This window comes from Coenobita brevimanus, chromosome 14 (genome assembly GCF_032717465.1).
Source record: "Coenobita brevimanus isolate Jiangsu-jjx chromosome 14, ASM3271746v2, whole genome shotgun sequence".
Classification (NCBI taxonomy): domain Eukaryota; kingdom Metazoa; phylum Arthropoda; class Malacostraca; order Decapoda; family Coenobitidae; genus Coenobita; species Coenobita brevimanus.
Window position 1 is genome coordinate 15,708,010 of NC_136967.1, and position 72,089 is coordinate 15,780,098.

At 40.7% G+C, this 72,089-nt stretch overlaps 4 protein-coding genes across 4 annotated transcripts in view; all 4 read right to left on the reverse strand.

The window, feature by feature from the left end:
* LOC145389960 (UDP-glycosyltransferase UGT5-like) overlaps positions 1-6,096 on the reverse strand; it is an 11,534-nt gene extending 5,438 nt beyond the window's left edge. The window contains exons 1-5 of the mRNA XM_080265065.1: positions 5,950-6,096; positions 4,262-4,455; positions 3,618-3,716; positions 2,029-2,122; positions 280-371 (exon numbers count right to left, since the gene is read on the reverse strand). Coding sequence (XP_080121191.1) covers positions 280-371; positions 2,029-2,122; positions 3,618-3,716; positions 4,262-4,455; positions 5,950-6,096 — 626 coding nt within the window. The remainder of the gene's footprint in view (positions 1-279; positions 372-2,028; positions 2,123-3,617; positions 3,717-4,261; positions 4,456-5,949) is intronic.
* Positions 6,097-7,896: 1,800 nt separating this feature from the next.
* LOC145389972 (UDP-glycosyltransferase UGT5-like) lies at positions 7,897-30,435 on the reverse strand. The gene is made up of 13 exons (XM_080265068.1): positions 30,244-30,435; positions 29,457-29,729; positions 29,024-29,217; positions 21,903-22,001; positions 20,722-20,815; positions 20,371-20,462; positions 19,688-19,821; positions 17,919-18,138; positions 17,569-17,712; positions 16,969-17,129; positions 10,737-10,805; positions 10,056-10,231; positions 7,897-7,989 (listed from the first exon to the last, which is right to left on the reverse strand). The coding sequence occupies exons 1-13, from the start codon at positions 30,433-30,435 to the stop codon at positions 7,897-7,899; spliced, it is 1,941 nt and encodes a 646-aa protein (XP_080121194.1).
* A 6,632-nt stretch (positions 30,436-37,067) lies between these two features.
* On the reverse strand, positions 37,068-59,827 carry LOC145389979 (UDP-glucosyltransferase 2-like). The gene is made up of 11 exons (XM_080265077.1): positions 59,318-59,827; positions 48,933-49,166; positions 48,533-48,805; positions 48,126-48,319; positions 45,657-45,755; positions 44,329-44,422; positions 43,987-44,078; positions 43,472-43,605; positions 41,555-41,774; positions 41,192-41,335; positions 37,068-37,212 (listed from the first exon to the last, which is right to left on the reverse strand). Exons 1-11 carry the CDS (start codon positions 59,825-59,827, stop codon positions 37,068-37,070), a joined length of 2,139 nt encoding a protein of 712 aa, XP_080121203.1.
* A 10,013-nt stretch (positions 59,828-69,840) lies between these two features.
* The window catches only part of LOC145389988 (UDP-glycosyltransferase UGT5-like), a 41,401-nt gene continuing 39,152 nt past the window's right edge, over positions 69,841-72,089 (reverse strand). The window contains exons 10-13 of the mRNA XM_080265086.1: positions 72,075-72,089; positions 71,499-71,718; positions 71,233-71,376; positions 69,841-69,985 (exon numbers count right to left, since the gene is read on the reverse strand). The exon at positions 72,075-72,089 is cut by the window's right edge and continues 119 nt beyond it. Coding sequence (XP_080121212.1) covers positions 69,841-69,985; positions 71,233-71,376; positions 71,499-71,718; positions 72,075-72,089 — 524 coding nt within the window. The remainder of the gene's footprint in view (positions 69,986-71,232; positions 71,377-71,498; positions 71,719-72,074) is intronic.

Sequence of the window (72,089 nt, forward strand, 5' to 3'; positions counted from 1 at the left end):
AGTAGTACCTACAGTACCTACTGAAAAAGAGTAATACCTACAGATACCTAATGAGCAGACAGCAATACCTACATACCTAATGAGCAGAGAGCAATACTTACAGATACCTAAGGCAGGAAAGCAAGAGCGGGTTATACAGTACACTGCTGAATCAACAAAAGGCACAATAGAAAGCATGAAGAATTAGACATGAAATATGTCTTCACGATGAAAGGGTTAAAATGTAATTGTGATAAGTATAAAGACGAGGACGAGACGGATCAACAGAGGCTTACTCACTTTTCTGGCATGTCCGAGGGCTTCACTACGGACCCGAGGCTGAAGAGTATGAAGCCAGCGTCACCCGAACCAGACGCCCACTCTTCCAGATCCTTTATAGGGAAATTAACACCTTCAGTCCATTTATGTACCGGTATATTCTAGTCTTGTTACTACCTTGCGATTATATTTATCTTTGGAGAGACTCATCGAACTGGAAGGGAGAGATGCAGCCTTCAATTACCCCTTCGACACTAGTGTCGAAGTAGCAGCTGATTGGTCAAAAAAAAATAATAATAATAATTAACCCCACCGACCTCAAAACGCATTTTTCACTTTGTTCTTGTTATCTCGGGGCAATGTTATTCAGCTTTGGCAAGAACTCCTCTTGTGACGGTGTTTATGTAAGCATATCTAACCTTACAGTTCAAAAAGTCTCTCCTAAGATGAACAAAATCGTTTGGAGACGGCAAGAACAAAATATAAATGACGTATTGGGGCTGAAGAGGCTAAAAGTTAAATGCATTAGTAATGTCAATTCATGTTGAAATAATTTTTCCATAATCAAAATGGTTACGTGTGATTACAGAAGGTGAGGCGCTGACGAGGAGCCTACACGTGGTTACGCTGTGTACCTTAAATAGAGCAGCTGGGGTCGTCTATCCAGGAGCCTAATCCTTTCATATTACCCTGCTTTTCGCCGTGGGAAAGACCTTGGTCCGACCCTGGCAAGATGCTGTCTTCCATAAGGGGGCTCTGGGCCCCAACACGGTGTATATACTGTACAGTACTGTACTTGTAGGACGGCCACACAGAAGCAGTTACTTACCTGTGGTCGACAGGTTTGCTCGGTCAGACAGATCCGGATTAAGCAACAACAACGTGAAGTGAAAGTATATGCAGTGAAAATATATGCAAAAATGAGAAAATGGACACACCGGGTGATGAATATATTTCAGTACCATAAACTGAATTTTTGACACGTGAGAAACGAGACTAACGCTTTACAAGAATAGTATTGTAGGTTACGTTAAACAGACACTTTCCTGTACACGTTGCTTCTGATTGACGAGTTTCAGTGGATGGAAGAAGGAAATGGAAGCGGGCGATTGTGGGGGATGGGTGAGGTTGGTGGGACGATTATAAATTGTTGAAGAGGGAAACAGAGGAGGGTGGATAGGACCCACTAGAGGTGGTGGAGAGAGGCAGGGTAGAAGGAAGTAAAGATGAACTTTACTTCAGGTGGAATTCGTGTGCCTCTTTTCTTCCCAATCCACAGTTCGCTGGGACGTCATTTGAAAAGAGCAAGAAAGACAAGAACTAGCACCTCACAGAATATGCAGAGGGACAAGGACTTGCACCTCACAAAATATGTAGAACGGCAAGAAGAGGAAGACGATAGTATATGGAGGATGACAAGAAGGACAGAGCATGTCTTGTGTAAGGGTAAGAAGGACAAGGACTCACACCTAACAGAATATGAAGAAGAGCAATAAAGGGTAAGGGAAAGAAAGGGAAGATCTGGCAGTATAAGATTAAGGGTACGGAGGGGAGGAAGATTTGAAAATATATGGATAGGAGCAAGAAGGGGACGAGCAAGGTGAATTTCCAACAGTATAATTATGGGTAAGAACAAGAACAGCAAGGGAAAGAAGGGCAAGATTTCACATTATATGAGTAACGGCAAGAAGAGGAAGATGTGACAGTATACGGGCAAGGGCATGTAGGGGAAGGGCTAGAAGGTCAAGGGCAAGGAGGACAAGGGCTCACCTGTGGAAGTGGCTTTGCGGGGCGGCAGTGGATACCCCCGGCGTGAATCACACTTGGGGTGTAGGGCAGTGCAGGGTTTTCCAGGCTGCGTACGCTGTAAACACAAACATTCATATATTCAGGATCATAATTCCCAGTATCATTACATTGTTTCCAAGTTATTATTTCCAAGTTAATGGGTAACATTCACGCTTTCATTCTTAAAATTACAAAAATTTTAATGTTAAGTTATGTTAAAATTTTTTGTTAATAGCTCTAAGTTGGTGGTCCTCCTTTTAGGGGACCGTCCCAGAGTTTGTATGACCAGGCATCGGAGCCTCCCAGTCATATCAGTGCCACCACGTGAAGGCAATCCTCTCCAGCATCTGGAGTTAAGGGTGAGAAGGAAATACGGGCAGCTGATGTACGTTTCTATCCTTACTAAATCTACTATACTCTTTGTACCTTAGCTTTACCCGGATTTTCTTTGTTTGCAGCTTACTTCACGTAGCAGTGGCAAAAAATGACAATGCTATGTCTCAACGTCATTTCAGTAACACTTTTTCGTGACTAGCATCACATCTTAGTGTTAACCTCTTTTACTACTCAGCATTCATGATTGAAAGGTGGCTTTTTAGGCCAAGTTGGAGTAAAAAGTGTACAATAACAGGCTTGTTATCCGGCCTTAAAGACAAAGATTCTTATTCTGGAGGGTTAAGAGGGATTTAGAACCCCTCTTCCTTACCGATTTATCTTGAATATTGCTCGTAAGTATTCTCTTTTATGCCATTTGTAGACAGGTGGCCTGCAGTCCTACCGGACCCAGGTTCAAATCCCCGCTGAGGCAGGGAACAGTTTAAGGATTTGAATTTAATAAAAACAGACTTTACTGATCTACCAGAAGACCCGCCGACATGTCGTAAAAACACCCCCGCTAATACCAATACACCAGTCCTGTATGAGACAGCCCTAGCATGTATTCAATATGGACGGTGGATGTTAGCGCCGAAGTGGTAACATGTAGATGTGTATGGTATGTAGGAGGACTACTGGGCCTTGGGAGCAGGCTGTGAAGCCTATGCCCAGAGTTGAACACATTAAAAAAAAAAAAAATACTAGGGAATACTAGGGAACCATAAGCAATTGCAAATTAGTCACGAAGAAGTGATAGAGGCGAAAATACAGGACGAAGAGTATTCCCTTGTGACTTCCCTCTGGGGAGCTGCAGGTGCAGTGGTTAGCAGGTCTTGCACCAAACTAGAATAACCCGATTTCAACTTTCGAGCTAGTCAGATTATTAGACAACTTTTGTTTCCTCGTTTTCCCCTTCACCCACCTTGGGACAGACTTCGCAGTCTGCACCACTCATCCTTACTGTATACATCCATGAACACTCGAGCATTTTCATTACCACGTATACCATCCATTCTTCAGTCCCACCTGATTCGTGTGTGTGTGTGTGTGTGTGTGTGTGTGTGTACTTCTGCTTCCACGCGACAAAATAGATATGCACCTACTGACCTTGCAAGCGTTACAATGGCTGACAAATCAAGTTTCATTGCATAATTCTAGAGCCACAGTCCTTCAACGGAATTTTGGCATTCACTTACCTGTTAGTGATGAAAAGGTTGCCGATACTGTACTTCAGCTGCACGAGACTGGGCACGTCGTCTGGACACAGCTTGAGAGATCGACAATAAGCTTCCTCTCTGAAAGGAAAATACTGTATGCAGCCAACTAATCACTTTATTCGTTTCACCCTAGCTTAGCCTCGATTATCGACCTCTTGCAACGTCTTTCACGTAGCTCAGTGGAACAATAAACTAATACCATGGCTCTATTTCCTTTGCATAGCACTTCGTCATGACTAATATCATAGCATTAATCTATTATTACAAGTCGGCTTTCAAGATGAAGAGACAGCAATTTAGGCTAAGTTAGAGTGATAGCAGCACAATCAGTGGTTATCTGCTGTACGAAAAGACTGACATGCAGTATATACAGTACGTGCAGTACAAGGAACATTACACGTTAAGCTCTAATTACTATATACAGTGAAACCTGCCGCTGGAACTTGATACAGTGAAGTAAATAACAACTGTAGCAATATTCATACTGTCCTTGATCACTATTACGAGGAACCAGTCAACGACCATCTCTTCTGTAAAGCAGGACTTTAATGTGTGCAAACCAGCATTTAGGAGGAAAAAAATAAACGGTTAAGTTTTACACAAGAGACCATTAAGCAACTTACTTCGGAAATATGTACCAGTCACTGGCTAAAATGCTGGCGTGATCATACAGCACGGTGCTCAGCCTGCCCATGAAAGTGAGAGGGAACTGCTGATCAAGAATAAAGCTTCCAGCAACGGAAGAAAAGAAAGGGGTGCCTGCCATGTCGCTATACGATCCTTGGATCACGTTCGGAGACACATAAATCATTGGAACCTAAGAAAAACAAATGAATAGTGATTAATTGTTTGACTGATTGATTATATCAAACAGGTCATGGCGGCGCAACAATAGAGGTCATTGCCGCCATATAACAAGGGTAAAAATATAACAAGGAAGAAATTAATGTATATATAGCACAATTTTACCCCAAAACAGGCAACAGCAGGAAACAGCCAAAGTCACTGCTACCGACATAAATATATTAGGAGAGGGTAAACAAATATGATGCAAAGCCTGTATCCTGTATTACCTCACACTAGAAAGCCTAACTATGACTGGGTGGTTTTAGCTCCACCAATACGATGACATCACATGTTAGCTCCAATAGTTGATGTGAACGGACTGAGTGGAGAGGGACATGAGAGACAGAGACCTGATAAAGGAGAGTGCGGAGAACAAGCGAGACGGAGACAAGTCATCAGGACAACAGACCGTTATTGTTAGGAAAACGGTGAAATATAAGGTGGAAATGAGTTATGATGCGAAGTTGAGAGGGTGATAATCAGGAAACATCCTGATGGACTGTACAGATAAGAGTAGCAATAGATGCAAGGAAAAAGAAAGTTCATGAAGAAAATAATTATGAGGAGCAACGGCAGAGAGAAAATGAAGAAGTGAAAAATGAATATACAGTAAAAAAAAATGTAGTTGGGTTGAGAGACATAAGGCCACCCCTCACTGGATATGATGGCATGCAGTAGGTACTGTGGACAGACAGCCACAAAAATATATTAATCCATCCATCCATTATCTAATCCAGTGTTTCCCCATGAGTAGCGTAGAAGCTCGGGGCTAGGTAAGTTGGTCCTGATATTTAAGATGAGAGTGACCAGCCTTACTCATCCCTGAGTGGCATTACGTGAGCAATAAACCCCAACCATTCCTTGGATGTAAACCTGCACCGGCTCAATCCGACTGGAGTGCCTTAATTATCCACTAGTCCACCAGATGCCATAATTTGGTTATATGGTTACCACCCAGCGTAGTAACTGGTTTCCTGGTGTACAGGAAACCATTTGGCTTGTCACTCAGTGTAGAGTCGCCCGTAGACAAAAGGAAGAGGAAAGGATGAAGGAAAGAAATACAAGAGAGGAAGGAAGAAAAGAAGAAAAGGGGAAAGGGCAGGCATTCAATAGCAGCGCTACATAGAGTGAATGGTGAGCGTCCCCACCCACCACGTAGATATTAATAACATTGAATTATTGCCTATAGTCCTTTTAGCTTAGCCTGGGCCAGGTTTTTTCCTCTTTTGCAGCTTATTTCACGTAGTTCAGTGTTGGGATAACTATACACTACAGCTCTTCATCCTTTCTACAACACTTCTTCATGAGTAGAATCATATTCTGATGTTAATCAAGTGTTTCAACTCAGTATTCAAGATGGAGGGATGACAGTTTTAGGAAAGGTTAGGGTATTAAAAAAAAAAAAAAAAACGAGTAGTCACCCATTCTCGAACTGGATGATCGAAAAAAAAAAAAAAAAACTCACCTTCATTTTGTGGACGAAGGGAAGAAAACATTCCGTAGAAACTATATTAAGCACTACCAGATCAAACTTTTCCTGCAGGATAGCTTGAAGTTCCTTGGATTCGAGGACGCTGGGACATATTTTGTGGACCTTACGGAAATATTCCATTGAGACTTCCACCATGGAGATGTTGAAGAGGTTGGGCAGAGAAGTGAAGAAGTTGTCGTTTGGTATGAAGACCTCCCTCACGTTGGGCCGGGCACGTGATGACTCGATGCCCGACAGGTAGGTTATCTAGAGGAGAGGAGACAGAGGTGAAGGTAGTGATAATGGTGGTGGTGGTAGTATTAACAGCAGCAGCAGCAGCAGCAGTAGTAGTACTAGTAGTAGCAGTAGTAGTAGTAGTACTAGTACTGGTGGGGGAGGCGGTGGCTGCAATCCTAATGGAACCAGGTTCAATCCCTGCTGGGGCAGGGAACAGCGTAAGGATTTGAATTTCATAAAGTACACTTTACTGATCTACCAGAAGACCCGCCGGCAAGCAGTAAAAATACCCCCGCCAGTACCAATACGCCAGTCCTGTATGATATAGCCCTAGCATGTATTCAACATGAACAGCGGGTGTTAGCGCCTAAGTGGTGACATGTAGAGGTGTATGGTATGTAGGAGGACTACTGGGCCTTGGGAGCAGGCTGTGAAGCACATGACCAGAGTCGGACAAATAAAAGATAAAAAAGTAGTAGAAGACGTAATGGCGCCGGTCCCTGGCTCATGTAATCTTGAACCCGATAAACTGCAGGCCGAAATTACTCTTTCTAACCAGTTCACCATTCTCCTTTCAGGGATAAGGAGGGAAATGAGGGACATTTTTATAACCAAGCAGCTCCACCACCCGGTCATATCGATGCCACCACGCGAAGGTATCCCTCTCCAGTGCCTAGCGGGGATAAATTCTTATGTATGCATTTTCGAAATAAACAGGCATTTGACCTATTCTCTCGATAGATAGATAGATAGATAGATAGATAGGAGCCTCTATGGTACAGTGGTAAAGTGTGTGTTTTCGTACACTGAAGAACGAGGGTTCGCGCCCCGCCAGGGTAATAAACTTTGGGAGCTTTCTTCTGGCCATGTACTACTTTGGCGGACACAAGGGGTGCTGTGGTTGAACCAGTGTGCTTGCACCCAGTCGGCTTGCGCGGACCGATTACATTTGGTTCACGGACTACACACACATCCAAAGCCACTCCAACACAACAATTACACTTAGACATGTGGAGGTGCAGGAGGACTACTGGGCCTTGGGATAGGCTACTGCCCCCGAGATATAGGCCCTGAAGCCTTTGCCCAGAGTCGGACACATTAAAAAAAAAAAAAAAAAAAAAAAAAAGCACTTCTCAGCCAAAATACAATCTCAACCAGACAGCCTAAGCCACTTGATAGAATACATTGGCTGTATCGTCCCCACTTCGGTCGGGATAGGCCGGTCCTGCAGTGGACACTCAAACGGCTGATGAGATGATGTATATATATATATATATATATATATATATATATATATATATATATATATATATATATATATATATATATATATATATATATATATATATATATATATATATATATATATATACTGTATATGTTATAAACCCCCTTAGTTCCGCTGGCGTATTTTTCGTATTGTTTTTACAACCACCAGACGATTTTAATGATGTGAGGAGTGGCTTTGCTACCTGGTAAGAATATACATAACATCCACCATATAGCCCTTCACTACAAATTGACTATTATCGTGTGGCAACAACAAAAAGGAAAATACTTATATTGATGGTGGTGTCCCGTTTCTTCCCGTGCATTTGGAGATAAACATGGCAACTGCATACCCAGTCCTGCGGTAGGTATGCCGGTTTCGTATAAATCCATACAGGCCTACTCACTTTACCATACTTCTGATCGTTTTCTTATTTAGGAAAGGGGGCTGACTTCTCCAATATAATCTCTGGTGTTGGTCACGCCTCCCAAATACCGCATCACGGATGAGAGTCCCCCATACATGTGCTAAGGTACCAAAGCCATATCAGTCCTTGTTTCACTATTTCTGAGAATTTTTCATTTCGTGAGGGGGGCTAACTCTTCTATAAATTATGATTAGAAAATTGTATATAGTGAAAGACCTTAGGAATAACCAGACAAACTCCCAGGACTTCACTTTCAATTCTTTCCTCCATCTCTGATCATTTATATTTTTGGGAGGGGGACTGACCCCCTCCCCAAGAATCACTGGGTGGTTCATGCTTCGCAAATATCTCATTACGGATGAGAGTCCACTGTACAACATGTATTAAAATATCAAAGACTACCTTCCCTTCACTATTTCTGAGAATTTTTGATTAGGTGAGGGAGCTTCCTCCCACCCTAAAAATCATGGTTGGAAAACTGTACATAGCGGAAGACCTTCGGAGTAACCAGACGAATTCACATGGGAAGTTTCATTCACATCTTTCTCCTATTTCTGACTTTTTTTTCGGGGGTGGGGGGGAAGGACTGACTCCCCCAGAAATCACTGGTTTGGAAGTGAAGCTCCCAGAACATCGCATTACGTTTAAGATTCTAATGTACCATTTGTACTAAGATATCAAGGCCATATCTGCCCTCTCTTCACTACTTCTGAGATATTTTAATGTGGTGGGGGTGAGGGGATTGACCACTCTAAAACTCATGGTTGGAAAATTGTATATAGTGGAAAACCTTCCCAGCAAATGGAAGAAGTCACATGGGAAACTTCATTCAAATCCGTTAAATAGCCTAGGAGGGGTTAAAGCATACACACACACACACACACACACACACACACACACACACACAAACTGGACCTCGAGCAACGGTATAGGACGCTTTGACGAAAATGATAATAAACAACAACAACAACAATAACAGTAATAGTAATAACACAGGTGGTGAGGGGAACAACAAACCTTGCCTGGCAGCAGTTGTTTTAGTGCTATTAAATACTGATTCATAACTGCCATTTAGTGTCAGTAAACAGTTAAAGTCACAACTAACTTCAGTTTCAACTTGCCCTATGAAACTCCTAATTAAAGTCTACGGTAATGGGGCAACAAACTTCACATTCAAGAACTCGCCCAGTGAAACTCTTGATCTTGCGTTTCACCTTTCAAACTTGTAGACATTACCTCCACAGTTTAATCAGTTCCTCTTGGGACCAGTGCCCACATATCCTGGAAAGTTTCATGTAATATCATTCAGCCGTTCTTCTGAAATGTTGCTGACAAACAAAGAAACAAAGAAACTTGACCAAAAACAATACCTCGCCGGACTCTGTCCGGGCGAGGTAATAATGATGATGATGATGATGATGATGATGATGATGAGGAGGAGGAGGAGGAGGAGGAGGAGGAACAAAAGTAAATAGCTAAATAATAATCAACAAAAAATAAAAAATATATAAACGGATTGAAGGGGTGAAGTTCACAATAAATAAAGGAAAACTGCTTTCCAACACGTCATTGCCACCTCGTAAGTTGATTTACTAGGTTACCCCAATGTATGGTGCTGGAGAGGGACACCTTCAAGTGGTGGCACTGACATGACCGGGTGACTCTGCTGCCTGGTCATACAAACGTCCCTCAGCTCCTTTCCTAACCCCACAACAATAGGAAGTGAATTTCAGTCTACAGTTTACTGGGTTCACACTCATATGAGCCTGGGATTGCAACTGCTACTACTACTACTCCTACTATTACTACCACCTCAATCTACAGTAGCAATTATTTGTAAAAGGTTGTGACATTTTAGAATTCATTCCTCAAGCATAGGCGAAAATGCCTATGAGGGAATGAGTGAAGTCTTCAGTCTCGTAGCATCATGTAAATATTATTCTCTCTGCCACCAGATTATATAATTAAGAAACCTCTCGTAGTGAAAGGCTCGGTAAAAGCTGTATCATGACCCTCATGTTAGAAAAGGCCTCTCCTAAGCTATAAAATCACCTGGAGATAGGAAGAATGAGATGAAAAATTCGAAACGGGACTGATGTGGTTCATCATCATATTCTGATATTATTAATGGCACACTTTGAATAGTCTGAGAGGTAAGCTACCCACCGAGTGATTCCTTTTGGCAAGTTCCTCTGCGATTGCCATAATGAAGTGTTTATGGCTGCGGGAACCAAAAAGATCTACGACGAGGATTCGAGATGAGGGTGTCTCCTGCATTTCAGTTCCGGCCACCACCAAAACCATGGCAATCACGCCCACTATACCTCCGATCACCCGCATTTCTGAAACAAGATGGCCTAATGTGTTGGACACTTATAGCTGTATTTAGCTTCGCAACCAATTAACTGGATTTCTGAAGAAAAATAGCCAAATGAAAAATATAACGTTTTGGACACTATGAATGTTGTTATACCACAGATAAGCCACATTTCTGCAACGAAGATTTTTATCACATTTAAAATCTTATCCCGGGATGGGATAGTCATATTTGCAATCAATTTCCCATGTAACTTAAATATGTTTTGCAGGAAGAACTAGACAAGGGAAGATTTTTCACTCCTTTCCCTAATCTTCCTGCAGAAAACAGTTATAACCTGCATTGATTTTCGTCTCGTAACTAAGTTGTATTTATGAAGTTAAAACAGGAGACAGAGGAAGATTTGACAGCCTCCTTGTTCCTAAATCAAAGCAGAACCTGACTTACGACGAGGAATCGATCGTAAGTGCGTTTGTGTATCCCGGCTCAATTTTGTTTTGTTTTTTTTCCTGAATAGGTATAGGGATAACCGGTATTTGAAATATGCTTTTTAATGTCGGTTTCCCCTGCATATTCACGGATGCTTACATAGGTAAAGCCTGCAGAAGAGATGAAAAATAGCATTAAAGATGACCACATATTTGAACGAAGAAAACAACAATTTGTACACTATGTGAATGCTGTGGCCGTACAACCTAAGAACAAGTTATTCTGCCCATCTTCGTATATTAACACTTTGATGAATATAGAATAAAGCAACCGAAATGTTTCAAGTAGACTCTGGTCCCTAAAATACGTAACACATTTTGAACACAATAAGAGTGCTGTGATCTTATAATCTAAGGTCACGTTATGCTGCATATCTTTGTATAGTTGAGCAATAAGATATAATGAGTCAGGCCCAAAGAATATAGAATCAGTAACCGAAAAATTCAAGCAAACTATGCTCAGTACAAGCTACAAAGCATTTTGGATGGCATATGACTGTTGTGGTCATATGATCTACTGTTGAGTCAAATAAGAACAATACAGATGGAGTAGATGAACAATTAAAACAAACGAAGAAAAAGATAATAGATAAAACGTCATGAGACAGTTCATTCATGACTAAAAGGGGACAAACTCATGAATTAAAAAAAGCCATGCAGAGAGAGAGAGAGAGACAGACAGAGAGAGACAGACAGACAGACAGACTGGCAGACAGACAGACAGAGGAACAGAACAACGATCTACGATCAAAATTAAACACAGGCAAAAAATCAGACTTATTTACAGTGGAAGACACCTTGTCAGCAGACCTACTGTAGAGCCCAAGGTCAAGGCCACAGGGAAAGGTCAATTGTCAAGGTCACAGAACAAGATTAACAGTTCTGATCTGATCGCAACCAAATTTGGTGGAAAGATTATGGTCGTAGGTCAAGGTCACACGGTGAAGGAAGATGGTCATCCCTTAGACCTGTTCGTGGGCAAGGATGTTGCACTCCCGCAGTGCACATTTTCGTTGTATAAGTTGCTTTTTCTGTTTTCTTGAGCTCTTTGTAACTGTTCATGAATATCTACATACCGTACGCATTCTGTGTGAAAGACACGCAAGCTTCGTTAATAATCAAATTATTTAGAGAAGTACTGCTATCTTATGATAAGAGCAATGTGTGTTAGAAGGCACGTCGAAAGCTTAATACTCGCACATAATGAAACATAGACACACAAAATCCCATTCACAAGATCAATTATGTTTTTTACACCCGCGCTTGCGGAGTGAGTGAGTGTTATGTTTTGCTTGGTGTGTGTGTGTGTGTGTGTGTGTGTGTGTGTGTGTGTGTGTGTGTGTGTGTGTGTGTGTGTGTGTGTGTTTACGCATATGCGAGACAATAATGTGTATAAACAATACGGTGTAACCTACTACTGTGTATACCTATAAACACGGTCAAAAAAGCTTTACGCAAGAGGAGTTTGATGAAAGCTTGTTTGGTCAGGATATCTCGTTATATCCCAAGAACATTAACCAGTTGGGTGTATCATCTGAATATCCGTGTACTAAAAATACTGGCTAGGAAATATCAATGCAAGTGATATATGGCATCCTCGTGAAAGCAGGTCTACCAACTAAGGATAGAATGAATCGAACATTATACAACGGTCATCATTTGTGGTGTTAGATTATTTCGCGAGAACTGTTTACCCATACTACTGTGCCTGAGTGTACAGAAAGGCATGATGATGTACGTGAAACAGGCCTGGTGGTGTATGTGATAATCTGCAATGGGCCAGTATACCTGCTGTAAACAAGTCAGGTCTAGCTTACTTAACCATCAGTTGACTATCGATGAACGGATAAAAGTGAAGCAGGAAGGCGGACAGACTACAACACCACCGAGGGGAGAAAAACTACAGGCGTCATTGGCCACAAATCTATCCTAGCCCACGTAACTCGGAGCGCCACTGTTGCCACGTCTTTTGCCTTGGAAGACTATAAGATTAGTAAAAGATATCTACTTACAGGCACAGATTGAAACAACATATACTTCTCCACATGTCACTGTCATACACTGACTTACGGTCGTGTCATCCATAAAATGAGAATGTGCAGTAAAGCATTACAGACAGAAATACAACACAGACCACTATGTACTTAATCAAAAGCTAATCTTGGTCAGGTAAATGATAGCAGCTGAGCTCACAGTACCAGTCCATACAGCTTGAAGGAAGACAGATGGTAAACTTTATTGTTGTGATTTATTAAACTTTTCATTGCATAGTGATTAAAATTTCCAAAGTAAAGATCTATACCGTTTAACGAAAAGATTGAAGGAACTTTCCTTCTCTTACTTCTTGCATCAGAGAGATAAGACTAGAAGGTCGTTTGATTGTCGGCTACTCTACAGTGGTCTATCACGAGCAGCACGAGATAGCAAAGAGTACCTTTCATAGACGCCACTATCTGTACGAATGAGCATTGTCACTGTGATTTGCAGAAGTTTTGATAAGACGTAGTGGTTGCATTATCGCGATAAGTTTTATAAGAGAGAACTTATGTTTCTCTCCATTTTGTTAGTTGTGTTCTTTTTCATAGTCCCGCGCACACACGTCCGACTTTGAAACTTCACTAATCTCAGTAATGCAGTCTATCAACAGTATATCCAGTACACGTTATTGCCGTTTATTCAGCAAGCAAAGAATCTAGATAGTCCACATCTTGCCTTTCACCTTGAACTGTCTGCAAATGGTAGAAGAGTACTGTGTGTGTGTGTGTGTGTGTGTGTGTGTGTGTGTGTGTGTGTGTGTGTGTGTGTGTGTGTGTCACACAGGCAGGCAGAAAGACATACAGAGACAGGAGAGGAGAAGAAAGGAGAGGAGAGGGAAAGGGAGAGGGAGAGCAAAGCTCACACACACACACACACACACACACACACACACACACACACACACACCTTGCCCAGCATATAATCCATCACGATAAAGGGACATTCTGAACCATGCTAGTAATTTCTCTCATGATAAGGGCAAAGACCACCCTTTGCTACATTACATTGTATTTATCTCATTCAGTATTCTTAATTTTATTCTTGCTATGTCCAGATGACTGCATCCTGTGACGAGAGATTTTCCCAACTGTAGGTGTTAAAGGCAACCTTCATAAACCCTTCAATAAAGGTGTTTATGAAAGACAATAAAACCACCTTGAGGTAACAATAATAACCTAACCTAATATCCAGATGATAATCCACCTTATGACAGATCTGTGGTAGTGAAGGGGTTAATTTAGGTTGCATCTAATTCCTCATGGTTGAAAAGTCTCTCCAGAGCTTAACAAAATCGTCTGGCGGTGATAACAAGAGAATATGAAATGTCTGCAGATTAAAGGGAATATGAGCATAACGTAACATGTTACGTTATATTTTATTGTAATCCCTTCGCTACGATGATATATATTGATTCTTGCAATATTCAGACAGCTCTATGCAGCTTATGAGTTTGAGACATTTTGGTCTGAAAGGATTAGACACAGCCTTCATTAACCCCCAGTACAACTAAAGAACTCCACTAAGCTGAGCAAAAACTTGTCTGGTAGTAGAATGAATATATTTAAAGGACTACTGGCGACTGGAGAGGATAAAGACATACACTACCCTATGCTACAGAATGTTTTGCCATAAGGGTATATGGTGTCAAGTATTACAGTAAATTCCACTTTGTTAAGAGCATTTGCCTCCACATGACATTATATTCCACTCTACCACAGCATATACCTGGCCGTCAGTGGTATAATGTCGTGGGAAGGGATCCCTAACTTTAATTCCTCGGTGGAACGGACTTCTCCCACTATCTTCATGTGTGAAATAACGTTCCATCACTTAGAATGTCCTTTGTCACATTTTCTGTCATATAAGTCTTCCATTAGGCACAGACGATCAACTGGTACTCGAACCCATATCCATAAAAACAAAGTTCCTGTAGTAGCAGTAAATAAATGCTGCGTTCAAGAAAATGATAAGCTTTATTATTTTCATACTACAAAAGTTTTATATGTATGGAGATATCATACATAAAGAATTTGATATTACATCATGAAATCCGGTGTACAGTTGTGTGAAAGCTATTTATATTTTGGTATGTGCCGTGACAGAACATCCTCAAACTTAAATTTACAAGCCAACATAATGTAAAGATATCTTCTTTACAATATATATATATATATATATATATATATATATATATATATATATATATATATATATATATATATATATATATATATATATTCCTGTACACACACACACACACACACACACACACACACACACACACACACACACACATTCATAAGTAACACCATGAATGGTCCGTTTAACCACATCTTTACATTGTATAATGGAACATCAACACTTCTACCCAAAATAGAATATATTCCACTTACACTAAAAATGGGATAACCAGCTACAAGTGATTCAGTGTGGGGAAACACGTAGCCAACTCTTGCATAACATCCGCTGTGTGTCGCCTGAATGACGAGCTTACACTGATAACCCGACCCATACACCAAGATACTGCCACACCCGTACTGTATATATTTATTCATATACTGCATATTTATTCGTAGTTTGAGAGAGTATTGTAAGAGGGACTGGGTCTTCAACAGAACGCCTTCCAGGCATTTCTATCTCTACTCAGTAACGACTCCTACCCTCAAGACAGACAACATTCACCCTCCCTCATGATAACTCCAAAGTTTTCCTTCCACCTCTCACATGACCTGCCAACCTTTTCTCAGTCAAGCTGCTATATTCCCGCACATCTTTCCTATAAGTCTCTCAAGGACTATTTTCAGTGGAATAGGAGGCTTCGTTGCACCTTTTCCATAGCGATTCATTTAGCATACTACACCTTAACATTCCCTTTTCTCTTGTTTATATCGTCCAATTATCATGAGCCTCCATTAGTAACATACAGTACAAGAAGATACTGATTTGTACAAAATAAATCGCTAAGAAAGAGATGTAACGAAATCTTCTAAGCCGCTTACGATACAACTATTATTCCCTTAACACTCCTTAACCTCTTGACCATAAAGAATATTTTTTGTAATTTTGTTGTAACCCCCCCAAAAATATTCAGTTTAGCAGACACCTCCGCCTCCCCCTCTCCCCCATAGTGACGGGACAAAAACGAGATTCTGATAAGGCCAGACACTTCATTGTAATACTCAGTGATGACCACCAAACTGATAAGAGTACATAGCTCCACGCCCTGATAATACAGTACTTCCACACTCTGACAATACAATACCCTCACACTCTAACAACACAATATCTTCAAATTCATAGCAATACAAAACTTCCACACTCTAACAATACAATACCTTCACACTCTAACAATACAATACCTTCACACTCAAACAATACAATACCCTCACACTCTAACAATACAATACCTTCACACTCTAACAATACAATACCTTCACACTCTAACAATACAATACCTTCACACTCTAACAATACAATACCTTCACACTCAAACAATACAATACCTTCACACTCTAACAATACAATACCTTCACACACTAACAATACAATACCTTCACACTCTAACAATACAATACCTTCACACAAAAAATACATACCTTCACACTCTAACATTACAGTACCTTCACACCCTAACAGCACAATACCTCCACACTCTAACAATACAATACTTTCACACTTCAGCAATACAGCACCATCCTACTTAAATAATACGATACTTCTTTCACTCTGTTAATACTTCCTCGTTCTAACAATACCTCCACACTTAAGCAATAACATCCTCCACATTCAAACAATACACTCTCACTAACAATACAGTACCTCTAGTTAAGAACGAAAACAAAAGTGATGACTGAGCATGAATTAAGAAACATTCCCAAATATAAATATTTAAACTCAAGAAAAGAATGGTGTGAATGTTGTTCAACTGGATGGGAAAGCAAAAAAAAGAAATCAAAGAGGGAAGGCACTGAACAACGAAACCTCAGTCAAGATCCCTGGCTGCTCCCCGCACAACCTAAGCTCTCAACCAAGATGTGTTCTGTGCTTGATTCTCACTATTATCAGTAAAGACTAGATTATAATGTAACTTTGGATAGATTTTCAGAACTGGAGGAGTTTAATGCTGCCTTCATTACCCGCTTCACTACTAGATGTCTCAGCTGTGTTTAATCAAATCACCTGTAAGTAACAAGAATAAAAATGACGCCATTGCATTTACGATGTTGGCATCATTTACACAGCAGATTCAGTGGTCGGTTTCTCATAGCCATTGTACGAGTCAGACAACGGGAGAAGACACAACGAAGGCACTTATAGGCGAGGCATAAGACCAGCAGCAGAACCATCGCCGTCACCACCACCACCATCAGCCACACGTTCACGTTGTAGAGCTGGTACCTGCGCCACAACGTGGTTCATTAGCACAATAAACAAAGATGGGTTCATTTAGTTGGTGTAGGACATCCTGGTATTGGCAGTGGGAGGAAGACTTATCAGAATGAGGGTGAATGGGTACAGAATGGCAGGGCAAGTATCTATTATGGGATTATGATGACCAAGGAGTGAGAACCGAAGAACGATGAAGGACGACCCAGCTGGCTATAAGAAATAATCCCATAGGAATGAGATGAGAATCAAATAGTATTTTGAATGATCAACTGAGGTGAAAGAAGATAACTGCTATCTGCATAATGAGGAAGATAATTAAAGCAGAAATACTAGACCAGAGATTAGCTATTCTCTGTGTAAAGGATGGAACAGATCCTGATGGGCATGGAAATGAGCAACATCAACTAAGTGTGATATGGAACCCACTGGAGCACTGCAAAGGACCCACCAAGGCATATGGACGGCAGGGCAGCGGAGGTGGGTGGCACCGCGGTGTCTGATGACATACTCGACCCAGTAGGTGGTCCAGGCCCCCGGGGACACTGGCTGATCGCGCATCACGCTCGACCGACGTAGTACCTCCTCCCTCATCCTAATAGCAAAATGAGAGCCGCAAGTACTGATACTAAATAATGATTGATTATCATCTAAGATCAAGGAATAATATAACTTGAGAATAATTATCTCTTTTTCACGAACCAATGCAATACAAAGTCAGACACTTCGAAAACGTTTTAAGTAAACTCTGTGCCACGAACTTAAAGGTAGGAATGTTGGAATTCTTCGTGTCTGGCTTACCTTGTGTCATGTATGACGTCCAGGATGCTGCTGCGTAGTGTGTCGTAGGTCAGGTCCTCCCAGTGTAGTGCCCGGCCCCAGCCCTCACGCTGTGCTTTATTGAGATTGTGCCTCTGGTCTACGGCGACTGGTAAGCCAAGGACAGGAACTCCGTGGTAGGTGGCTTCCTGCAGGCTCAGAAGACCCCCGTGTGTGATGAATATCTTTAACTGAGGGTGACCTGAAAATATCAAAAGAAAATTTATGGGTAATTCGGGGCATTACAATGTTTATATTAATATTAATAAAGATTTATATGAATTTGACGTTCGGGAGAGCATATAGCAGTATATATATATATATATATATATATATATATATATATATATATATATATATATATATATATATATATATATATAGCAGTCGTAACAAAATGGTTAAAACCACCTCAATTAATGTTTAACCCAAAGTCTGAAACTATAGCTTAGTACAGCTAACGATTTATTGCAGCCAGACGATTTCGTTTGTCTCAGGGAAGTCCATCGCAACCAGGTAGCATATTAGTATGAAAGTGTTTGGGACATATACAGGCTATGGAATTAATATTAATTAATACTGATTATTCCTAAAGTAGAAGAGCTTTAAATTAAACCTTAAACCTACGTGGACATCTTTCATAACGAGGTGTACGCCTGAAGATGATTTTGCCCTCAGTAAGAATGAGATATCTACGACAGTAATTTGGATGTCTGCTAATGATGTGGGTACTGAGGATTAAGGACCAATTGATAATAGGTCTACGCACTTTGAATTCACATCCAGCTGGATGGAGAGAAACTGTGGCGTCACCGGATGACGAGAAAGAAAGCGATGCTATAGCAGAGACAGTCTTCTTTCCACCGTTGGCTGAAGGTGCGCGCAGGTTTGTGAAATTTTCACAGAAAATTAAAATGTAGGTAAACTTTTAATAGCAAGGCACCATTGGAATGTGTATTCAGACATCTTTAATGCTGGTGTGGTTATAATATATATTGTGGATGGAAGTGAACAAAGGATAATTCCAAGTGGTGACCAGGTGAATGTACCCGACCATGGCTGGAACACAAATGGACGAGATGTGGTCCAGTCCCAACAGTCATCTGGCTTGCGATATCACGAAACTCCCTGAGCAAAGAGGATAACTTTTATTACCGATATGAGCAGAGGTGTTACTGTCTGGGCCTTGATATGAATAAGATCAGCTGAGAGCGTTCGATGGCTCATTCTCTCAATGCTGGGTAGCAATGTGTTCCTCAAGGCTTTCAGTGGCCCATACTGTCAGTGCTAGGTGACTGCAAGCTATCAGCAGACAATTTACGAGCTTTGCTTGATTCCCGAGAAGGGGCGACTTCCCACTCTGTCTTTATGGTTGGCTAATCAGATATCAATACTCCTCTCCCAATGAGGCAAAAGAGTACCCAGTGTTCCATGGCAGATGATACTTGTACGGGATCAGGACACTTCTCGTTCCTTTGTTGCATAGTACTGTAGATATTTTAGCAGTATAAAAGAACTTTCAAATAACACTCAGAATTTATCATATAGTTAAATGGTAAGCACAATATAATTTTCCATGTACATAGTCTCCGTATGAATGTTTTTTACATACATAGGATTTTGGTACAGTAAATAAATGGTTGGGTATTGAATAAATATAACTATGATAATTCCATCAATACTTGTACTTATTATTCATATTACGCCAAGTCGTATAAGGATGCTGTGTCTTGGCAATGCCGATTACTGACCGAGCACATCCTGCTGGGGAAGCCACTTGCTGACACGCACGTTGGGCGGGAGTCCCTCCATGGTCTCCTCGTCCCACTTCCACAGGACTCGCTGCTCCAGTGACGCGAACACTTTCAGCAGCACAGACCGGTACCTGTCAACACACACACACAACACGCACACAGTTATTACGTTCAGCAGAGGATATTGGATTTGCTATATTGCTCTCAGCTTTCTGAGTTTTCATTTTAGTTTATGAACTTCTTCTGCCATTGGGAGCTTACTTATTTACTGAAGGTGTATTAAGGTTGGGAGTAAAAATAATGCCTGTACAAGTATATTGTGATTTTTTTTTACACCAGGTTGTGCAACATTGTAATGTTTTGTGCGGGGGAGGATGGGTAAAGACATGTAAGGAGAACTGCGGGGATGAGCGAGTACCAATGTATCTTGGATGAGGCCATAGTAATACCAGCCCCTCAGACTCTAAGTTGATAATCTGTGTTGCCCAAAATTAACAAATACAGAAGTAAATCCGATTCTTTTAGATAACCTATATAGTTTTCTATAATAATGGTTGAAATATGGTAATGTAATAGAGTTCAACTGCAGTCTGACATAATATATATACATAATTGATACAAATATGAATTTACTGCTAATTGGTGATTGCTACGATGAGGTAATGAACTGATGTACTCACTTTTCTGGCATGTTCGAAGGCTTCACCAAGGTTCCCAGACTAAACAAGATGAAGCCAGCAGTGCCTGAACCAGCAGCCCACTCCTCCATATCCTTCGAAAACAATTACTGTATTATGTATTAGGGTTAAAGTAATATTATGGCCAGTTATACATGACTTAGGTGTTTTCTCATTTACTTCTACAGAACCCAAAATTTATCTGAAACGAATGATCAAGAAATGCCTGTCTTCAGACTGACTTTTACTTTTTAAAATCAGTTGTCATTTTAGACAAACTTATACTAATATCAATTAACTTTAACATTTGGGCTGGCAGACTGCTAACTGTACGTCAGGCAGAGAAGGACTCACCGGGGGAAGAGGCTGTGAGGGACGGCAGTGGATACCTCCAGCGTGAACCACAGTAGGAGTGTAGGGCATCGCCGGCGTTTCCAAAGTCCGAACGCTGAGGACACCAACAGCCTCAGTTAATTTCATACACTATGCAGATCCTGGCAATATCTTTCAATATAAATACACAATGATATAGACTGGAGACGAACCTTCAGCTACTGTTCCGCTTGTTTACCTTCCACGACCTATAAGAAATAAATGAATAGAATTCTTTATCACTCATTCTCAGGGAATAATAACAGTCATCAGGTGAGGCCAAGCTCCCACCCAGCAGTTGTGGCGGTTAGTCGATTCCTTGACTATATGTACCCTATATATTCTGCTAAAATTTCAGTGTTTCTTATAAAATGAATTACGTGCATCATCACGACATTATACAGCAAGTGAGTTTGTATGGCTTCTTTGCAGCAGAAGCTGATTCATAGCTACTTAAAGAAACTTTCCTCGAAGAATGAATGGCTGTGTTCACCACGAGTTATGACTGGTTTACAACAGCCAATTAGCCTGATGTTTGCTGTTGGCTGCAGATCATCTCTCCCCTTTTTTTGGTCGATGTTCTCAGCTGCAGAGTCATTTTGAGATGTTGAATCACTCAGCCAGTGTTACCATTGAAGAGAAAATAACCGAGTGATGTGGTACAATCATACTGCACGGCTAAGATGGAGGAACATTGTCTCCCACCACACATTTGATGACAAGTGACTCTATTGGCCGTTGCTGACATACGAGGACATCTAACCTGGGTGCTATATTGTAATCATGTTGTGAATGGATAGATAGATAGGTAGATAGATAGATATAGATAGATAGATAGATATAGGTAGATAGATAGATAGATAGATAGATAAAGACAGAAAGTTAGATAGATAGAGAGATAGATAAATATATATATATATATATATATATATATATATATATATATATATATATATATATATGTATATATACAGATAGATAGATAGACAGATAGATAGACACACACACACACATATACTGTACATATATATATATATATATATATATATATATATATATATATATATATATATAGATAGATATATATATATATATATATATATATACTGTATATATATATGTGTGTGTGTGTGTGTGTAAATATAATCAGTTTACTTTCTCACCTGTTGGCTATTAAAAGACTGCTACTGTTGACCCTCAGTTTCTCCAAGCTTGGTACGTCGTCTGGAAACAGCTTGCGAGTCCGACACTCAGCATCCATCCTAACATACAGACAACAGCCCCTTAGTCCTCTTAAATATACTGAGGATTTCTTGTTATGTCCTTGTCGATAATTAGAAACTTCTGACTAGTACATGTATGTATGCAGTTGTCACAGCAGAAAAACGTATCCACCTCCAACCCTGCACAAACTGCAGGTGGTGAGTGAGTAATGTATTTCGTCTGTCACAGCTCTTAATTGTTGGGAAAATTTACAAATCACAGTTGTTAACAGAAATTGTGCAACGAAAATAACTTAGAAATCACTTCATAAGAATCCAATCATACCTACAGTTGTTACATGAGAGAGTTCCAAAGTTAATTTATTTAGGAAAACCAAAACCAGCAAACAGCGTTTGTCAAAAACATAAAAAAGCCTATCAAAGGCTTCTTAATGCTTGTATTACATGTTCATGACATTTTAAATAAACTTCCTGAAACTGTTTATGGAAACTGTAAAAAACAATACATGTTAATGACAAGTATCAAAATATTTAATAAAGTGTATGAAGACGTAGCAATGGCAGTGCTCCAAAAAGTACAGGAACAAAGTCAAGGCATTAAAACTACATGTAATCCCATCCCTATTTTTAAATACCTTTGTGCATTGCACGGTTGTTGAATAGTTATACCATAATGGCAGTGCTCCAAAAAGTACTGGAACAAGGCCAAGGCAGTAAAACGACATGTAATCCCATCCCTATCTTTTCATACCTTTGTGCACTGCTTGGTTGTTGGATAGTTATACCATTATCATGAAACTTTTCGGGTGCACTTATGCTACATCATAATGACACGCACTGGAGCAGAAAGAAAAAATGTAGAGATGGGATAATATGTAAACGTACTGCTTCAACATTTGCCCCAATGTTTTTTTTTCTTTCTTTCTTTTTTTTTCACACTGCCATCTCTACATCTTCATACTTTTTTTTTTTTTACTGACTTTTAAAAAGCCTCTATGTAAGAATGCCCCGAATGTGGTTGTAAGTTATTCAACCTATGACGTCGCAGTAGTGAAGGGATTAATGAAGGTTCCACCTAACCAGTTCCCATTTGAAAGCCTCTGGAGCTGAATAAAATCAACTGATAACGAGAAGTGCACTGATTGGTCTGTGACGACCTTCTGCCCTTGCTCTATGACCTAGACCTTTTGAGTGATTGTTCTCAAACTCGAAACTCGTCACCCATTCATGACCAAGAACCACTCCACTAAGTTTGGTTCAAACTAGATCAAAAGTGTTTAAGTTGACCTTGTCCTCTGATCTTGATCTTTGTCCTGTTGTTCTCAATCCTAACCAATTTAATCTTTGCCTGACACTAAATTGTTCCATCAAGTTTAATTCAAATTGAATAAAAACTAGAGGACCTCTCGAGGCAGGGAATCATTCCAGCCGCGAGCAGATGCATATCTAGCACGGCTCGGAATATGACCTTGACCTTGACCTACTTTCACCAAAGTCGAACTCGTAAGAGATTTTCATCCCTACCGCACACCTGTAAAATTTTGTGATGGTATCATGAGAGGTTCCAAAGTTATCGTGGCAACAGACATACAGGCCTTGACCTACTTTCACCAATTTCGAACTCGTACGAGATTTTCATCCCTACTACACACCTGTAGAAATTTGTGACGATATCATGAGCGGTTGCGAAGTTATCGTGGCAACAGACACACAGAACTTGACCTACTTTCACCAATTTCGAACCCGTGATCGATTTTTTTCCCTACTACACATATATAAAATTTTGCGATGCTATCTTGAGCAGTTGCGAAGTTATCATGCTAACAGACATGCAGGCAAACACACAAACAAATTGAAAACAATATCAGCATCGCTATCACCGCTAGTAAAAATTGAATTAAAGGGATTAAAGTCTGACACTGTTCTGCGACCTTAAATTCTGACTAATTGTTCTCAAAACTGAAACTACATTTTGCTCACCCTTTCCCCTTCCTATAAGTTTTGTTTAAATTTTATCAAAACTGTAAAGTTCGACATATTCCTGACCTATCATTTTTTACCTTTTTAGGGTAGCATCTATGTGCTTTCGACCAAGCGAGGACTGAAACCTCTTTGTGAAAAGAACAAGGTGATCAGTTTTGTTACTTTAAAGCTAGAGGGGTCTAAGAAAGGAGAAGAAGAAGAAGGAAGAAAGGAAAAAGAAAGAAAGAAAAGGAACATTGATAAGTTGGGATTATCATTGTTTTTTACGTGCTTGTATTATGTCTTAGCTAGTTTAGGACGTGTTTTGGGTACAGACAAGCATGAAGATTAAGGTTTGATTCTTAAATTTAATACCTCCGTATTAAGGAGTTACGAAGAATAATATTTGTCAAGGCTTATGGGCACGTCGGCACCATCCTTACACAGTGTCTACTGCCACCTGACAAAACCCTTTTAGCTTCAGGTGAATGGAAGAGTAATAGTATTTCATTGTTTTAAATTGTTTTGTCAGTCCTGCGAAGCAGAATGGTATCATTTTCTGGCAACGTTCCCTATACCGTTACACTAGACTCAGTGTGTGTGTAATTCACCGGGTCGGTCAGGATCACTTGATGGTCGTGATCGTCAGCATTTTACCCTCCCGGAAGGGAGCTGAGAGCTCATATAGTCCGATCTAAGGGCAAGGCTGTGACCTTCACACACCCACACACCCGTCCCCTTGCTCAAGGGGGACAGTAACCACCCACTTCGTCAGTGAAACTTTTCGCAACCTGAGCGAGGCGCGAACTCCCGTCTACCAGATGGTAAGCGAGAACGTTACCACTGCACCAGCGAGCGGTGTGTGTGTGTGTGTGTGTGTGTGTGTGTGTGCTTTAAATCCTCCTAGACTGTTCGATGGATATGAATGAAATTTCCCAGGTGTGTTCGACTGGTTACTTGGAAGGTTTTCCACTATATCCAATTTTGCAATCATGATATTTAGGAGGGTCAACCCCCTCACGAAATTAAAAATTCTCAGAATTAGTGAAAGGAAAGCAGATATGGCTTTGATATCTTAGTACATGTTCCACAACGGACTTTAATCCTTAATGCTATACAGTATCTGGGGAGTGTGATACCCCCTAATGATTCTTGAGGGCCAGCCTGCCTCCCAAAAATTAAAAACAATCAGAAATAGGAGAAAGTGAGCACATGAATTTCAGCATTACTTCTCAGATCAGTTCGTCTGGTTCCTTGATGTCTTCCCCTGTTCAAAGTTTCCCACCATTATTTTTAGGAGGGTTAGCCCCCCTCGCCAAATTTAAATTTTTCAGAAGTAGTGAAAGGAGGGCAGATATGGCTTTGATATCGTAGTACAAGTTGGACAATGAACTTTCATTAGTAATGCGATACTTGGTGGGCATGATGTCCCCAGTAATTCTTGGGAGGGTCAGCCCCTTCCCCATAAAAGAAACTGTCAGAAATAGGAGAAAATTTTAATTGAAATTTCCCAGATGAGTTCGTCTGGTTACTCCAAATGTCTCACAGTATATAAAATGGGAACCATGATTTGTACGCGGCCAGCCTCCCCTCACCAAGCCTGACTTTCTCAGAAACAATGAAAGGTGGCCACATTTGGCTTTGATATCTTAGTACTTGTTGTACAGTTAACTCTCATCCCTACTGCAATATTTAGGAAGCATGATTTCCTCTATGATTCTTGTGGGGGGTCAACCCCACTCCTAAAATTAAAATGCTCACAAGTAGGGCATTGTGAGCACATTGATTATGAAAAAATCGTCATACATATCACAAGACTTGGAATGTAGTTCCCATGTTTTCTCTGGAAGCACAGGAAGAGACTGCACATCTCCTTTCTTAGTTTTTTCATTCTTAACTGATAGAAATAGTTTGCTTGTGGCCAGAATAATACACGGTTATAAAGACTGCTCTTAACACCTTACTTTTCTTTGTACGTCATCTTCCATCCAAAGTATTTTTTTTTTTCTTCAAAACTATTCTTTCGTTGTTTGATCATATCCAGGCAAAAAATATTAATCATAAATCACTTTTTGCATTAACTGCTACAAAAAAAATTTTGATGGTGGCAGTTGGCAACAAAGCCACTTGCCATCGTGCACACGAAGCCCCCCCCCCCCAGCTAGCAGAGGAAAAAGAAAGTTATCTTTAACATAAGGCTGATAGTCACTCAGCTGCATCGCCTCTTTCAGTCATATCTGTGTATGGTTGTGCCCAAAAGTGTTTAGTTACGTTTGTGCATGGATCTGATTTTTTTAGTGGTATCTGCAATTGTGTGTCTGCCTGTACTTGTATTGGGTTTAAAGAAAATTATATACTAGAATTAAAATGTTTTCAGGGAGGCAACGATTTAGATAAAAAAAAAAATGCAATATACTGTAGAATGATATCTGCAAAAGAAAACTAGTAAACAGGTAAAAATCTGCTCTCAAATAAGATTATGACCAAATAATTTCTACATCACTTTATATGTAGAACTTCAGTAAAACTAACTTTCCTGTTATCTCATTGCTGCTCAATATGTATATTTTTATTCAGATCTCACTTTCCATTTGGGACATAAATTTACGTCATGCTGTATCATGTGCATTGGTAATTTTTAAATTTGGATGAAATTGGCAATCTGAACATCTACCTCTATGGTACATAAGAAATAGATAGTTGCATTTGGTGTGGTGATTAAACTATCAAAAAAGCAACAATACCATAGAAGCTGCGTGTAGCACACAAAATGTTTGCCATTTTTCATAGTCTCACTAAATCACGGTCATCGTGACTTAAGGGACCTAAACCCAAAAAAGAACCATGACTGCTTGCAAAACTCATCATTTTGTTTTCACCCTTCCTCTGTTCCATGATGTGGGATATAAAGCCCTTACAGAACTGGAAGTATGACTGGTAACTTTCAAAGTAGCCTACTGTTTAATCTCCATCACCAGCTTGGCTACAATGAACCCAGTCAAACACATTGTTTTCCCTAGTGTAGGGGAACATATATCATGGCTTAAAATACCAGTATTACCACGATCACTGTCAGTTGGTATATTGAGTCATTAAGGGGCCTCACATCCTACCCTATCCACTGAAAGAAAGGTTGTGGACTGCAGTAGGACAGCTTCAACCAACAGGCCACTTGTCTCATGTTCAGGTGAGTCTATGGCCACAACAGCAACAATAATAAGATGCATGCCACACCTGGACATCACACCCAAGTAGGTTGAAGAGATAAAAATCACATTTTCACTTCAGGCTTTCAATCACAATTCCACTTCTGTTAGGGCCTTGTATCACAAACCACAAAATACAGGAGTGAAAAAAAAGTGCTACTCATTTAAAAAAAAAAAAAAAAAAAAAAAAAAAAAGCCTCGGAGACCACTTAATCTCTTTAGTCATGCGACCCCTCACTGTTCATCATGTACAAACGGGCAGTAGGGCTATGATAGTACTTACACTACGAGAATAAGGTGAGGATAGCAGAGGAAAGCTTCTCTTGCAGCAACCAGTTTCATGTGGAAAATTCCTTTGATTTAGCAGTAGAAAATGGACTACCTTGAGTCAAAGAAACTAGTATGTGACAGCTCTGATTATTCTTTAGAGGCTTCGGCGTAGTATTTACTAGGGTAAATAGCTAAATAGGTATATGTGGTTGAAGAATACATTGTCTGACCTAACGCAACCGTCCTGTCGTTTCTCAAAGATTCATAGGTCATAACAGACTTCGAATTGAGACAGGGGACCTCGAGATTCTCAGATGGGATTTCCTAGCCAGCTTACATACAGTTCCATGTTTAGCAGTTATCCCAAACCCCTCATGCATATATTAAACTCTGAAGATAAATTGAATGTCCTATATGAGAGCTCTGGATTACGTTAGAGTATCTATAGTTCTCATAAAACCAACGTCTGGTTCACAAAAACCTACATTGTGCCCAAAAAGATGCGATCAGAATACATAGCTATGTTCAAGAGTTACTGTTTTTTTCTCCCAAATTCCTACAAGACAAAGACACTAAATTTCATCACAAACCATGGCAGAATATGTTTTTACGGGCTACCAGTGTATGCATTACAACCGTGGATAGTGGATGCAGTGTTATATGATTTATTGACATGGAGTTTCCAGAGTATGGCAGACTATGATGCCAGCGTAAAGCCCCCAGCTAGGAGTGTGCGGTCGTCATGGCGGGACCTATAGTTTTTTCTCATTATTCCTTTCATTCCGTCACTGATTTCATGAAGAACTAGTAAACATCCAGAAAGCGCTAACCTCCGCCAACAATAATAAAACTTATGATTTACTGCTGTAATTCCCCTTCCCAACCAAAAGAAATCTTTTTCGGTATCACATAGTCAATTGATTGCACGATCTTAGTCTGTCCTGTTACACATTCCTAGAGAATGCATACCATCACCAGTGTCAATGAAATTTATTATTATTCCTGCATCCGGATGAGGATCCACCTCGAAATCTGTAATCTCTTCCTTGACCCACTGCCCACCTATCAACAAGATTTAAATCCGATAACTTTTTTATGATATCTTGTCCATGGATAAACAGACACAGGTGGACGCACAACCTCCGTCCAACTTCGTTGGTGGAGGTAGCGACTATGCTGGATGGGTTCTTATCACAATAACTAAGATCTTCACACAATGAACAAACTTGGTCTTTGAATCATAAAGAGGATGGAAAAAAAAAAAAAAAGGCTCAGGCAACAATTCTTGGATTTTCCGGCCCACAAGTACGACAGGCATTTCTTGAGGTCATATCCCTACCTCCTGGTAGACTGAATATATTTAAAGGGTGCTTGGGACCGACTGGGCCAAGGACAGTTTTGTAATTATCCAGCCAGGAAAATTAAAATCATAAAACAGCCACCAACAAACAATTGGCAATAAAACAGCCACCAACAAACAATGGGCAATGCAGTCCCATCATTGTAGTGGGGAATGAAACCAATGTTATCTAAGAAATCACACAAAGAGCTTTATACAGTACATATACTGCGATATATTATAGAGCATCCTTACTGGTAACTAAAAATGGAAATATAACTTACCTTGGAATGTAGTGCCAGTAGGTCCACACTACTGAGAACTGGTCGTACAGACTAGTAAGTAATCTACCAGTCAACGTAAGCGGGAATTCCAGATCCAAAAAGTAATTACCCCCTATAGATGAAAAGTAAGGGGTGCCTGCAAGATCACTGTAAGCACCTTGAACCATGTTGGGAGACACATATATCACTGGTATCTGAAAAAGATGAGCAAATATGTGATAAGAAACAATGTCCTCCAAATGATCCACTTTAAAGAGAGAAAAAAAAAAAAGCCGAATTTAGGAATTTCGTACTAATCATGGCTAAATTAGTATCTAAGCACTTTCTAATTCAGTCTTAATTTGCTTCATAAAGGTTTGTTGCCCAAAACAGCAAAGTTTTCTTTATGTATTAATAATATTTGATACAGTACGTAAACAAGCTGTAACCTCACCTGGTTTTTATATGCATAGGGCAAAAAACAATCCGTGAAGGCAATACTGAGTATGACGAGATCAAACTTCTGCTCTTGGATGTTCTGGAATTCTGACGAAGCCAAACCCTGAGCACAGAACGTGTGTGCTATGGGTAGAATATTCCAGATGATGTCCCACTGCCCAGATGTGAAGAGGTTAGGTAGAGAATTGAAGAAGTTAGTGTTGGGTATGTACACTTCCCTCACGTTAGGTCGGGCGCGCGTTGATTCGAAGCCCGTCAGGTATGTTATCTTTGTGGACAGAATGAAGAGATTAGGCTAATGACGAAATCGACTACGGTACAGTATATCATCAGAAAAGGTTACCATAAATCAGGGTTATTCAACTGGCCGCCCCTGGGCCAAATCCGACCCTTGAGTCGTTTTTCATTGGCCCTTTGACAGACTCGGAAGAATGCAAATAAACATATAAACAAACATAAAACAGAAACTTTTGCATTTTTCTTCTTATGTGCTTTTGCGGAAAAAAAAAAAATATATATATATATATATATATATATATATATATATATATATATATATATATATATATATATATATATATATATATATATAAATTTTTTGTTTCGTTCTATGTATAAGTGTTTAGATATTGGAAAAAATGGAGCTAAAATAAATGTATGGCCCTTCTATTAATTTGAGTTTCATAATCCGGCCCTACTCCTGAAGTACTTGAATAGCCCTGCCGTAAACATTAAGAGCTTGATGGAATGGACAAAAGTGAAAAGTTGTCGGTGCTGCTTACCGCATGGTTCCTCTGAGCAAGCTCCTCCGCGATAGCCATGATGAAGTTCTTATGGCTACGGGTACCAAAGAGATCCACCACCAGGATCCGAGAGGCGACAGTCGTTTGTGCCTGCTCAGTTGCTGCCGCCGCTTCCACAACCATCATCATCACCGCCGCCGCCGCCGCTACCACATTGCCATATAGTCTCATATCACAGTAAATGTTACGATCTTGTGTGAAGCAGGTGTTCTGAAACAGGTAAGGCAAGTATACTGACACAGGCAAATGTACTGAAACAGGTGAGCCAGGCGTGCTGAAATACGTGAGACAACTGTTCGCCATGAAATGTACTCAAACTTCATAGTAAACATAAAACATTCAGATTCTTAACTGAATTGCACATGAAACCCATTCAGTAGTTTTCAATAATGTTCAACTTGCACAACATTCTGGATTTCAGAATATCAGAAGTATTTGGTGTGGGGATGTGGCGGTATACTGAACAGACAGGAGGAGCGAGTTCTGAGACGTGGCCTACATTGGAAAAAAAAAATAAAGGCTTATAAAAATTCTAATGAATAAAATTTGACTAAAATAGTAGCCTTCCTACGTCGGTGGGGTATCCTGTTCAACATCCTGCCACGCGAGAGAGATAACAGCACGGTACATTGATTAGCACATCCGCCTAGCATCTGGACGAAGATGGGTTCGATTTTCAGACCAGTCAGCCGCTTAGACAAAGTATGTTTTTCCCCTATTCCCTATTCACCCAGCAGTACTACTGGGGACCAGAGCACAGCACCGACTATTGCGACTCGTATCGTTGGGAAAGATTGGTAATTAGGAAATGGCGATTGTCTGTGTTAATGACCCTCGTACAGTTAGTAGGCAATAATCTAAGTCTTCTTCCTGGCACTTATTTTTGACCGTCATAAATGAAACACCTGTAACTGTTAGACATAGTCAGCGTATTGCGCACATTACAGAGTGCAGGTAGTAACGAAAAAGAAAGGTCACACATTGTGCTATCATCCCATGCTTTCAAAATTATAATTTAAAAATTGGGTGTTTTTATGATACCATTGCGCTCTCAGTTTTAATTATACACCCTTTTTTCCTCACGCCTTGCAGGTCAGCGGATGGAACACCTGGTCTGTGGATACGAGTCTGAGATACTCTGTACAGCTATCGTCGTCAGCGTCCTGGTCCGCGTTGCCCGTATCGTGTAACCGGGAAAAAAGTGATCTGGAAACTACAGTATACATAGAAAATTCATACCAAATGCGTGCACGGGTTTGTTAGGGTTTGGGAGATATGAAGTTGTGCAACAGGTAGCATGACGTATTCGTTTTTTTTCTTGCCAGTTCCAGGCATCTGTATTCATTTCAGGGCAGATTTTTCGAGCGGGAGTGGGATTTAGATGTAATTTCCTTCACAAAGGATTTTCCCTTGGGTAAATAAAAGCATCTGGAGGTAGTGAAAATAAAGAGTACGTCACCTGACTTAAGGAGTAGTACAGCATTATTTGTCGAGTTCTCAACAAATCAATAATAACTATGTTTAATTAGATAATATATTATTGGTTTTAATAATAACATTAGATAAAAGTTGCCCTTCTTAAAGTTATGTTCATTTCAAAGTAAGGTGGCTATTAAAAGAATAATAACAATGATATAAAAATCAGATCCATATTACCCATTCTGCCAGGCTATCAAAGTTCAGAAATGTAAAGGTAGACGACCACATATACCCCTGAAGCAATCAAAGTTCGAAAAATCTTCAGCCACTTCTTTGGTATTCAGATCTGTTGCACGAGGCGCCTGACCGTCACTGCGACTGGTGTTGTAATCCATGAGACTACCATGCATCACATTTTTTCAGGGTAGTACTCTTATCGCTTCTGAATACATTTGCATTGTAAAAGTTCAGTTTCCTAAATTATAGCCAGTAGATTTTAATTCTAGCAGGGTAACTCGGCGTCCCTTGGGTATACAGTGTTGAAGGTGTTACATAATACAAGTGTAATTTTTCTCGTCCAATGATCCCATTCTTAGAATTTCAGAAACATATTTTGGAAAAATAGTCCTCCACGCCCTCTCCCCCACTCTATAACTAGACACCGAAGATATGGTGACTATAACTTGTCTCTGATCTTTATTTCACCAACGTGATTTCAACGAACTTCCTTTATGAGATGGGTGGAGGGAGGGGGGGAGTCACTGTCCTTAATTCCCCTAGTATGAACAAGACAAAGCACACCTCTAGTAGCTACACTCACTTACCCGCATCCAACATATACAGTTGCCCGTGTTAGTTGTCAGTTTGCAGGAGAGACATCAAGTCTGCGCCTACATTGTCATTGTCCTCTCTTTCAAGTGGCTCAAAGATTATGGGCAAGGATTCCAACAGCGCAGGACGGACACGTCCCTCATTAGTGGTATGTCGACACACTTCAAAAGAACGCACAAACTTATTTCTAATCCCATTCCTGGCCAGAAAGTCAGTGCGGATACAGCCAAGGGTTTCCTTTTTGCCCATGTGACCTCCCATCACTGAACAATGACCCAGTTCTGACACTGTGCAGCGAAAAACACTACGAGTTTGGTGATAGTTTTGTAATATTAAACTTATGATTTCTCAACGCAAGGGTTAGGTGCGGCTGTTGGAACGTGCTGTTGCTCCACCGTTGCTGTTGCGTTTGTGAGTCTTTGTGGCTTCACTAAAATAGTGCCAGCATATTAGTGTGTATGTTAAGGGAATGAGACTATAATAGCTTTAGTATGATAGCTCAGTATCATATCAGTTTAGGTAATTTATCAGTATACTAATATATTTCACTTCTTAATTTCTGTACACGACCTAAAAATGAGTCAAGGCGCTATGTACAGCTGGAAATTATCTACTGTTCTGCAGTCTCCCCTCAAGCACCACCTGACACCTCTCACACCCACCCCAGTCGTCAGCCACAAAAAATCACTAATAAGAAATAACCTATTAAATCTTGTCCTCTAGTCTCAGCATGTCCGCAACACTTATCATTTATTTTTATAGATGAATGAATGAACTTATGCTTCGTAACCAAGTGTCTTAGTGCTCGCACCTACACATCCAATTCCTAAATACCCATACGAATAATTTGCTACCAAGAAATATTTTCTCCTCGTTCCCTGCTGGAGATCCCCGTTTGAAAGGAAAGGGTTGTGGCAAGCTAAGCGTGAGTTTTGGAGGCCCTATATTTGTTCCAAAATAATGACGCTAATGTGTGGATCTCAGTAAAACATACCTACGATAAATCCCCAGAGTGCAATTATTCAAAATACTGTTTTGCAGCAAGCTTAATCAGGTCGTTGTGGTGGGCTACAAAAATTACCTCAGTTGTCATGGAGTTTTGGTAGCGACTGCGGTGTCCACTCACCTGCCAATCATGAAGACTGAAGCAAAGGTTAGGATGGAGAGGCTGTGTTGCCCCTGCACCACCAGGTAAAAACACACACACTACTGGCGGGAACGCACAACTGTACAGTACATCCACCACACAACGTTTATCTTGACCATACTAGGGTTGCCATATCCTGTGCCTCATCCAGCCGCAAGCCTTGCATTCAGATGCCTAAACCAACATATTTTTATCATGAACTATATATTGTAATAGATTATTCTTCTATCTATCTATCATTCAGACCTTCAATGCCCCATCAGGAGCGTTGAGGTCCGGGGTTAGAGTACGTAGTCCAGATATTTTTGTCAAGAGTGGCCAGTCACCACCCCTGAGCGGTTTCATGAAAGCAATAAATCCCAAAATCCCCTCACATATAAAACGTTATGGGCTTTATCCCACGAAACTACCAGACGTCATTTGCTTAAAAACGTTACGGGCTTCATCCCACGAAAGTATCAAACGTCATTTAGTTATAAACGTTTTGGGCTACATCCCACGGAACCACCAGACGTCATTTGGTATTATACTGTAGTTAACTCCCGACGTTGTAAACAGTTTCCTGGGCTTTAAGGAAAAATATGTCTTATCACTCAGCATAATCTCCTGAATGTAGCACTGCATCAAATGAGCGGATTGTAATGAAGTATAACAGGTGCTGATTAATCTCAAGGTTTAATGCAAGTCTAATTCAACATACAAAATAAGCGTCATTGTGATTCATTCAAGTTTGATCTGCCAGTGATAACAAGAGATTTTTCACCGTGACAATGGATCTCACTGAACTGACTTGTCCTGATAATGTCTTACTATATTTTTACTAAATGTGTGGTGGACGGGTCCGGATATAACAACTGCCATGCATCATACATTACTCCTTTGTCTTCATACTCGGGACCCTGTGGCCCCAATATCTTCTTTTCTTCTCGCGAAGCACCACTCCTGGATCATTTGTTACTGATGACGGCGTCCTCGGAGCTCCGTCGTTGCAGTTTTCCTTGGGTTACATCGGGGTAGATGGGCCTCGTCACGGGACCCTTTGGGCCCGAAATCTGTATTAATATCACAGTGTCGCTCCCGTGGCACCGGTCGACTGGGATGCCTCGTCTTCGTAGCTCTGTTGCCATCACCTCCTCCAGGTTACGGCAAGAATAACGAGCCCTATCGCAGGTTCCTGTATCCCCAGTCTCTCCCCTAATATCAATGGACACACTCCTATGGTACCCGTCGTCAAGTATGGCAAGTTATGAAGGGAGAAACCTGTATTGTACACGGGAAAAATCATCTGATATATTACCAATATGTCGGGAATCGAACCCGGAACTCTCAGGTGAGAGCAAGGCAACATACCACTACACCACGACCTGGTCGTGGTGTAGTGGTATGCTGCCTCGCTCTCACCTGAGAGTCCCGGATTCGATTCCCGGTATATTGGTAATATATCAGATATGGCAAGTTATCATATGCTGGCATCACACCTGCGTAGCCTCCGTCGGCACTGGTTCTTTTAAGGGAGAGAGGGAACCACCACCCTTTAACAACATTGTGCATATGACACCGGGACAGTTATCAACAACAGTTTTCTGCTAAACATTTATGTGGATAATTGCTCTTAAACTCATAGTTTTTGCTAATAAATGTAATTAATATAACATCCGCAAAGAAACTTCGACTCTGGTGTCATATATAACAGGATTATGTTTTAGACAGCACTATTCCTTAATGGATATTGAACACCCACATACAGTAACTTAGCTCCACTCTTCGACTTCTAAGTGTGAGCTCTGAATCTCGTCATGAGAGCCTGAATTGAAGAATTGAAGCTTTACTCTTAGCTAGGGTGAGAAGGGAATGGCGATTTGCCTGGGTATGTTCGAAGAGGGAGAGGGGGGTAAAGGGGATTGCAGGAGGAAACATACTTGGATGTGCACATGCACAATGCTTGATACCAAAACATTTGGTCACTGTTGCCTGAACCACTTCATTTGCCACTGAAACTTTCTTTCCTTCGTGATGTAGTGATTTAGCTTGTAAAACACTTCTGTAGGTGGAATATTAGGCAAATGAGGAAATAAGATCTTTTGGAAACATAGGCATAATACACTAAATATAGATTTTACTCTAACACCTGATAATTTCACAGGAAGAGAACTCTGGCGTCTGACAAAATGAATTTAAATGTCCTAATCCTTTGGCATATCATTTTTCAATCATTTTAACTTAAATGGGCTACCTTGGCTAGTGTCAGATACGTTTACCTGTCACGTACCGGTAAGTAGGTCTACCCAGCATTTTCTCGAGGAAGGAGGAGGGCAAGGAGAGAGGAATGGGGCATCTGTGGATTGAAGTCAAACATATTTCAGATCTTCGCTACTTTTGTCTTTCAGCGTGTTAGAAGCACTGCCAGCATCCTAAGGTTTCGCTATTGTTGTTGCTGTTGCGTAACTCAACCGTCAGGTCGAGCAGACCCATCGACCACAGGCAAGCAACTGCTTCTAGGGGACAGGTACAGCGTGCAGGAAACCGGCGTCCCCTAGTAGCAGACAGCACCTTGTCCGAGTTGGACCACCGTCTTTCACCACGGCGAGGTACAGGGAATTATGTGGAGGTTTGGCTCGTGGATGGGCGTCGCAGTTGCTTAGCACCACACACGGTGCACAGCGCCACCACATGTAGGCTACTCGTCAGCGCCACATCCAAAGGTAAAAGCTATGAGGAAGGAGCTGATATTGGAAGGCTAGAGTCTTCTACTGACTTTCATCACAGCAAAATGCTAACTTCCCACATACACCACATCAAAACAGCACATTGCCAGTATCACGTTAGAAATATAGTGGTAACTGCTACAAAAGAATAGTGATGCTGGGAGGTCAGGATCTTCTACTGACGTTCACCATTGTCAGTGATCAAATATCCCACATACACCACGTAGACACCATAAATGAACCTCACATCTTCAGTAATGTGTCTACACCTCCCAGGTAACAGCAGTTAATTGATTTTACTGGTACTATCTAAGTATTTCCTGTCGTCTAAGGACTGTGCACAGAGAAACGGCCTCTCATATCTCACAAATGCTTTATTAGCAGTAATCATTGATTCTTCCCTCATAGAACAAGCAGATAATTACAGTGTATCACATTATGTGCTCCATAAGGATCAGATTATAACAACCACTCTTCTTTAGGGTTGGTTGGTTACCACTGTACTTGCTATGCAATATATCTACAGGAAGGGAAAAAGTAAAAAAACATATTAGCTCTTTCTGAATGGGAAAATCATGGTAATTAAAAATTTGAAAGATAAATAACTATTAGTAGCCAAGGACGCTACTTATTGCTCACATCAGACTATAATGTAGTATCAAGTTGCATTGTGCGTATCAAGTACGTAGTAGCTTAAGTGTTCAGTCTCTCTTAGTCTTCCGGTGAGTCAGACAACGGGAGACGAAACAACGAAGGCACATGTAGACGAGGTAGAAGATCAGCAGTAGAACAATTGCCGTCACTGCCACCACCGTTAGCCACACGTCCACGTTATAGAGCTGGTACCTGCACCAAAGATTGCTCATTAGTAGAATCAATAGTTCTTCGCATATCTGGCAAATGAAGGGTATACTAGTGATGTGAATAAAGGGTAGATCAACTGGCAAGAGGTTTTGTGAAGGGAGCAGAGGAAGGTAGAGTTAATGTCAGAAACCATGATGCGTGAGTGGAGAATTTCAGAACAAGAATATTAAATCAAGATCAGTGGGTGGAATGCATAGAAAGCTGAGAGGGAATCCTACCTAGTATAAAAGAAAGCTCTGTAGTACCTAAGGAAAACTCACTTGAGCATGGAGGACAATCAACATAGTTATGAGGAAATTAACTACCGTATACTCTGAAACATGTGAAAAAATTAACTTTGTCAAAGGCATGGATTTAAAGGGCTAATGTAGCTTTTTAGATAGGCCATACGTTTCTGAACAAAGTAATAATCCGGTAGGTAACTCATGAGAGATTCTGCATTTTGAGACTTGATAATCTCCAGTCTCACATACAGATTTTAAGCTGCTGTTTCTATACTGTACGTTCCTCAGACTAACAACACTGAAGTGACCGATGATAAGCGTCAATTTCAAAGTTTATCAGAACACTACACACTTTCCTGACTTAGAACTGTGTAAAATGAACTCGTGGTGTGTGAGAACCTTTCACGGGATAGAGCAAATTAAAATATTGATATCACCAAGAAGAAAGAGTCCTCGTCTGTAAAAAAATAACGCAATAAATGCTGGCTTACATGAGTCTCGTCTGGCTACTTTCAGCCATTAGATGCCAATGAGATTCAGATATTTTCGGGTAGAGATCTCAGAATCTTAAATCCATTTCTCATACATCGTTTTTTTTTTTTTTTTTAAGATTTCATCCCATGAACACAAAAGTAAATACAATCATACCCGCATATCCTGCAATGTGTTCTGGGTGAGGTAAACCCTCCCATTTAAAATCTGTTTACTTACAGATTCATCTCATGCATTCACCTACATAGTGACTGTCAGGTGGATGGCTACACTACAGATATAACTGCTCTTCCTAGTACGAAATTTTATATCTTATATCCATTTCCTAAGTCATTTTTTTCCATTAGCTAATTCGTCAATATATATATATATACTGTATATAGATAGATATATAGACAGATATATATATAGAGAGATAGATATATATATATATATATATATATATGTATATATATATATATATATATATATATATATATATATATATATATATATATATATATATATATATATATATATACTGTATATAGATAGATAGATAGACAGATATAGATAGATAGATAGATAGATAGATATATAATATATATCTTATGGCTGAACCTACAATCAGGGGAAGAGATAATACAAGACAAACAAGGCAAGTTGACCAGTCCCTATCTGCGGTTCAAAATACAGCAGGTTGTTGCCATTCCACCGACATTGCCAATCAACTCTGGCGTCCAAAGAAAAGGGGCATCGCAGCACCAGGAAAAAGGTAATTAACAGTTTAGCTCAAGTGAAGACAAAATTAACATCTCATCAGAGGAGTTCAACCTGCAGGAACCATGATGAGAAGAATGGGAGAAAATTATTTGTCTTGCCACATCCTCTCTCAGACAATCCAGACAACTGTTACAGGATGCCTGGAATACGACAGAAAGGCAGAGAACTGAATGGACTAAAACTGGATCAAACTAAAAGGAGCCAGTGAATCAGTGACAGACACAGTTGGATTAGTACTTTTCTGTTAAACATCTAGTATATTATATAGTCACAAGCATTTGCCCTGTCAGACCAGTAGTAACGAGAAACCCGAGTGGAAGGGACAGAGTTAGGGCAATAAATGCCAGTAAGTGAGGCTTAAATTGCAAGATACAAGTCGACAAAGGAGAGCAAGATCTTTCGCACATACATAAGAGTACTTATATCCGCCCCCCCCCCACTGTCTCTCTCTCTCTCTCTCTCTCTCTCTCTCTCTCTCTCTCTCTCTCTCTCTCTCTCTATGTGTATATATATATATATATATATATATATATATATATATATATATATATATATATATATATATATATATATATATATACAATATAAATATGTACTGTATATATGTATGTATGTATGTATTCATAATTATTGTCTGGCCATCATATCATCCACTCATTATAGGTCGCTAATCAGACCAATTGTCCCTCACTGATCACCGACATATAGTAAAAAAATAAGTGTAGGGAAGGGGGGCGGGGGAAGAATCTGGCAAGGGAATATCTGATCTGATCCACTAAAAAACGATGGTAATGAATGGCTAAAGAAAAGGAGGCAAGGAAAGTGAAGACACTTCGGTAACTCATATGAAAACCTCCAAAGGAGTCAGGGGTATAAAAACAGAGTCCATTATCAGGCTGCCAGAAGCTCACTAGAACTTCTGACCATATGACAAAACAAGGCACATGGTTTGACTATCCTATTACCGAATAAACATGCAAACATGGCCTGTACACAATAATTCAAGGGTTCCAAAAATTCCTGACAACTTCACTCAAGACTACTCAAACTGCCGCCCAGAGAGACACACCAACAATAGAGAATTCCAAAGCACAGGACATTTAGGCCCCAGTCAAACTGCAGGTACGACTTATCGCAAACCACCCGCGACCTGCAAGTCGTGGGTGGTTTTGGTGAGATTTACGACCGGTCTTCATATGTCTCGGTCTAGCCTCAGGCCACCATGGCGACCAAAAAATCGTCACGAGGTTTTTCGTGCTGCACGAAAAACCTCCCCGCGACCACCGATGTCGTGGCACGGAAGCCGCCCGGTGGGCTGCTGGACTGCGTCTGGCAGGCTTACGGACCGCGACTGGTCGGCGACACCTGATTTTTAAGCGGTGGTTGCTATCCGGATGGAGGCCGGTCGCCACCCGCTCTGTGCTGTGGCCGTCTGCTCTCCGTCAAGGCGACGACTGGACTGCGGCGGCCGCCATCCACAAGCCTCTTGTCAGGGGTGGTGGTTGAAGTCCGGCCGCCGTCCAGCTGGCGATTTGTCGAGCGACAGGCTGTGGGCTGGACCGGGACCAGCCGCCGGCCAATCCGCGGCTGACGTCGGTGAAGTGGTCGCGGTCTAAACTGTAACAGGACGCGGACTGGCCGCCGTTTATTGGCGGCCTGCCAACGACCGGCCGGCCATCCGTCAGTGTCTTGACCTGTGTGTACCTGGCCATGGTCGCCGTTCGGCCGCCCACTGGACGGACGCTGGACGAACACTGGATGACCACCGGTAGCCGATCGGTGGCACGACTGCTCGGAGACCTCCGTGGTCGGGGACTGGTTTCGCGATTTTCAGGTGAGAGACAAGTCGTACCTGCAGTGTGACTGGGGCTTTAGGAGGAAGACTGACGTGACCTTCTTGACTACCACACGTCCTAAATCCATAATTATCACAGCTTCAATAACAGCAACTGATATCGTACCGGCCATCACCGTCCCAGCAACTTCACTGTGCACCAAAGATGTCTCCATTGCAGCCATTTCCAATACAGCACTTTCCTCAGATGTCACTGATGATCATGCTTCTCCCAACGCCTACTCCCACGCTCAGTACAAGTGTCACAGGTATCTCTATGATAGACTATCAGCGAATTCAAGATGACAGAGAAGACCGTCTACAGGACCTTCCCCAGGAGCTCCAGCCGTAACTCATTATGTAGCACCTACACAGGTGCCACAAATATCATTTTGTGACGATTGTAACAATACTAATAATAATAGTAGTAGTAGTAGTGATACTACTACTACTACTACTACTACTAGTAGTAGTCGTAGTAGCAGCAGCAGTAGTAGTAACAATAATTTTGGACTTTATAAAATTAACTTGAGAAAAATAATAAACTTTTTTAAAGTAATAAAGAGAAACACACCAGGATAAAGAATGAGCAAATGAAGATATGGATAAAAGTCGTGGAGAACTATCCTTGGTATTATGAAGTACCCACCAAGGCATAAGAACGGCAGGGCAGCGAAGGTGGGTGGCACCGCGGTGTCTGATGACGTACTCGATCCAGTAGGTAGTCCAGGCCCCCGGCGACATTGGCTGGTCACGCATCACGCTCGACCGACGCGCCACTTCCTCCTTCATCCTGTGAGAGTATATATGCAACTTCCACACGCACTGATACAACAGAAAGAGTCATTAATAACTGAGGTAAGCTAAAACTTTCGTAAGAGTAACCGTTTATTTATTTATTTTTTTTTTCCATGAACCACTTCGAGTATAATCTAATATGGTGAAAAGTTTTATATAATTTCTCACCTGTCAATTTAAGAATAGGAAAAATACACGTCCATGTATGATTTACCCTGTATCATGCATAACATCCAGGATGCTGCTGCGTAGTGTGTCGTAGGTCAGGTCCACCCAGTGCAGTGCCCGGCCCCAGCCCTCACGCTGTGCTTTATTAAGATTGTGCCTTTGGTCTGTGGCCACAGGCAAGCCAAGGACAGGAACTCCATGGTAGGTGGCTTCCTGCAGGCTCAGGAGGCCCCCGTGTGTGATGAATAACTTTAACTGAGGGTGACCTGGAAATATCGAATGTAAGATTGTGCTTCGTAGACGACATGACAAATCTGACATACAGCTGAATGAAACCACCTGTACTTTAAAGCTCACAGGTTTTTTCTGAAGTTCAACCCAAGGTGGCTTTTGACAAGACAAAAGTTATTTAACCTTTGGATACTCATTACGGACTTCATTATATTCAGAATACAAGTTTATTCTCATCGTGGCTAACAGGATAAAAGCTACTTTACATCGCGTAGCATTTCAATCAAGAATTATGGACTCGATTATATTAAAACAAACGTCAAACAATTCCTTTTACATTAGAGATACACAATACATGCTAGTATTTATACACATTTTAAGGAGCTATATACAAAATAAAAATTTCAGAATATGTTATAAAGAGAAGAACTTTAACCTAAAAACGAGTTGGGCGTGTGACAGTGAGGGAGACATCTTTGAGAATGAACTGGACGTCTGCCGATGATGTGAGTAGTCAGGATGGGATGAATGGACGATATTGGTTAATGGAGTTCACTGGATCATTCCATAAGCGCTGGGAGCCTGAAAGCAATGTGATTCTAAGGGCGCTCATTGACTTGTTCCCTTGGTGTTGGACTGCCACAAACAATGCGTTGCTAGGAGCGTTCAGTGGCTGTCCCTCGAGACTTGGCGGCTTGAAGCAGTGTAATCCTAGAGATGTTTAATGACCCGTACCCTCAGCGTTGGACGGCTTAGGGTAATTGGTTCAGAAGTACATTCAGTGGCCAGTGCCGTCAGCGTTGTATGGCAGAGAGCAATGTGATCCTGAGGAGTGTTCAGTGACTCATCCTCTTAGGAAGGACGCTTTGGCATTCTCTATTGGTGGTTGTTGTTTAGACAGTGAAAACCAACATGTCTGGTACTGAACATGGATATTAAGGTACATGGTTACAGTGTTTTTTAAGATGTGAGATGGGTGTTCTGCGATATCCACCTTCCTCCCATGATGGTCAGTGGTTAGTTAGGAACATATTTGTCTACCGACTCCACAGAAGTCATTAAGGCAGAGTACCACATTGAGTATAAGATTTGAAGAGAGAAAGTTCTGTGACCTCCACGTCCCTCCTGTGATGGCTGGCTGCCCAGAGGTCAGAACATCCTTTCATTTGACGCAATAGAGTTCACGGTGTTCGGTACATGCCCACACTTGCAAGTGATTTATACACGGTGCACCTCTTATTCTTTTTTGGGGGAGCGGGGTGGCTCAGTGGTAAAGCATGTGACTCGAGATCGCGAGGTCGAGAGTTCGCGCCGCACCCGTGTAGCTGCCTTTGCTGGGAGGGGTAGCGCTCTCCTGTAATCCTAGCAGGACTACTATGATCTATCTAGGTCTAGCTCGGGGGAATAATCGCTTATTCCTTTCCTGTATCATATCGATGCCTTGATCCTCCATGACGGAAGAATTATTCGCCCATCTCTTAGCCACTCATTACATGACTGATATTAGTGCAGCATAAAAGAATTTTTTAATAACACGAATCTGAATATGCAGTTAACTAGTGAGTAGATTAAATCAACCATGTATCCCCTTGCAGTAATAAATGTACAATAATTTCATACCTTGGAAATTAAATAACAACATTATTTATTATCTGCTCAGCTTCGTTATATCTACATAAAGGAACACGAGGCAGTTACAGAATGCTGGGTCGTCTCAAAGGTGAACACTGACCGAGCACATCCTGCTGGGGAAGCCACTTGTTGAGCCGCACGTTGGGCGGGAGTCCCTCCATGGTTTCCTCGTCCCACTTCCACAGGACTCGCTGCTCCAGCGACGCGAACACCTTCAGGAACACCGACCGGTACCTGCCGACACAATTACACATTTAATACCTCCAGTACCAAGCCGGAACAAGTAACCACACACACACACACACACACACACACACACACACACACACACACACACACACACACACACACATAATGCGTTCAGCAGTGTGTATCGGATCTGCTACACTGCCTTCAGTACTATATTTTGCCCATATCCTACAGAATGAAGTATATCCTACTCTATTAGATACCATGTACTGTATAGTTCCTAGTAATTCAAGTCAAACGGAACGGTAATAAAATCAAAATTCCAAGTATTATGGTTGATAAGGTACATTAACAAAGGTAGGTACAGAATTAACAGCAACACTATCAATGTCCATTACAACGATATAATGGAAAGGAGATACTCACTTCTCTGGCATGTCAGAAGGCTTCACCACGGATCCCAGACTAAAGTAGATGAAGCCTTCACTACCTGAACCAGCAGCCCACTCCTCCAGATCCTCAAATATATACAAAATAATCTGTCAGTGTTAGAAGTTATTATTGCTGCAAATAATGTATTGTTACAAAGTAATTTATTATATATTAATGGATGAAAATAAATAATGCCGAATATTTGAAATCCAAGTCGAATGAGTCCCTTCCTTCAGAATGTCATTTTAATATGAAAATTCATGGTGGTTTAGTCTTCAAACTCTTGTCTTTGAGCTGGTGGACTGCTGACTCTACTTCAGGAGGAGAAGGACTCACCGGGGAAAGCGGCTGTGAAGGACGGCAATGGATACCTCCAGCGTGAACCACACTGGGAGTGTAAGGCATCGCCGGCGTTTCCATAGTCCGCACGCTAAGGACAACAACAACCTCACTCAATTACATACACTGTGTCAGTCCCACATTATCAAGTCTGAGACAAAGGGTTCAAGAAAAAGCTGCCATAATCTAGGCCATTTGAGGGACAAAGACCGACACTGATCCTATTATACATAATAAAAAAAAATAAAAAAAATCTGTCACCTGTGGGTGAATCGAACACAAGGTATGGCCGTCCCAACAGCCTCCAAGAACAGAAAGTGAAGATATCCATCTTCCAGCGACTATTCTTTTTATTCACCTTCTACCAAAGGCAGAACATATATGACAAGTATTCCTTGTTTTTTCTTTTCAGGGATAAATAAAGCCATCAGGAGAGTGGTCAAGATGCCACCTAGCAGCCGTGGCGGGAGTAGAATCCTTGATCATATATACTTGATATACGCTACTAGACTTATCAATACCTGCCAGAATGACATACATTTATCTTGTCAAAGGTGCACTTCTATGGCTTCTTTACAACAGCAATCAGTCCTCTGCTGTTTAGAAAAACTCACCATGAACCACGATTGGTTTTCTTCATCGAGTCATTGGAGAGACTTACTTCAGTGGTGCATGCAGCAATATTTAGGTTATGGCTACAGTTTTTTTATTATTATTATTTATTTTTGCTTGTTGATGTCTCTACTGTTGAGCCATTTGAGATACGTTACTTAATTGTACAACCAGTTGTACAATAAAACAGAAAGTACCAATGTAATATGGCACTGCATGGTTGTACTATTTACACGAAAAATACGTCGTCTCTCCTAATACATTCGGTTACAAAAAGTGGATCCAGTGCCAGACCCTAAAATACATCTGATTTGATGACACTTTGAAAATAAACTGATATAAAACAAAAACAAAAAAAAATGGTCTGGCCAAGTACTAATTATATAGTCTGTTGCAGATATCAGCATGGGTCAATTAACAAATCTTTGATTCATAGTTTTGCTTGCATGTACAGTTGCCTACTGCATACTCTTTTCCAGCGATTATCGCAATAAGTCACTACTCTTTTGAACCTATTGGTCGTTTTATTAATAAATCTTGGAAGTTTTCAGACATTTATATGGCTTACAAAAAGTAGCCAATAAATTAAATAGCTGCTTATTATAGTTTATTGATTCATTGATTAAGAAGTCATCCAGTGAACTAAATGACTGAATTAACAAATTGTTTTAAGCAGACAGACAGACAGACAGACAAATAATCAACTTTCCCACCTGTTAGTGATGAAGAGGCTGCTGCTGTTGACCCTCAGTTCGGCCAGGCTGGGCACGTCGTCTGTAAACAGCTTGCGAGATCGACAGTCAGCATCCATCCTAAAGTAAACACGAGAGCCATGAGAGCCACTTAGGCCTATTAAGTGTACCAGGGACAATTTGAACACTACACACTGTGTAATTGTCGATATTAAACATAAACTTTTTATATCTGCGTGATGCAGTTGTCATTGCGAGAGTAAGACAAGCTTTAACTCTGCACAGATTGCACGTAGTGGATGGTTAATGTGTTTTGAAAATCAAACCAGGCTCTTGATTTCAGTTCAGTTCACGTCCAACAACATTATATATACGTAAAGAATCAATGGAAATTTATTGTAAGTCTCAATTGAAGACAGTTTGTGTGTGTGTGTGTGTGTGTGTGTGTGTGTGTGTGTGTGTGTGTGTGTGTGTGTGTGTGTGAGTGTGTGTGAGTGTGTGTGAGTGTGTGTGTGTGTGTGTGTGTGTGTGTGTGTGTGTGTGTGTGTGTGTGTGTGTGTGTGTGTGTGTGTGTTCCAGAGATTTGCTGCTCTCTTCTACAAGTTAAAAAAAAAAAAAAAAAAAAAAAGGTTTTCGTATCAGCTAACTGATAATCGTGATACAACAAAACTGGATTAAAATTTCCTTCATGGGAATAAAAATCATGCCTAAAGTAGTCTCTGCGAACGATTATGAATTATTGCATTCGGGAAAGATGAAAGTCGAGAAACCATGGCCTGTCGAAATGAATACTCGTATATGAAAAGACTATCACTAGCTTTCAAATGCAATACTTGCATTACACGTTTCTGGTTATTCAGCTAGGTTTTGCCAATCCATTTATAGAAATTACAAAGCAAATCATAATGATGACGTTATCGCTGATCATTGTTTCCAGTTCAAGAGGAATGTTGTTACTTCACTGCTGCATCACCACATAAAATCAAATAATGCTAATGTATGTACACACTAAAACGTGCGTGTATGTGTGCGTACATGCATAAACGTGAATGTTTAAGAAATGTGCGCCATAATAAGAGTTTCTCTGTACCGGAACTGGGCTTGGGAAATGTTTATGGTAGGGATTTACAAACGTATCATGAAAACTAAGTTCTAGATAAGAGGTGATACCAAATAGACAACCAGAAACAAACTCAGAGAAATTTACTGCCAAAATAAAGATTGTATACATTAGTGTGAGCTTTCTTATTACGTCATTTTGTATGTAGTCTTTCACTGAAATAGCCTCCATGGCAAACACTAGTGCAGAAAGATATGAAATCTTTTGATGGAGCTGAATATAGTCTGTGGCCTCGTGAAGTGTCCTTAAATGAACTGATTATCATAATGCATCTGCCTCTGTGAAGCTCAGCAGTCAGTGGATCTGCTGCCAAGGAGTCTAATGATCCCTCTGCTTCTCCAAGTGCAGGTGATTTTGGCTATTAATTTAAAGTTTGGGCTAGAAGATACTATCTCCATACAAGACAGCAGCAGGTTGTAGGTGTAGACTGGGCCATTCTTGTTCCCACATATATACTCTAGCTGTGCCAAAGGAGATTTAATTAAATTTCGTTTGCTACACCCTGGTCTTCCCTGCTGATTGAATGGTTGTTGTCATGGTAGACTGCAAACTCAGTTGAACTGTCTTCACTGGGGTCAGAGAAGTTAAAAAAAAAAAATAAAATAAAAAAAAAAGACTTGAAGACTTGGGCAACATGAGATTAAGTTCACTCATTATGTGACTCATTCTCCTTCTGGATCATCAGGAAAATGGACTTGGCTCAATTGCACAACATGTAGGTTTGGAAAACGGCAGCTGCCGTAATGAAATCCATTCCTTTCGCCTTCTATCTGTCTATTTATTTATCCACCTCTCTATACCCAGACGTTTTTGTCCCACAAAGAGTGGCCACAAATTGCCTCCAGGTCACTCCATCCACTAGAGTTTGACTGTCTTGCCTTCAACTCACACACCCTCTCTCCCTCAAATATCTCTCCATTTTATCCCCTCATCTCATCTTCGGTCTTCCCCTCCACCTTCCCCCATCTACCTCACTCATGCACTCTCTTCTACTCAGTCTCTCGTTCCTCATCCTCACCACATGGCTAAACAATCTCAGAGTATTTCTCATAGCGCTCTTCATTCACATTCACATCAACATCACAGCATTCTTTTACTTCCTCATGTATCTGTCTGTCTCTCCACGTTACTCCACATGCTTCTCTCAGATAACTCATTTCCACTGCTCTCACTCTTGACTTGTGTTCTTCCAGCAAGGCCCAAGCTTCGCTTCAGTACATTTGAGTGGAGATCACAGTAGTCATGCACTTACTTTTTATTTGCTTTTGCACTGTAACAAATTTAAAGAGTTTTATAAAAAACGTATCCTTTAACATAAAAATGTTCATAACACCCCTTTAAGGGTAACTAAAAATTGTAACATAGCCTACCGTGGAACGTAGTACCAGTACATCCAGGTGAGGAAAAACTGGTCGTACAGAACGGTGAGTAGTCTGCCGGTGAAGGTGAGCGGAAAGTCCAGGTCCAAGACGAAATTACCTCCGATAGATGGAAAGTAAGGGGTGCCAGCCATATCACTGTACGTGCCTTGAATCACGTTGGGAGACACATAAATCACTGGTATCTGAAGAGATGAACAGATATGCTTTACTAATGAGAAACAGTTCTTGCAAATGTTGCATGATAAAAAAAAAAAATGAAACCTAAGGGCTGTGTAATTTCTATTACTAATGAAGTCCGTCATATTTCTTTCACCAAACATACTTTAAGTATGTACAACTAGACAGAAACCTCTAATATTATATTTCCAATAGCAATAAACAAGGTGCAGCATTACCTGATTTTTATATGCATAGGGTAAAAAACAATCCGTGAGAGTGATACTCAGGATGACGAGATCAAACTTTTCTTCCTGGATGCTTTGGAACTTGGGCGAAGCCAAACCCTGGGCGCAGAACGTGTGCATTACAGGCAGTATACTCTTGACCATACCCCAGTGGTGGGAGGTGAAGAGGTTGGGCAAAGAAGTGACGAAGTTAGTGTCGGGTATATACACTTCCCTCACGTTGGGTCGGACACGTGTTGACTCGAAGCCGGATAGGTAGGTTATCTTTGTGGACAGAATGAAAGAGATTAGTAATGCTATTTGCTCTACATCACGTTATCAGAAAGGGAAATTGTAAACATAAAGGAAGTACTGGAACAGACTAAAAAGAAAATTCCTCGGTGCTGCCTACCGTGTGGTTCCTCTGAGCAAGCTCTTCCGCGATGGCCATAATGAAGTTCTTGTGGCTGGGAGTCCCAAAGAGATCCACCACCAGGATCCGAGAGGCGACAGTAGTTTGTGTCGGCTCAGTTGTTGCCGCTAAGTTAACGGCCATCGCCATCTCCACCAACAACACCACTGCCGCCGTCACCATCACACCGCCTGGCAGCCACATATCACGGTATGATCTTGTGTAAATCAAGTGCTCTGAGTCAGATAGAGAAAACGTATCAAAATAAGTGGGGCTCTTCTGCTACAGCAGAAGTGAGGCAAGTGTGGCACGTAAACTGTGCCTGGAGAAGTGTAATGACACAAGCACACAAAGGTTGTTATGATGAAAGGCCGTGATGGCTCTGCTGAGTCCGGACAGACGTATGAGATCATTGATTTCCAAACAAGTGCAGTGAATGAATAATTGTGACCAGTGGCGTATCGACGGAGGGGAGGAGAGGGGACGAGCGGGGCGACTGCCCTGAGGGACACTCAAATTGTTTCAGATGTATATGGTTAACCGCCCCATTTCCACATGACATTGTGGGCGATTATTCAAAGTATTAATAACAGGAGCAAAACAGATATTTATAATTAATCACTAGTTTCATGCCCAGGAATGCCCAGCCTGCCAGATGTAGACTGCCTTTTGTCAGGCTGGCGATGGCGGGCATACGGTGCAGTGTCCTCGTTTGTCCGACGGTTACACAGATGATATGAACCATGTGAAAGCCATACCACTACTGCATCCTTGCGAGTGGAATGCGCTTTTAGTCTGATTAAAGTATGCGCGCTGGCGATTTTAAAGGCTCATGTCACTGATTTATATAACTGGCGCAACTAACTATCGTATGTAAAGGACAGTGCAAAACATAGTCGGTCTAGCCACAGTCGTCTGGTACAGGAACTTCATCTTAAAATCATGGCCCCAATACTACACTTGGCTTGTTTTAAGTATCCCTAGAATATTATGTGACATGTAATGCCAAAGGAACATAATAGAAGAATTGTGCCCACATCCTGAGACTATTCTTCCTAAATTTGAACATTTCCTCCTTTAGAAAAATTCTTCCACCATAAAAGAAGAATCATGAACAAGTAATTGATCTACCAAGAAATATATTTTTTGTGCTGTTCTGTGATGTTGAAAAAGTCTCATAATAACAGTGGCACGAGTCAGAAAACAGTCAACCGTTTTAGGCTAACAGCCAACAGCACTTTTGTTGTGTAACCAGATATATACAATACGATGACATGCTAAGCATGATATAAATTTGCAGACAAAGAACCTAATACCACAGGAAAACGAAAGCTGACAAGGATCCATCCGATAACTAGCATCGTCAAGGAATCGCGGAGAAACTTCATAGTTCATCTTAACCATTCTTTTCACTTATATTATATTTGAGGGATACAGGGACAGGAAGGACAAAATAAGAGTGAAATATTTCAGCAGAGTTCTCAGTAAAAATTGGCCACACATCCATATACTCATCATTCAAGCCTTCGAAATTCTTGGTCCATCTCACAAGCCAAGTAATCCACACAAACTTGCGATTCACAATTCGTGTGGGACAGAACTATTTCGTCGATTGCCAGGTGAAAAAGAAAACAAAAATGCAACTCTTGTCATGAGCATGTATGTACAGTACATTTTATAGAGTATAGACAATAGCTAATGTTTACTAAAAGACTGTATGATTTAGATGCTCCTCAGAGAGTTAACCTATTTTAGCGTTCATTCCTTCAAAGCTACACCACTAGGAGCAATTAGCAGCTCAACTCAGAGCTCACAGATCTACCAACTGTCCCAGTGATGCGATGCAACACATAACAAATTGTTTATCTTTCGCTCAGCCTTGTTACTTATATTCCCAGACTTTTGTCTTTGTGAACATTTGCTTCGTGGACTTGTTCTTAGCCAGGCATACCAGATGGTAGCTATACCAGTTGACAGCTATGCCAGATGACAGCTATACCAGATGAAGGCTATACCAGATGAAGGCTATACCAGGTGACAGCAACACCAGATGACAGCTATACCACATGACAGCTATACCAGATGACAGCTATATCAAATAACAGCTATGCTAGATGATGGTTAAAACAGGTGACAGCTATACTAGATGACAGGTATGCTAGATGACAGCTATACCAAATGACAGCTATACCAGATTACAGCTATACCAAATGACAACTATGCCAGATGACGGCTATACCAGATGACAGCTATACCAAATAATAGCTGTACCAGATGACAGGTATACCAGAGGACGGCTGTACCAGATGACAGACCAGATGACAGCTATACCAGAGGACGGCTATACCAAATTACAGTTGTATCAGTTGACTATTATGCCAGCCTGATGCAGTTCTCGGAAGACAAATGTGCCTGTTTTACTTCCTCTCTAATTCTATGTATAACTTGCCATGCCAGCTTTTAAAACACCGTAACAATTATTGCAGGAGGAATTAGATGACAGACCTGTGATCTTGACCTGCGACTGATAACTCAAAATCGAATTACTTAATTTTTGCCTAACCATTAATTACTCCACCAACTTCGATTCAGATCAAATGATATCTATTCAATTTGACTTTTCCAAGTCACCTTGACAACTGACCTTTCTTCCAACTTTGACCTTTTAGTGGCTACTCTCAAAATCGAATCTTTATCCTTGTTTTATCCTGAACCCATCCACAAAGCTTAGCCTACGTCAGTTAAAGTGTGTAAGTTGACCTTGCGAAGTGAACTAAACTTTTGAACTTTCGTTCTCAAACACAATAGGTCAACCTTCTGGATGATCCTCAGCTCATCCACCAAGATGAATTTAAATCAGATCAAAACTACATTAGTTATTTTCTTCACACACACAGACACATGGGTCGACCTTTGCCCTTGCCTTGTGACCTTGAAGAGTGACTGGTTGTTTTCAAAACTGAATCCCATTGTTCTTGCTTGACACTTAAATAACCCTTCCGCCAAGTTGGTTTAAATTGTATATATATATATATATATATATATATATATATATATATATATATATATATATATATATATATATTTTATGCGAGGAAGAAGGAACCAAAGACCATGAGCCCGCAATAACAGTTCCATCCAAGAGAAAAACAAAATACAATAGAAAGCCAAATTCAAGATCCGATCATTTCGAGATGCCTGGACATACTGCGTTTGAAAGACTGGAGATCATAGGCAGCAGGAAATACAGATAGAGGGAGACAGTTCCAGAGTTGACCTGTTGCATAAATGAAGGACTGGGAGTAACGGTTAACTCTTGCATTAGAGAGCTGGACAGAAAAGGGATGAGAGTTTGCTGCTAGACGGGTGCTACGAGCCCGTCGTAGAGGTGGAGGAATGCATGGAGACAGTTCAGAGGAGCAGTGACCATTAAAGTAGCGATAGAAAAGAGATGAAAATGCAACAGTGCGGCTTAGAGACAGATTGAAGGGAGTCAGTAAGAGGAGGAGAGTTAATGAGACGAAAAGCATTTGACTCCACCCTAGTGAGAAGAGCTGTATGTGGGGAGCCTCCCCACACATGAGAGTTGTACTCCACACATGGGCGGATAAAACCTCTGTATAGAGTCAACAATTGCGCAGGGGTAATGAAAGAACGGAGTCGGCTTAGCACACCTAATCTCTTGGAAGCAGATTTCACAAGAGATGTAATATGATCTTTCCAAGATAAGTCCCAAGTAAATGAAACCCCAAGCATGTTCAAGGAACGTGCAGAATTAAGCTGAATATTATTAAACATTATTAAACATTAGTGTATATATATATATATATATATATATATATATATATATATATATATATATATATATATATATATGTTGTTACATAGCCTATGATTTCATCATCCTTTGTGTAATTTTAACGCACAGTATGCTGCATGTTTGATCACGAGCGTGTTCTGCCTCAGTCCCCCCCTTCTACCGTTATAGCAGAGTAAGTCGTCCTTTCTGTTGTTCAGAGCAGGATTGTCAGCTCTTTGTCCCCTATGGCTTCATTTGTGCGTCCTTCTTACAAGTTGTATCAAGCTCTGCTGGCCCCTATATAATGAGCTCAGTCTCTGCATTATTGCCACTTAGACCTACTCATTTTGCTCACATCTCTGTCCTCCCCTGTACAGTTATTATTATTGTGAGTTTCTCAGGAAGTCTCCAACCATCTAGCAGCTGTGTGTAATTTGAGTATAACTGTTGTTGCATTTTTCTTGTACCGTGTAGCATAAGGTTGATTCTTGGGCCTAGTAAGGTTTTTGTAATTTATGTGAAGGTTCTTGTTGTCAGCCATCATTAATAATATTTTGTATCTGTAATAATATATCTGGCATTCACTGAGTATTATCTGGTATCTCATTTTAACAGGGCTGACTTAGATAAATTTACTCATGCTAATTTCGTGTTAATACAGTAGAGGCTATTGCAGTTAACCATATATTTAACCTGTTTTTGCCATTACATTATCCTTATGAGTCCTGAATGTTTTGTTGTTAGTTTGAGCATTAAACTTTAACTTGTAATTTTACCTAACTCTTTGTTTTGAACCTGGAACTTTGCGGGACAGTTTTCTCTGTTCCGTAACATAAATTTGGCGACCTCATATCAGGATATTCAGGATATTATCATAAGGATATTGCTTGATATTTTGTGACTGTGATTTATTCATGATGTCTACTATTACTACACTTGATTGAGCCAAAGATTTTTTGTCAAATGTGCAAACAGTGTGCGATGTAGAAAACAGAACAAAGAATGAACTTAAGCTTGTTGCTCAACAACTGGGAAATGCTGTTCGCTCTCATCATTCTAAAGATCAAATTGTTGACATGATTAATGAAAGCTTGTTTAATGTAACTCCTCCAAATGAGCAAACGCAGATTGAATTAGCTAAGTTACAGCTAGCTCTGCAGGAGGCTCGTGTTAAGGAGGCTGAATTTCAGGCACGTGCTAAGGAGGCTGAATCTCAGGCTCGTATTCAGGAGGCACAGATACAGGCTCAGGCACAAATTGAACTTGCTAGGCTTCAGGCAGACCATGAGTATCGCATGAAACAAGGTGGAACTGGATCATCTAGCTCTGATGATTTTGATGTGGCTAAAAATGTTAAACTTGTCCTTCCTTTTAATGAATCTGATTTAACAAAGTATTTTCAGTTGTTTGAGAGGGTAGCTACAGGTTTTAATTGGCCCAAAAAGTATTGGCCAGTACTCCTTCAAACTGTTCTCACCGGTAAAGCTCAAGTAACTTATGCATCTTTGCCTCAGGATCAATCTGATAATTATGATGTAGTTAAGAGCTTGATTCTTAAGGCCTATGAGCTTGTTCCTGAAGCCTATAGAGTAAAATTTAGGACAACTTACAAGCAAGATAAGCAATCCCATGTTGAGTATGCAAAAATCAAAGAAGATCTGTTAGAGCAGTGGTTAAATTCTAAGAATGTGGATTCTGATTTTGGTAAATTTAAGCAGATGATTTTGCTGGAGGACTTCAAGAGGTGTATTAGTAAAGATGTAAGCCTATATCTTGATGAGAGAAGAATAGATAATTTGTCTGATGTTGCAGTTTTAGCTGATGAATATGTTCTCACTCACAAGAGATATTCTAGAGAAAAAGGGAAAGCTGAGAGTAAGTACGTTGCCTCTACTCAGAGTACAGGTAACAGGAAAGAGAATAAAGATGATGTTTCTCAGGAAGTAAATACCAGCTTCACCTCTAGATTTCAGAAAAGTAAATGTACTTATTGTAGTAAGCTTGGTCATACTATGGAGAAATGTTTCAGGAAACAGCGTGATGTGAACAAAAAGGAGTCTTTAAATATTCAGTCAATTGGTCTAGTGTCCACCCTTGAGAGTTCCCAGAATTCTTTAACTGAGTTAACTGAACCTGCTTTGAGGGGTAACTTAAATTCTCATGATGGAGCTCCTCTTTTGAGCAGTAACGTGGGTGACACTCTCAAGAGTTCATGTGCTAATTTCCTGTCTGATGGTTTTGTCAGTCCTCTGGACAGTAATGACAGGAAATCAGTTAAAATATATCGTGATACAGGTGCTTGCCAATCCCTTATGCTGACCAGTGTTCTAGGCTCTAATGTTAATTCCTCTGATGAAACTGTAATCTTACAAGGTGTAGGGAATAATTACTTCTCTGTCCCTCTGTGCAGAGTGAATTTAGAGTCTGGTTTTGTTAATGGTTCCGTTATGGTTGGGTTGGTTGAGACACTCCCAATGTCAGGTGTAACTTTCTTACTTGGAAATGATATTGGTGGAAGTCAAGTGTGTCCAACTCCTCAGTTGTCTAGCGAGCCAGTGGCTGCGACCCAGGATTGTGATGTCCCTGATGTGTTCCCTGCATGTGCTGTCACTAGGGCTAAGTCTAAAGTTACTGGTGACTTGGAGGATAATGATGATGATGATGTTATCCTAGCTGACACTTTTCTTGCTAATTTGGACCACTCACCAGATGAGGCAGTACCCCGTAGTGTTGATAATTTGTCTCGTCAAGAGTTGGTTGAGTTGCAGGTTGCTGACCCTGAGTTGAAAGGTCTAGCTAACTCTGCTTGCAGTGAGGAAGAGTCAGCTGGTGCTTCTACTTGTTATTATATAAAGTCAGGAGTACTTATGAGGAAGTGGAGACCCCCAACAGCATCAGCCGACTGTGAATGGGAGGTTGTACATCAAGTTGTCATCCCTCGTGTTTGTAGGCAGGATATCATTAGAGTGGCTCATGATTCCAGTTTGGCAGGACACCTTGGAGTGAGGAAGACTGTGGCACGCATTATGAAACACTTCTACTGGCCAGGTATCTTCAGGGATGTTTCCTGGTATTGTAAGTCTTGTCACATCTGTCAAGTTGTGGGGAAGTGTAATCAGACCGAAAAGGTTGCACCTCTAGTTCCCATTCCTCCTTTTGAGGCGCCATTCACCCGTGTGTTGGTGGATATTGTGGGCCCTCTTCCTAAGACTTCTTCAGGATTTTCTTATGTGTTGACCCTGATTGATATGGCTACTCGTTATCCTGAAGCCATTCCACTTAGAAATATCTCAGCAAAGAACGTGGTTAAGGAAATGCTAGGGTTCTTCACAAAGTTTGGTCTGCCCAAGGAGGTACAGTCAGACCGGGGAAGTAATTTCATGTCAAACATTTTCAAGCAGTCTCTGAAAGAGTTGGGCATCACCCAGATCACGTCTTCAGCTTACCATCCCCAGACCCAAGGAGCGTTGGGGAGATATCACCAAACACTCAAATTGATGCTCAAGAAATACTGTTTGGAACATCAGAAAGACTGGGATAAAGGTCTTCCATTCGTTGTGTTTGCTGCAAGAGAATCTCCAAATGAATCACTGGGCTTCTCACCTTTTGAACTACTGTTTGGCCATGAAGTAAGAGGACCCCTTAAGTTACTCAAGGAATGCTGGCTGTCGGAGGAAGATGACGTCAACCTGCTGGAGTATGTGATGAAGTTCAAAGAACGGCTGTCCACTGCTTTACAGCTGGCGAGAGAGAATTTAGGAGCTGCTCAGGAGAAGATGAAGACTTGGTATGATAAGAAGTCCAGGTTACGCCACTTTCAGCCAGGAGATCAGGTTTTGATTCTGCTACCAGTGCATGGGCAACCTCTTCAAGCCAAGTTTAGTGGTCCTTATTTCGTGGAGAAGAAACTCAGTGATGTCAACTATGTCATCGCCACACCAGATCGTAGAAAGAACAAGCAACTACGTCACATCAACATGCTAAAGTTATATCACAGGCGGGACGAAAATAATCCAGTCTGCACTGTAGCTGTTCCACCCGAGTCTGCAAGTGAAGCTCTCCCATGCAGCATGAGCCTGAGTGATAGTTTGGGGAAGAATCCTGATATCATGAATGATCTCCAGACTAAGCTTTCTCATCTACCTCCCGAGGAAAGGCAGGAGTTTTCGGTATTACTGCAGGAGTACCCGCAAGTGTTCCGTGCCATTCCAGGAAGAACCACTGTGTTGATGCATGATGTCGATGTTGGAGATGCAAAGCCAATTAAACTGCCTCCTTACCGTGTGAACCCAGTGAAAGTTCCTCTCATCGAGAAGGAGCTTGGCTACCTGTTGGACCACAAGATGATTGAGCCCTGTCAGAGCGAGTGGAGTTCTCCTGTCACTCTAGTCCCTAAGCCAGGTGGGTCACAGCGGCTTTGCATCGACTACAGACGTGTTAATCAGATAACCAAAACAGACACTTACCCTCTCCCTCGCGTGGAAGATTGCATAGACAAGATCGGAAAGGCTAGGTACATAAGTAGGTTTGATTTGTTAAAGAGACACTGGCAAGTACCTATGACTGAACGTGCTAGGAAGATCTCATGTTTTGTAACACTAGGAAAGACTTTTGCATGTTCTGTAATGCCATATGGTATGAAGAATGCACCAGCCACATTTCAGAAGCTCATGAATGTTGTAACAGAGGGTTTGGCAGGGTGTGTTGTTTATATTGATGATGTATTAATCTTCAGTGACAACTGGAAAGATCACCTATGCCATGTCAGTAAATTTCTTGAGTGTTTGGTTCATGCTAATCTTGTAGCTAATTTATCAAAGTGTGAGTTTGGTCAAGCTAAAGTTCAGTACCTTGGGTATGTAATTGGTGATGGACATGTTGCACCACCAGGAGCTAAGGTTCAGGTTATAAGTGATCTTCCCAGACCTAAAAGTAGGAAAGAGCTACAAAGATTTTTGGGAATGGTAGGTTATTACAGGAGATTTGTTCTTAACTTTTCAATTCTTGTATCACCACTTACAGACCTACTGAAAAAGGGAGTTAAATTTGTCTGGACCGATAACTGTGAATCCTCTTTCAACAAACTTAAAGCTATCCTATTAAGTCAGCCAGTGCTCGCTACTCCAAATTTTGCTAAGCCTTTTAAGATGGCTGTTGATGCAAGTGATACAGGAGCTGGGGCTGTTTTGCTGCAAGAGGATGATCAGGGTATTGAACACCCTGTATCTTATTACAGTAAGAAGTTCACTCCACCTCAAAAGAACTACTCAACTATTGAGAAAGAGCTTTTGGCCTTGATTTTGGGTTTACAGCATTTTTCATTTTATTTGTGTTCTGGTTTTGACCCCATAGTCATTTATACCGATCATAACCCACTGAAATTCCTTAGTAAGTTTAAAGATAAAAATCAGAGATTGACAAGATGGAGTCTACTTCTTCAGGAGTATTCATTAGACATACAACATGTCAAGGGGAAAGAAAATGTTATTGCAGATTGCTTATCTAGACTTTAGACAGATTGTTTTAGAGTAATAAGAAATTTCCTTTGTAAATTTCTTTTTCTTTGTGGGGAGCTGTTACATACCCTATGATTTCATCATCCTTTGTGTAATTTTAACGCACAGTATGCTGCATGTTTGATCACGAGCGTGTTCTGCCTCAGTCCCCCCTTCTACCGTTATAGTAGAGTAAGTCGTCCTTTCTGTTGTTCAGAGCAGGATTGTCAGCTCTTTGTCCCCTATGGCTTCATTTGTGCGTCCTTCTTACAAGTTGTATCAAGCTCTGCTGGCCCCTATATAATGAGCTCAGTCTCTGCATTATTGCCACTTAGATCTGCTCCTCATTTTGCTCACATCTCTGTCCTCCCCTGTACAGTTATTATTATTGTGAGTTTCTCAGGAAGTCTCCAACCATCTAGCAGCTGTGTGTAATTTGAGTATAACTGTCGTTGCATTTTTCTTGTACTGTGTAGCATAAGGTTGATTCTTGGGCCTAGTAAGGTTTTTGTAATTTATGTGAAGGTTCTTGTTGTCAGCCATCATTAATAATATTTTGTATCTGTAATAATATATCTGGCATTCACTGAGTATTATCTGGTATCTCATTTTAACAGGGCTGACTTAGATAAATTTACTCATGCTAATTTCGTGTTAATAGAGGCTATTGCAGTTAACCATATATTTAACCTGTTTTTGCCATTACATTATCCTTATGAGTCCTGAATGTTTTGTTGTTAGTTTGAGCATTAAACTTTAACTTGTAATTTTACCTAACTCTTTTGTTTTGAACCTGGAACTTTGCGGGACAGTTTTCTCTGTTCCGTAACAATGTTTATATATATATATATATATATATATATATATATATATATATATATATATACTGGGTGTTTCAAAAGTCCCTCATTATTTTTTAGAAGTTATTAAAACTGTAATTAGAAGAGGAACCAAATGACAATTTGTTGCTGAGTCTACGATTCACAAGAGTTTTGGTGGCATCAAACTTGGCTTTATAAGTCTACTGGAAAGTCACTTGTACACCTCAACGTGGGTACTGCCTTTTTCGAAACAAACAAGCCACCATTTACGCATTCTTGGCCGACATTGGTCAACATTTCGGGAGTAACAGAAGCACACGCATTCCTGATCCGTTCTTCTAGTGTGGGGAGGTCTCGCGGCTTGGTGGTGTACATTTTGCTCTTAACGTAGCTCCAAAAACAGAAGTCGCATGGTGTAAGATCCGGCGAGCCAGCAGCCCATTCGATGGGACCAAGGCAACTAATCCACCGATCTGGGAACTGCTCATTCAGAAATGAGCGAACCTCATGCGAGCAATGAGCAGGGGCACCGTCTTGCTGGAAAATGACTTCCTGCATGTTGGCTACAGCTGACAGTCGGGGGATGCAGAACTCCTGAAGCATATGAAGGTAATTGTTTCCATTGATATTCACGTAATTTCCACCTTTATCCCAGAAGAAGAACGGACCAATCAGCCCAGCTGAGGAGATGGAACACCAGACAACCAATTTAGGCGTGTCCCTTTCATGTACACGGGTTTCCACAGGATTGTGAGTTCCCCAGATGCAGGTATTGCGCATACTGACGCGACCAGAAAGGTGGAAGAGAGCATTGTCACTGAACTACATGTGCTTCAGGACCAATGGGTCTGCTTCGTAGTGATGCAGCAGTGTCTCACACATATCCACTCGGCAATCGTAATCTTGAGGTTCCAGCTTCTGAACCACCAGGATCTTGTATGGATACAGCTTGAGATCACGCCGCAAACTCCGTTGGATAGATGTCACGCTGATGTTCAGTTCTGCAGCTGCTCGCCGAATGGACTTTCCTTGACTCTGAGCTAAAACCTCACGGACAGTTTCGACATTTTACTCACTCCGCCCACTTCGAGGTCTTCCTGATCGGGGTTTGTCCTTTACTGTTCCGGTCTCCATGAACTTCTGGTGGGTGGAGATGATGGTGTTCCTATCCAGTGCATAATGCTGTCCGTAGACTGCCCGGAATCGTCACTGCACTTCAACCACGGATTGAAAAACCTCCTGCCATGCAGCAATTTTGCACCTTTGCTCTAGAGTCAGCATGGTAGCAGAAGAAAACAGTGCAAAACTTCATATAAAGACTCAAAAAAATTCTTAACTACTGAGTAAGAGTTTACCACAAAATGAACGTCGTTGGTTGATTACCTGCAGAGAAAATTGAAAATCAAATTAGTGAGGGACTTTTGAAACACTCAGAATATATATATATACAGGTATATATATATATATATATATATATATATATATATATATATATATATATATATAATCATCATCCGTTTGAGTATCCACTGCAGGGCTGGTGTATCATTAAATCGTGAGGACCGTGAATACCTGAGGATGAGGGCACCAGGCACACCCCAAAAATTCTCTTCTCGGCTAATTTTCACCATTCATAAATGTATTCATCGCCATAAAACCTACATCATCGTCTTTGTCGATGTTTTTTCCAGCTGATAAGCATGAAAAAATGGGGGTATAAAGTTAGGAGGTACACCGTAATGAAAAACCTTGTCAAATTTAGAATATGTGTCTTGCTTTTTTCTTATTTTCTCTGCAACTACTCATCATACAACAATGAGATTAGTCTCATTAGAAAGCTGATAAAATTCTCTATCGATATATGTCCTAACATTATAGGGTGTCCGAGAAAACTTTCGAGCTGTGACGTTGGGAATTCATTTAACTGTGCATGAGTATATATTTTCCTCATCTTAAAGTACTAGTATTTGACTTTCCCCATTTTTTTTCATGCTTATCAGCTGGAAAAAACATCGACAAAGACGATGATGTAGGTTTTATGGCGATGAATACACCTATGAATGGTAAAAATTAGCCAAGAAGAAAATTTTTGGGGTGTGCCTGGTGCCCTCGTCCTCAGGTTTTCGTGGTCCTCACGATTTAATGATACACCAGCCTATCCCGACCGAAGTCGGGACGATACAGCCAATCTATCTATCTATCAATCTATCTATCTATCTATCTAGCCATATATATATATATAACTGAAACTACCCTACAACTTGGCCTTTATCCTTTCCCTATGACCTTGACATTTAATTGATTATTCTTAAAAAGCAAATCCTGTTATTCTTGCCTTATCCTCAACCCTTCCACAAAGCTTTGTCTATATAAGATAAATAGTTTAAACTGTCCATGCCCTGTAACCTTGACCTACTATTGTTAAAAAATATACATACTCCTTGGCTTACCCACAACAGTTCCACCAAGTTTGGTTAAAATCGAGTCAAAACTGTTTTCAAATATTTTGTTAACATACATACACGGGTCGTACTTTGACCTTGCCATGTGGCCTTGACCGTTGGTTAATTGTTCTGAAAGTTTCATCACTCCATTCTTGCTTTACCGCTTTAACGTCAAGTAGGCGTTGGTAATGGATGGTGATGGATGCATTATCTCAGATTTGTTGTATGCTGATGATGCAGTGCTACTTGCAAATACTGGGCAAGAACTTGGTAGACTAATCAGAGTTTTGCCGATGTCTGTGAGCGTCGTGCCTTGAGAGTTAATGTAGAAAAGAGTAAAGTGATGGTTATTGAGAGACAAGGTGACTCCCAGTGTGATGTTACAGTGAATGGAGAGAGATTGGAATTGGTGAGAGAGTTCAAATACCTGGGTACAGTGATAGAAAAGAGAAAAATGTGCAAAAGTGGAAAGCAAAGTGACACAAGGAAGGAAAGTAGCTGGTGCAATGAAGGTCTTGATAACAAACAGAGGCTTGAGTGCTGCAGCTGCGTGAGGCTTACATGAAGGAATGTTTGTGCCAACTTTAACATATGGATGTGAGACTATGGTGTGGCATGAAAATGAAAAGTCAAGAGTGATAGCAGTTGAGATGGGACTGCTGAGGAATGTGTGTGGAGTACAGAGAGTGGATAGAATACGAAATAATGTGATTCGTGAAAAATGCGGAGTGAGGAAGTCTTTGGACACCAGAATCAAAGAGAGTGTACTGAGATGGTATGATCATGTGTGAGAATGGATAACAATAGAGTGGTGAAAAAGGTATATCTGGGCGAATTTGAAGGAGGGAGGAGGCGAGGTAGGCCATGAAGAAGATGGAGGGATATGGTGGATGAATGTGTGAGGAAGAGAGGTATGGAGGTCGGTGAAGCTAGGGGACTGACAAGAGATCTAGCTGGCAGGATGAATGTTGTGAGAAAAAGTGCATGATCAGGGATTTGGCACCCCTTTTTAACGTGACAGCGTCTAGACTGACTCTGTCGGATACGTTTATGTGAAGCTCTACAGTAGAAAGTGGTGAATATTTTTGGCGTATCACATACAGCCAGGATTCGGGGGACTTGATTGATGAGTGAATGGTAACGTGGTCCATTGGACTGGGCAAACTTGGGCTGTCTGGACGTTGCTACTCCTCAACCTGCCTTAGGGTGAGAAAGGAGGTCGGGATGATGATGATGATGGTGACTTAGAGATGACTTATCATTCTGAGATTTTACATGTACGGTAGGTAGTAGGGGTCAAGACGATTTGACTCGAGCTGAGACGAGTCATTCTGAGCGAGTCAAGTTATATCAAACAGTAAAATTTTACACTGGGGATGAAGAAATAGACTATAATGACAAAGACTCCTGCCTGTTAGCTTATCTGAGGGAATCTGAGCCAATTCGAGCCAAGTTAAACATACTTTTATTGATAAATAAAAGACTCAAATCTAGCCTGTTTATACCTATTCCACCCAATTCATGTAGGTTCTTCAAGCAAAATACTTTGTGAATAGAACCGGATCCCATGTTCCGAGCTTCTAGGAGGACGACTTTACCTCAGCGTTATCTTATTTACGCTAAGATACTGCCATGTCATCATCAAGGTCACTGTTCCTTATCTGCAGCGATATGCCAGTGATAGTGTCATCAACCATCATATGCATACTGTTTTGTTACAATCATCATTTGATATTTTTTTTTACATGTCAGCATTAGAATGTGTAGTAATGCCATACAAGACTGCTGCTTTCACGGACTGAAATTAGCATTCACTTCTTGCAGTTCCATACATGCTAACCTGTGTTCTACAGCTATACGTTCACCATGATGAGGTCATTATTATTGAATTATAGCAAGGCCATGCTTCATAGGTCATCATTGAGTGTTCTGTGGCATACATTCTTCAAAGAGCTTGATGATATTGTTAGGTGTGAAAACAACACGACACGGCCATTTAATCTCTTCCAAATGCAGAACAGTCAAAGATTGGAAGCCTGCAAATTATTTGCCCTTCCCAGGAAACATGCAACAAAAGAAAGCCAAAATCAAGATCGATTTGTTTTGAAACACCTTAACACACTGTTTTTTCAAAGACTGGAGGTCATAGGATGCAGGAAATACCGACAGAGGATGATAGTTTCTGAACTGAAGAGCTGCATACATAAAGTGTGACTCTCAGTTAACCCTTGCATTAGACAGCTGATCCAAGCAGGGAGCGAGATTCCACTCCTAGACGGGCGCTGTGTGCCAACCGTAATCGAGGAGGGATACATGCAGACAGATGAGAGAAACTGTTCAATGGGATACCAACAGAAGAGGGAATGAGACGCACCTCTGCAGTGATGAGAGAGAGACTGAAAGGTGGTTATCAGAGCGTTTTCACTAACTGCACACCAGAGTGGTCTAAGTGCCGTCTTGTTATATGCCTCGTCACCACTCCACCCAAGTATACCCTCAAAAAATTTCTCTCACTGATGTCCCATAAACTGTCAGTCTTCTAAATCTTGTGCATTTCAAATAATTCTCTTCACCTTCTTTTGGTCGAGGCTTTTTTACCATTAGTGTAGGTCTAGTTATTTGTCTCTTAGAACTTAGTATAGGTTAGCGATTTGTCTGCTAGGTGACTAGTTTTAGGGTCTTTATATTAGGCATTTTTGTTTACAAGTAATATAAGGTTAAAAATATAAAAAATTACAAAAAAATAATAAAAATAAAAATACAAAAGAATAATAAAATAAAAATTATTATATATATATATATATATATATATATATATATATATATATATATATATATATATATACGTGTGTATGAAAGTGTATATATATATATATATATATATATATATATATATAATTTTGCCTTAATGACCAGGGGCTCCGGCCTCAATGGTCGATAGGCAAAAAAAAAAAAAAATCGCTTCACCATGTGAGAAAAATCAGTATAATCCTTTTTTTTTTTTTTTTACTGATTAATGTCAATTAAGCTGTAGAGTTCTTCAGTGATTTCAATGGTTAAAACACAAGACTTAACAAATTATGCGTATGTTATAGTGTACACTTACTATGAGTCTTAGTCGCATGATTGGGCGAGCCCACACGTGTGCTCGAACAAGCGCTGGCAACATGTAAGTGCGCGTCCACACGTGTGCTCGAACAAGCACTGGTAACATGTAAGCAAAACACTAACGAACGAGCTGCAAACATGTTGCGAACAGCAGCATCCAAAACATGTTGGCAACATCATGATGAAGTTTCAGCTGCCTGTTATGGACACACCTATCCCATCGCCTCTGCTGCCAGTGTTCGAAGCAGGACTGAAACAAGTTTGCATACATCTGTCCAAATAATGCTTCAAACATGTACCCAATCATGTTGCCACCTGTACTGTCAACACATGTTCGAGGGCACGTGTGAACGTGCCCTAAGCAACACAGCAATGAACACGCTGCAAACATGTTGGGAACAGCAGCATCCGATCATGTAGGCAACATCATGATGAAGTCTCAGCTACCTGATATGGGCACTTATCCAATCGCCTCTGCTGCCAGTGTTCGAAGCTGCACTGAAACATGTTTGCATACGTCTGTCCAAATACTGCTGCATACATGTACCCGAACATGTTGCCAGCTTTGTTGCCAACATATGTTCAAGGGCACGTGTAGACGTCCCCATAAAGAACAAAATGTGTGGAGTGATTGCCGAAATATTTACAGTACATTACGTCACCACTAGTCTCTTTTTCCTTTAATAATAACACAAGCCGCATTCGACAATTAACAATAGGTTGTGCCATGGTAAAATTCCGTGGGAATGTGTGTCCTAGAGAATACCGTATGGCAAACTGTACTGTGTTGCCACAATAATTATGTGATGTACTAACGCCTTTGTCAAGGAATGTTTACCACAAAATTTGATGGTATTCCTATAAAAATTTGGTTTACTATTGGCACTGCATCTAAATTTACTAGTTCGTTAATCTTGCAGGGTAACACCTAGCGTAGTTACCTGTGATAATCTGGATGATGTAATAACCTTGTTTCCCAGGATAGTCGATGAGCAACCCGCCACAGGCTCAAAGGACTAAGTTACCGAGATAAGCATTCTGTCAAGCACCTCACAGTGTCTCCTTTTTCCTCCCTCTGTATGCTTAGGAGTAATAATAGTTTACCCCTTGCTTATTTATCCTTTCAATAAGATGGCGTCTGTTTCTTGTACTGTTGCTACCAACAGACGACTTAGGTGAGTATAGGGTTGGCCTTCCGAAATGAGGGTGTTCGGTACATCCTTCACTAACCCTTCCAGAATGAGTGGCCTAACTTAGTAAAATGGCTGGAAAAACAGAATCACAATAATATCACAACAAAATATCACTGGAGTGAATGAGATGAGACACTGGAGGGGGAAGGGGGCAAGTCTGAATTTTAACAGATGCAGGGAGTGGCATCAGTAAGGTTGGGAGCTGTGGTCCAGAATAAGAAATAAGTTATATACTTAGGCGCGTCCTCAAGTCTCAGCATATCCGCTGCATATGTTATTTTGTTTTATAAGTAACGAATGCACTTGTTCGTCGTATGCCGCATGTTGTCATCGTCTCCCTCCACGCAACCTTTTACAATCCTCCTAAATTCCTACATTTGCTCCAGGAAACCTTCCCTCCGTGATCCCTCCATACCAAGCTAGATGTGAGCTCTACAGTAGAAGCCCTCTCGTCCCATGTGATGACCCTAAGGTGTGCATCTGCATACGATGAACCTAAAGTAAGTCAGATACTGTATGCTTTCCCTGAAGATAAAGACACTGCTCTACATCATTGTAGTATGTTTAGGCAGAAGCTTAGTAAGATCGTTTTGGGGATGAGGGGGAGGCTACCAGTTTCACGTCAGATGTTAAAGGCTCGTGGCAGCGACTGACGTATCCACTTACCTGTGGTTTATGAGGGCTGAGGCAAAAGTGAGACTTCAAAGATTGAGAGGCTTCCGCACCACACACACACACACACACACACACACACACACACACACACACACACACACACACACACACACGCACACACACAAGTGCTTGATCACTATGACAAAGGATCTGATGCGATAAGTAAAAAACTTTAATGCCTTCACTGCGATGACGTACTTTATTATAAATATTCGTGCCAATATCAGCACTGCAGCTAAATCTTACACCAACAAAATGTATCATATGCTATGTATGTTATATGATTCGGTGTTCTGAAATAATGGTGTAGGTCTTCTTTATGGGAGATATAGAAACTATTGTTTAATCTCTTTCCTCAAAGCGGGTCTAATTAACGCCTTCCTTCCGATTATGAATTTTCTGCTTTATTGTTGCTGTCTCTAGATGACTGTAATTATGTTGGGATAAACTTTTCGAACTGGATGGGTTCAATATAGCTTCGAGAATCCCCTACACTACAACAGCATCTTCCTTAGATGCATAAAAATCGTTTTGAGGTTGCAAGAATTAAAGAGAAAATGCGTCATCGGACTGAACACGTTAAACAGACAGATCATGTACCATGTTCTTAGCTCACTCATGCTTGCTCAGTCCGTGATAACAAGTGCTTGATCACTATGACAAAGGATCTGTTGCGATAAGTAGAAAACTTTAATGCCTTCACTGTGATGAAGTACTTTATTATAAATATTCGTGCCAATATCAGTTTTTTGTTTGGTTTGAGAATGCGGTGAAGCAGCGAATGGGCTAGTGAATGTTACATTTGACCCTCCAGTTTGAAGCGTCTCCTGAGATGAATATGATCACCTTAAGATACTTCGAATGAAATATAAAACACGTGGTCCGATCGATCGGGTGAGGGAAAAAGAGCATGTTCAAGGTCAAAGAGATCAGTCCTTAGTAAATGGGTTAACATAAAGGCCCATAACATGGACATGTTTTTGTTATATAATGCAATAGGAATTATTCCTACAGACCTGAATGATACTTTTTTATGCACCTGCCAACATCAAGCCTCTTAAATACAGTATTCATTATGACTGCCAAGAAATCGTGCATCACTTCAGTCACAGGAGGGAGAAAATATAATTACACATTACGACCTGCAAAGTATATTTCATATCAGTTATTCATGAATTTATTTGCTCATTAATAAAAATAAATTATCTACCCTGCCTTCACTTTTTTCCTGACCTTATCATTCCTAACATCCAGTTTCCGTATTTACAGAGATTTCGATGAATGGTGTAGCGTAACTAATTTCTGGGTCATTGAAAACGTTACAGTAAAATACACACACACACACACACACACACACACACACATATATATATATATATATATATATATATATATATATATATATATATATATATATATATATTTATATATATATATATGTTCCTGCCACCTCTCTAACTTAGATATATTTGGCTGAAAACTCTTTCAGTCGTCTTGCCACACATTTTTTCATTCCTTTAAAATGTTTATGTGCTGCAGGCACTTCCCAGTTTTATCATAAATCGTGTACGCCGATCATGCTTAAATAAATTACATAACCGATGGAAATGTATGAACTATTGCCATGAACCTGTGCCAAGAACCAACATGAGAATAAGCCTTTTATTTTCGTCGTAACACACTCGGTGCCCCAGTAGAAGCGTGGGGACCATGGGCATGACTGTTTGATCCGTGAATGTAAAGTAAGAATGACTAGTTACCCATCCCAGCGTTGCAACAAGTGGGTAATAAACACCAGTCATCTCTTGGTTTTAAATCTTTCATCGGCCATATTTGGTTAGAGTTCTTTGACCTACTAAACCACCAACATTATTTCTTTTTTTTCATTCGTTAATATATCGTATTATCCCTATACAAGAGTGAACACTCATTTTACTACACTTGCATCACACATGCTTAACACACAAACACCATACACCACTCACTAAAACTACATGCTATGTTTTCACTAATATGTCCGTACTGCCAGCCAGTAATCATTAATAGTTTTCCTGATAAGTCGTAAGTTCTGCTGCTGTTTAAGGGCTGGATATAAAGAGAGGCCACCATGCTGTATGTTATAAGCACTTTATTAATAGTAGTCATCGTATCATCAAATGATTACAGTGTCAGCATTACATTCGGTGCTTCATATAACCATTATATAATAATAAGCACTCAGGTTTAGACCTGGAAAATGTACCAGTAATGCTGATATACTACGAAATCTGTCTACTGTAAAGATAAACAAAAAAGGTACAACAGCATATTTTGAAAAATAAAACAAAGGAACTAGAAACAATAAAGAACAGTTACATATGGAACTATAATTACAGACGTTAAGACTTCAATCAAACCCATATGTAGTCTCACTATGCATTATTAACCCCTTCACCACGTAGACATCTTTTATATTTCATTCGTCTTTCCTCCAATTTTAGGATATTCTATTAAAACTGCAGGCAGTATCGTAGCCAGGTCCTCATAATTGGAAGGCAAAGATGGGACTTAGCCATATTCTGATGAGGGACCCCCAGTGTTGCACAGTGTGCATACATAATAAATAATCCGAAATTTCAAAGGAGGGGGGCAGCGGGGGGGGGGGCAGTATTCTGACTAGGAGTCACAGATAGGAAGTTGAAGGACGTTTGTACAACCGGCCAGCGGAGCCACCCGATTATTTCAGTGTCATCATGGGAAGGCATCCTTTCTAGTACCAAAGGCAGAATAAGACAATGCTATAGCTCTACCTTCTTTATATAGCACTTCTTTGTGACTAGCACCATATTCTGGTGTTAATTTATTGTTCCAGGTCAGCGTTCAAGATGCAGATATAGGGTAGCCCAAACACTATTGAAGAAAGGAGGGGGGGGGGGCAAAGGGTATTTCTTCCGATATATGGGGTGCCTGGCATATTTCAGGGGTGGCTATTGCCACCACGGCAACCTCTCTGGCTATGGCACTGACTGCAGCGGTTAGATATATCCTTCATTAACCTCTTCACTGCCGGGAAGCTCATATAATTAGAAAGCACTCAGAGAGCGCATACCTCTGCCAATGCCGGATCCGGATGCGGATCCGCCCCAAAATTTAATCAATTCATTCTTGGCCTACGGCCCACCCTTCCACAAAATTTCATTGAAACTTATTGAGAACTTCTGAAGATATCATGTGGACAAACAAATAGAGAAACAAGGGTGAATACATAACCTCCTCCAACTTCGTTGGCGGAGGTAATTATTAATATCGCCAAATAGCAGCAGGAATAAAATACTAATGGCGACTTAGGGTTGAAAGGGTAAATGTTAATTGCACTGCAGATTACAGTAACTGTTCAATCTCTCTTAGACTTTGTGCGAGCCAGGCAATGGGAGAAAACACAACGAAGGCACCCGTAGGCGAGCCAGAAGACCAGCAACAGAAGCATCCCCGTCACCGCCACCACAGTTAGCCACACGTCCACGTTGTAGAGCTGGTACCTGCGTCACAATAATGGCTCATTAACACAATAGTTGATATCAGTGTGTGTCTGGTTAGTTAAGGGAATAGGGGAAAGATTTATCCGGTAAGCAGTGACGTGTGGGGAGTAGAACAGAGAACTATAGTTGATGAACCATCGTTTGTGAAAGATGACTTTCTAGAAGGTGGATTTCGGCCATTAGTGAGCAAGTATTATAAGGGACGCTGGAAAACCCAGCACGGAATACAAAAGTAAATAATAAGAGGCTTGACTAGAGTACTGTGGAAAAAGAATTATTTATAGTTCATTTACTTAAACATGACGGAGATTTTCGTCCTTTTGAAGTTCATTTCACGTACAATACCTCAATGGCATTCTATAATATGAGAATACGGTTGCTCTTCAACTTTTACATAGCACTTCGTGACTAGCACCATAATCTATTGTTAATTTCTTGCTACTGTTTTGCATTCGCGATTGGTATATGCAAGATTTACGGTTAGTTAAGGTGAACAGAGTTTTGTTGCACAGATGCCAGAGTACCGCTATCCCTTGGGTCAATTTCCCTTTTTTGAAAGACATGCTTTTTTTAAATAAACATACCAGTCAACCAGCTCACAGTGGGAGATGTCAACACAGTGGAGTCCTGAAAAATGACACCTGACCTTGATTACAGAAGGCCAGGAGGAAGGGTTACACACACACAGCCTGACTCGTATATCTTTTTAACCATTAGTAATACAGGGGCATCAGAATCTCCTTCCTAGTGCAAAGCTGTAGGTGACAGGAAATACAACTGAAATAGGGTGCATAAGATAAAGGATGAATGACAGAATATGAGACGTGAGATGTAAGAACGAAGAGGACAAAGGAAGCGAAAGAAAGCGAAGGATACCAACCACAAAGCAATATCATTCATCCTCACATAAGTTTTGACGAACAAAGTAAACTATCATCTCTCTACTTCTACCTGTCACAGCAAATTCAGAACGGTGTCAAAAGCCATCTACAGCACCATCTCTAGGAACCCCAGCCGTAACTTCATTGGAGAGATGTTGAAAATCAAATTCTCTTTAGTTTACAATACTTTAACTTTCAGTCTGAAAGACAGACAGCGGCTGGTACAATGTTTTTTGTGGGTGAATTTTATAATATATAAGAAAAAACAGCAATCTTTAGGTAAAAGTAAAGTCGGATAAAGGAAGATCAAATGAAGATACAGATAATGACCATGGAGAACTAGCCTTGACATTATGAAAAACCCACCATGGCATATGGACGGCAGGGCAGCGGAGGTGGGTGGCACCGCGGTGTCTGATGACGTACTCGATCCAGTAGGTGGTCCAGGCCCCCGGTGACATTGGTTGGTCACGCATCACGCCCGACCGACGTACAACTTCCACCCTCATCCTGACAGTAAAATGAGAGCCACACGCACTGATTCGACACAAATGACAAACGACCAGCATATCCTAGAAATAACCATTGTTTCTTACTTTTCCATGAAGGACTCCAAAAGTAATCTGGCTGACCTTGTGTTTTGTATGACATCTAGGATATTGTTGCGAAGAGTGTCGTAGGTCAGGTCCTCCCAGCTCAGTGCCCGGCCCCAACCTTCACGTTGTGCTTTTTTAATATTGGTTCTCTGATCAACCGCAACCGGAAAACCAAAGACAGGAACTCCGTGGTAGGTAGCCTCCTGCAGGCTCAAGAGGCCCCCGTGTGTCATAAATAGCCTTAACTGAGGGTGACCTAGAAGTCCCATGGATAGAAATATATATACAGTATAACGGCCAGGACAATGCAAATATTACTGAAAGAATGAAAACTTTATGAAACTCTAAACAGTGCAGTGCACACTGCTTACACAAATTATTTTTAACTGACAGATAACATCGTGGTTGCTATTCAAGATGTATTATGAGATACATTTTTGTGTGGACCAAGTGGTTTGTGCGGTGGAGCCCAAAATTTCAAAATTTTGAATGTTGAGTGAATGGATGTGATGCCATATTACTGGGCACTGCGTTGATACTATCTAACTTTGCATTCGTCATATTTTTTAATCCTAGGCACCTAATGTATATTTGACATTGACAGAAACTGACCGAGCACATCCTGCT

Excerpts from the sequence above, each read along its gene's own strand:
- LOC145389972 (XM_080265068.1), bottom strand. The coding sequence starts at position 30,435 with ATGAGACTATATGGCAATGTGGTAGCGGCGGCGGCGGCGGTGATGATG. Across the intron at positions 19,822-20,370 it reads CCTTCGAACATGCCAGAAAA|GTACCGGTCTGTGCTGCTGA; the intron begins GTGAGTACATCA and ends GTGTGTTGACAG. Across the intron at positions 18,139-19,687 it reads TCCCCAGCAGGATGTGCTCG|GTCACCCTCAGTTAAAGATA; the intron begins GTCAGTAATCGG and ends TGATATTTTCAG.
- LOC145389979 (XM_080265077.1), bottom strand. The coding sequence starts at position 59,827 with ATGCGCAATACCTGCATCTGGGGAACTCACAATCCTGTGGAAACCCGT. Across the intron at positions 43,606-43,986 it reads CCTTCTGACATGCCAGAGAA|GTACCGGTCGGTGTTCCTGA; the intron begins GTGAGTATCTCC and ends TTGTGTCGGCAG. Across the intron at positions 41,336-41,554 it reads GATGTTATGCATGATACAGG|GATGAAGGAGGAAGTGGCGC; the intron begins GTAAATCATACA and ends ATACTCTCACAG.